The sequence below is a fragment of the Aquarana catesbeiana genome, linkage group LG03 (genome assembly GCF_042186555.1).
Source record: "Aquarana catesbeiana isolate 2022-GZ linkage group LG03, ASM4218655v1, whole genome shotgun sequence".
Classification (NCBI taxonomy): domain Eukaryota; kingdom Metazoa; phylum Chordata; class Amphibia; order Anura; family Ranidae; genus Aquarana; species Aquarana catesbeiana.
Genome location: NC_133326.1, coordinates 126672494 through 126741653, shown reverse-complemented (window position 1 = coordinate 126741653; position 69160 = coordinate 126672494). Strand labels below are relative to the sequence as shown.

At 43.3% G+C, this 69160-nt stretch overlaps 1 long non-coding RNA gene across 1 annotated transcript; it reads right to left on the bottom strand.

The window, feature by feature from the left end:
- Nucleotides 1-20607: 20607 nt before the first annotated feature.
- Nucleotides 20608-41289, bottom strand: LOC141131653 (uncharacterized). Its single transcript, XR_012242799.1, has 3 exons — nt 41037-41289; nt 28659-28791; nt 20608-20697 (listed from the first exon to the last, which is right to left on the bottom strand). It is a non-coding gene; the product is annotated as an uncharacterized lncRNA (long non-coding RNA).
- Between the last annotated feature and the right edge of the window lie 27871 nt (nt 41290-69160).

Genomic DNA, 69160 nt, shown 5'->3' with positions numbered 1-69160 from the left:
TCGATTTTGGAACCCCCTGGACGCCCCATAATATCGGGATGTTCATGTCTTACCGTAAATGCAAGCAGTTTAGTGGATAGCTACTTACATCCCCATGTCATTTCCCTTTTTTCCTATATCAAGGATACCATTGACTTATTAAGAACCATTGAGGGTATCTCACTTCCCCCAGGCACATGGCTTGTAGCACTTGACATTGAAAGTCTGTATAATACTATCCCTCATAATAAGGGCATTGAAGTAGTAAAAAATCATTTAAGTGAAAGAGGCCCCTCCTCCAGTAAATATAATGAATTCGTTTTGGAACTCCTTGATTACATCCTAAGACACAATGTTTTTCTGTTTAACTCTTCCCACTACCTCCAGGTGCAGGGGGTTGCGATGGGGACCAGGTGTGCCCCATCGTATGCCAACCTGTACCTGGGGGGGTGGGAAAAGGATGTTTTCTCCAGAGATGACCTTGCCCATCTTATGGAGAAGGTCATCTCATGGCATCGTTATATAGATGATGTTTTAATCTTCTGGTCCGGCTCTGAACTAAAATTGAATGACTTTTTGAGATTGATTTCCATCAACAATTTCAATCTCAGATTCACCATGGAATATAGTGAAACCAGAATCAATTTTCTTGATCTAACGATCTCTATTCATGTCAATGGTAAATTAGACTCTTCCCTTTACAGAAAACCCTCTGCGGGCAATACAATTCTCCATGCGAATAGCTCACACCCAGATTCATTATTAAGGAGTATCCCCTATAGTCAATATTTGCGACTCAAACGCAATTGTAGCAAGGATTCAGATTTTCAAGTAGCTGCCAAGGATCTATATAAAAGATTGCTCGCTCGGGGGTACAGTCATTCTTGCCTCAAGAGAGCATACAATCATGTCAACGTCCAAAATAGAGATTCTCTAATTTTTTCTAAAAAACCTCCAAAAAAAGTAGACACAATAAGATTAATTACCCGTTATTCCAATCAACATAATGAAATTAGAAGAATCCTGAATAGATTCTGGCCCCTCTTATCAGCTGACCCAATAGCCAGGAAATATATAAAACAATTTAATTTAGATTTAACTTTTAGACGGGTTCCTTCCTTAAAGGACCGTCTTGTCCACAGTCACTTCAGTGAGGTTTCTGTTGGCAACAATTCCACCAATACAGGCATTTCCCCATGTGGAAACTGTGACATCTGCAATTTTGTGGATAACAAGTCTCGTTTTTTGCTTCCCAATGGAAAGTGGCATTCGATTAAATTTAAAGTGACCTGTCAAACTCCCGGTGTGATTTATCTAGCTCAATGTGTCTGCGGTGGCTTCTATGTCGGCAAAACAAATCGACAATTCTTCAAACGTATAAGGGACCATATAAAACCCATTCTTAAAAAGAAAATGAACACCGCTATAGGTAGACATGTTGGTACATATCATGATTTCAACCCATATACCATCAAATTTCTGGCTTTAGAGCATATCCTGTTGGACGAATGAGGTGGCAGCGTAGATCGTACGCTGCTTCAGCTTAAAGCCCGCTGGATATATGACCTTAGAGCAACCATCTTTCCAGGTTTCAATGAGAGCTTGAGCTACAAGCCTTTTCTGTGAATCTGCACATTGACTCCTTTATTTTCCCTGTCTTTTGTCTTTTTATCCTTTTCCCGCCCCTCCTTCCCGTCTGTCTCCCTTCCTCTGCTTTCCCTCATTGCCCTATTACCTTTCTCTGAGCTCTATTGATTGTTTTTCTCTTTTAGGCTCAATATGTTTAGATGTTTATAACCTACTGTTTCCTTATAATGTTTTTTCATAATAAATGTCACATTTGGATTTTTGTAATTTGTCTGTAATTTTGAGTTTCCAATTTTATTCAAGCGCATTGTTCCTTTGTTATACTGATTGGATCGGTTCGTAAGTGGTCCTCTCCTCCCCAATCAGTTGCCCCTCTGGTTTCCCTCCACCCCGTTTTGTTCTCAGCTCCTCCCCCTCATTGGCATTGACCAGGCCCATCGCAGTCACACGGACGCCCGGGGCACATCCTAGTGATGTGCCCTATCTGCGCCGCGCTACCAGGAAGGCCGGGATACTAATGGGTTACGCCTGCGTCCCATTTCCATCCTCTGCAGCCCGGGTATCACGGCGGACTGTGTGGGATCCCCATGCAGCCTTAGTGCGCATGTCGGCCGCCTATGCAGCCGCAGTGCACCCTGGGTTCTGTAGTATGAATGGATTCCCGGCTCCCTGGGCATGCGCACTGGCGCTCTCACGTCCACATCGTGCTGGTGACGTCACACGCCAGCACGATGGGGGACAGCTTATCTGACAGTGTTTGCTACCAGAGCCGGAGGGTGGAACTCGTCCCTAGCAGTGTCAGTGACTGGTAAGTGATACCACACACTGCTCTATTTCAACTCTCCTATCCCTACTCTTAGTTTATCCACCTTTTATATAGTATTAGACTGTTTCCATGACCCAGAGAAAAGAGAAAAAATAACTTTTAACTTGTTGATTTGTTTCTCATATGAACCCATTGAGACTAAGTTCCTATTACCATCCAGTTATCTCCATTGGATAATCTATACCTTGATCCCAATTATTTTACCTCTCTCAGGTTACATCTTACCATGCCCTTTATTTCCTTAAATTCTGTCACTTTTAATACAGTTTTAATTTCCTGTTCAACCAGTCTAATATTTTCATCCCCACACACACATATATATAAATTTTGTTTTATCCATTAGCATTTTGAACAATCCCCTGCAACCACCATCAGCAGGTGTGTTGAAGACTGCCACCCTTCCACAGGCTTTGTCTAAATAATATAGAGTAAGTACTCAATAGTCTTTTTTGAGCCAGTTATCTGCCTGTTGCTTGTCTCCATAATCAATTATTTTACTTTGTTTATACAAAGCCAGATATATATTTACCCTACATATTATTAAATAGCCTGTTTTGATATATTGTATTTTTTGCCCTATCCATAGTTTTACCTTTCTGTCCCCTGTGATTGCACGATATGGCCAAGTCAGATTTCCAGTGTTAGTGGATGGTCCATGCGGGGACTGACCGAGCCGGGGGTCACACAGGGGTAAGCACTTTATCTGTGCTATTTCAAAGAGGACACTGCGCTTGTGCTTGTTGAAAACTATATTTTTTCATTTTCTTGATTATAATGTATGTTATTTATTTTGTGATTTTCTATCTTTTTAGAAATTATAAGAGTGTTGGATGATATTATCTTTCAGCTTGCATATCCCTTGAAAAATCGACACAGCGAAACATGTCGGTCTAGTATGCAACCATATCATCTCTCAAAACAAATATACACTCGTGTCTTGTCTGACCACTGTAATTGTATAGATATCACAATATCTGTGAACTATGTACAAACTACATGATTTTAACTCTGATTGTTAAATTAAAGATTAGTTTTTTATAATTTTTTCTTTGTCTAGTCTGTCTGCACCGTTAAAATCCCTTCTTTTCTTTTTCTTTGCCATATTAATATTAGAGCAGGCCAGCTGTATGGTGTTTATAGCTGTAAGCTGTGCAGTTGGAGCAGAATTCGAACATTTGAAAAGTAATCCTGAGCATACAATAAAAATGTAGAAGTTACAGTAACTGCCTGTCAAGATGATTGGCAAATTTAGAGATAAGGGATAACAAATATACACTTGTGTCTTGTCTGACCACTGTAATTGTATAGATATCGCAATATCTGTGAACTATGTACAAACTACATGATTTTAACTCTGATTGTTAAATTAAAAATTATTTACAACTATTCTCAGGGATGTGCTGCCTATCCAATTGGGTGTTTCACCATTAATCGGAACCAAAACTTCTCTGTACGTCTAATATTAATAGCCACTCATCTTCCCACAGACATTAAAGCGGAATTTACATAGATAAAAACATAGAAAAATGACTGCAAAAAAAAGACAGAGTAGTCCATCGAGTTTGCCCTTTTTTTTTTTCTTTAACTCTGTTGTCTGACTATAGAGCTTTGTTTATACCGAGCATGTTTTAAAGCCATTTACTGTTGACTGTCTCACTACCTCTGTTGGAAGTTTATTCCACTGTTCCTAATTACCCCACCCCTCTGGCACTAATTCAAAAACATTTTTTTTTTGGGGGGGGGGTATCTAGTTTTGATAGCCTAGGTGATCCCAGGGGGAGGTTGAACCCCCCCCCAACACCTCCTGGAACCAGGAGCGGCCCCTGTATTGTGGGCGCACGGGCGCCGCCCACCCGTCCGTGTGCCCGGCTCCTTTCAGGATGCATAGATTCCTATGGAGGGGGCAGGAGGGGGTGGTACTTCTTCAAGCACCTGATTAGAGCCAGAGGCTCTAATAGGCTTCAAAATAGGGTGGGCTTGGGGCACAGAGAGTGCACCCTTATCCCACCCAATTGTGTGACGATAGCGAATTAATTTTCGCTATTTTCACACTAAAGCTCCTCCCCGCCAATCAGGGAGGCAGGTTGTCAGACCTGTTTCCCGATTGGCCAAAGCGCCAGGGCATCCTATTGGATGCCTGGTGCTTAGGAAGAGGTGGCACAGAGGAGACACGAGGACGGACATATCCGGACACGAGGACGGCTTCTTTAGTTGGATTCAGGACTGGCGGCAAGTGCCGGACCACCCTTAGGGAGGGTGCCGTCAGAGAGCTGCGAGCAGGGGGGGCCGTCAGAGCCACGAGGGGGGTCGGTGGGCACAGTGGCTGCATATGATGGGCACAAGTGGCTGCCTTTGATGGGCACAAGTGGCTGCATATACTGGGCACAAGTGGCTGTGTATACTGGGCACAAGTGGCTGCATATACTGGGCACAAGTGGCTGCATATGATGGGCATAAGTGGCTGCATTTGACAGGCACAAGTGGCCGCGCTTGACGTGCACAAGTGGCTGCGTTTGATGGGCACAATGGCTGCGTTTGGATGGGCACAAGTGGCTGTATATGATGGGCACAGTAGCTGCATCTGATGGGCACAAGTGGCTGCATATGATGGGCACACATGGCTGCATATGATGGGCACAGTGGCTGCATATGATGGGCACAGTGGCTGCGTTTGATGGGCACAGTGGCTTCTTTTGATGGGCACAAGTGGCTGCATATACTGGGCATAGTGGCTGCATATGATGGGCACAGTGGCTGCGTTTGATGGGCACAGTGGCTTCTTTTGATGGGCACAAGTGGCTGCATATACTGGGCACAAGTGGCTGTGTATACTGGGCAAAAGTGGCTGCATATACTGGGCACAAGTGGCTACATATGATGGGCACAAGTGGCTGCATTTGACGGGCACAAGTGGCTGCGCTTGACGGGCACAAGTGGCTGCATTTGATGGGCACAATGGCTGCGTTTGATATGCACAAGTGGCTGCATATGATGGGCACAGTGGCTGCATATGATGGGCACAGTAGCTGCATCTGATGGGCACAAGTGGCTGCATATGATGGGCACACGTGGCTGCATATGATGGGCACACATGGCTGCATATGATGGGCACAGTGGCTGCATATGATGGGCACAGTGGCTGCGTTTGATGGGCACAGTGAGGCTGCAATTGATGGGGGGGTCAGTATTTTTCGGTCTGCTTGCGCCCCCCCCCCCCCCAAAAAAAAAAAATTGAGCACCAGCCGCCACTGCCTGGAACATGTCAAATATATCAGTATGCTTAGTATGCTGCAGGACAGGATTATTTATAGGGAGCAACATTGTGGGGAGGCAGCTGTGGAGCCTTAACAAGTCACAGCTGGCTTCCACAAAGTCAACATGGCAGCGCCAGGGACCCGAAGACCGGAGAAGAACCCAGCAGTGTGAGAACAGCGCTGGATCCCCAGACTGGTAAGTGTCCGTTTAATAAAAGTTAGCAGCTAAAGTATTTCTAGCTGCTGACTTTTATTTATCTGTTTTTTTAATGACAGAAGATTCTCTTTAAGCACAGCAAATACAACTCTCCCTTGACATTGCATTTACTCGTAGTTTGGAGAAGTTTCCATTCTAAATGTAAATTTGATTCTGTCCCATTGCGTCTAAAAGATATGTTCTCAAATCCCATGTTTAAGCCTGGAATAAATAGACATTTTTTTTCTGTTGGGTAATGAATAAACAATGGGTGTCCCAATAATTACACCAATGACTCTGATTTCAATCATCTCTTGCAATTATCTGGCTGTTTCTGAAATGCAAGAGGGCAAATTTGTAAAGTCTTACTGTGAGCAGGTGCCAATCCTTCACTCTTCTATAGAAATTGTGCAGAATCCAGAGTCCAGCAATATCATGCAAGGATTGTAGCAGGTCCTGGCACTCATGGCAAAACAGGTAAATATCTCTGTGCCAATCTGTATTATCCAATCATTGTGCAATTCAAACAAAACAATCAAATCAGCAAACCATCTAATAGGCATAACTTCTTTCTGACTGATTTAGATCCGATTTGATCAAACTAAGTTGATTAACCACAGTGGAAAATTACGGATTGTGTGGCATTTATCGACAGCACTAAGATGCTTTGTTCATGAATTTAATTGTATTTCGATCAATTGTATTTTGAGATTGCATGGTGAAAACAGAGATGTGATGGATAACCTATATTCGTATCTTTGAGTTATCGATTGAAATGAATTTCCCTGTGTGTGTCATATCAATCCAATGGTTTGTTGACTATAGATCGATTATTCCTATTCGGAGATATCAATCATTTGTAGAAGCATGTATGGCCACTATTAGAGTCTTACCTGCTATGGATTCATACAGCCAGCTAATAACCTAGCCATAATCTTCAAAAACATGTCTTTTTTTTAAAGTCTCACAATAGGTCAAAATTCAGTTCACCTTTTTCAAGTTGGTAAAAAATAGGTAGAAAACTTAAACTGCATACAGAAAACCTGACAAATGTATTTCTTTATCTGATTCTTAATGAATAAGTACATAAAGAGAGTTAGAATACATTCATTACCTTCACTATATAAGATGTGCTGTGTTTTTTAAATACTCTGGGAGTTTTCCAGCATGCTGCTAGCCAGCACACTAGTGGGAACAAGCCTTGTTATAGTGGTTGTAAACCTCTGACATGAAATATATACAAAGCATATACTTTTATAGTGTGTACTTGTCCCAATCCAGAGTATTAAGCATCATTTCTGTCTGCTGCCTCGTTACTCTGCTATCTGCATGAGTCACTTCTGACAAGTTTTCCTGTCACCAAGAGGTTAAAAGGAACAGGGGATGGAGCTCCAGCACACAGCCTGTGATTGACAGCTACAGTTCTGTTCCTGTGTGTTGTGTAAAGGGGGGGGGGGTCTCTGCCCTCCAATAAGCTCTTCAGAGTATAACTTCAGCTCCCATTCCCTGCTTTCTAAAAACTCAGAAAAGCTGTATAAATTTTGGACTTTAAACGTCTGTACAGAAGAAATGGCTGCAGATAAACAGGTACAACTTATGTAGGAGGATTTGTTTAATCTCTGTTTATCACCTGAGGCTGGTCACTTCACTGGGTATATGTGAGGGTTTACAACCACTTTAAAACAATTGATTCTTCTTGTGTCTGTGCATTTAGCCTATGCTGGAGGCATTCCTGTGTATATAATCCCACCAAAGGGTTTCATTGTGATGTCACTGTGAACTGCATCAGCAGACAAAGTGGCAGTGACATGGCCACTATGTATATCTCCCTTGGGTCCTATTACAATAGCAAAAAAATCATATATATATATATATATATATATATATATATACATACAGCTGTGCTCATAAGTTTACATACCTTGGCAGAATTGATGATTTCTTGGCCATTTTTCAGAGAATATGAATGATAACACAAAAACATTTCTTTCAATAATGGTTAGTGTTTGGCTGAAGCCATTTATTATCAATCAACTGTGTTTACTCTTTTTAAATCATAATGGCAACAGAAACTACCAAAAATTACCCTGATCAAAAGTTTACATACCCCAGTTCTTAATACCGTGTATTGCCCCCTTTAACATCAATGACAGCTTGAAGTCTTTTGTGGTATTTACAGAAAAAAGAGGAGATGACGCAAGAACCAACCAAGCAATGTCTCTGATAGTGTTAAAAAGTCCAATAGATTAAAAAAAACAATATATCTCGGGAAGGGTGAAGTGGAATATAGTCAATATAGGTGTATAGTATAGTCAATATAGGTGTACACTGGTGGCAGCAACCTTGAGTGTAGAAGCACCACTTCTTTTTTGTGGTATTTGTGGATGAGGCTGTTTATCTTCTCAGATGGTAAAGTTGCCCATTCCTCTTGGCAAAAAGCCTCCTGTTCCTGAAAATTCTTGGGCTGTCTTGCATGAACTGCACGTTTCAGATCTCCCCAGAGTGGTTCAATGATATTGAGGTCAGGAGACTGAGATGGCCACTCCAGAACCTTCACTTTATTCTGCTGTAGCCAATGACAGGTCGACTTGGCCTTGCGTTTTGGATCATTGTCATGTTGGAATGTCCAAGTATGTCCCATGCGCAGCTTCCCGGCTGATGAATGCAAATGTGCCTTCAGTATTTTTTGATAACATACTGCATTCATCTTGCCATCAATTTTGACCAAATTTCCTGTGCCTTTGTAGTTCACACACGCCCAAAACATCAGCGATCCACCTCCGTGTTTCACAGTAGGAATGGTGTACCTTTCATCATAGGCCTTGTTGACTCCTCTCCATATGTAGAGTTTATGATTGTGGCAAAAAAGCTCAATTTTGGTCTCATCACTCTAAATGACTTTGTGCCATCAGGTTTGAGGCTTGTCTCTGTGCTGTTTGGTGCATTGTAAGCGGGATACTTTGTGGCATTTGAGTAGTAATGGCTTTCTTCCTGCGACTTGACCATGAAGCCCATCTTTCTTCAAGTGCCTCCTTATTGTGCATCTTGAAACAGCCACACCACATGTTTTCAGAGAGTCCTGTATTTCACCTGAAGTTATTTGTGGGTTTTTCTTTGCATCCCGAACAATTTTCCTGGCAGTTGTGGCTGAAATTTTAGTTGTATATATAACATAGATTGATGCGCTCTGATACAAAGTTCAATCAATGTGAGAAAATAATTTTTTGTGCTAAAAAAACCAATGTGAAAAAAATTGCTACCAAATCGCTAAAAAATCGCATATATATAAAATCGCAAATATATGAAAAAATCGCAAATATTTAAAAACTGTGTTCCTCCAGGTATACAAATCCACTGGAAGTGGTGCGATATCTCCAAAGTAAACTAAGCAACAATTGTGTATAGATATACTAAAAATGCGTTTGCAAATAGTAATCAATCCAAATTAGTGCCAATAAATAAATAAAGTTCAATCAATGTGAGAAAAGAATTTTTGTGCTAAAAAAAAATGTGAAAAAAATTACTACCAAATCGCTAAAAAATCGCATATATATATAAAATCGCAAATATATGAAAAAATCACAAATATTTAAAAACTGTGTTCCTCCAGGTATAACTGGAGGTAGCGATTTGGTAGCAATTGTTTTTTTAGCACAAAAAATTATTTTCTCACATTGATTGAACTTTGTATCAGAGCGCATCAATCTATGTTATATGTTTTAATTTTTAGGGGATTCTGACCACTATATAATTGATAGCAGCTTGATATCATTGTCAATCTAACAATTTTTATTTATTTTTTATTTAATTAATTGCACGTGCATTCACATACATTTGATTTACACTTATTTGATTGTATATGTCACGCTAGAACATTATTGCGCTTGGTGTTTTTGTTTATTTACTGAAATTTTAGTTGGTCTACCTGACCGTGGTTTGGTTTCAACAGAACCCCTCATTTTCCCTTCTTGATTAGAGTTTAAACACTGCTGATTGGCATTCTGAATTCCTTGGATATCTTTTTATATCTCTTTCCTGTTTTATACAGTTTAACTACCTTTTCCCTGCAGATCTTTTGACAATTCTTTTGCTTTCCCCATGACTCAGAATCCAGAAACGTCAGTGCAGCACTGGATGAAAGATGCAAGGGTCTGTCAGGAGTCCAGAAATTCATTGACCTTTTATGCACACACACTAATTACAAGCAAATAGATCACAGGTGAGGATGGTTACATTTAATAGCCATTCAAACCCCTTTGTGTCAACTTGTGTGCATGTTATCAGGCCAAAATTACCAGGGTATGTAAACTTTTGATCAGGGTAATTTGGGTAGTTTCTGCTGCCATTATGATTTAAAAAGAGTAAACACAGTTCATTGATATTAAATGGCTTCAGCCAAACACACACCATGAGTGAAAGAAAAGTGTTTGTGTTATCATTCATATTCTCTGAAAAATGGCCAAGAAATAATAAATTCTGCCATGGTATGTAAACTTATGAGCACAATTGTAAATACTGTATGTGCAAAGGATCTAACAATTAGTTAATTTCTAGAAGGGAAATGTTATGATACTCTACTAAGACCATTTTATTTGTGCTAAATTGCATAAATCACCCTGCCTGATATGGTTTGATATAACAGATTTAAAGAAGAAGATCCCACATCCCAGCCTCCAAGGACAATTTGCATCCTTTTATTATTGTTTTTATATTTCTTTGTAATATGGGAATGATGTGAAATGCAATGAACGGTCGCCCTTTAAGACCAACTGTAATACAGAACAGTGTATAATCTGGATGCTGAATGATAGTTATTTAAGATTTTTTCTCTGATTAGGCTGAATTTGAAACAGTTGAAAAAACTAGAGGTTTTTAACCGTGATAGTGTATCCACATTTGGGATGGTATCAGGGGCGGATCCAGGGGGGGGGGGGGCAACAGGGCAATTGCCCCCCCCCCCTGAAATAATTGCACACTCTGAAAGTTATTGTATCCTGGCTGCCGCTCCGCTGCCGGCCCGAGTCTCTCTCTCACATGTGCCGATCAGCGGCGCCGAGAGAGAGACTCGCGTGTGGTACGGGCGGCGGCGGTCACTGTCTGACACTGAAGGAAGGAGGTGGGTGGAGCCTCTTCCCTGCACTCGTTGCTAGACGCCAGGCGGCCCTGGCGTTAGCAACGAGTGACGTCAGTCACACTGCAGTGTGTGAGTGAGTCACGGCGTCACGTCGGAGGTCGGACTCGAGTCTCTCAGAGCCGACCTACCCGGTCCCGACATGACGCCGGTGACAGTGTGACACAGCCTGGAGCGGCGCCTCCTTACAATAATACAGCAGACAGCAGTAACTTACTAACTAACAAGTATGAGTGCACTGCACAGCACAGCACACGTCCATGTATATGTGGGTTGACATGTGCAGGGGGGATTCTATATTAATGGGGATTCTGCACTGAGGGGGGATTCTATATTAATGGGGGTTCTGCACTGAGGGGGGATTCTATATTAATGGGGGCTCTGCACTGAGGGGGATTCTATACCAATGGAGGTCTCTGTACTGAGGGGGATTCTATACCAATGGGGGGCTCTGCACTGAGGGGGGATTCTATATTAATGGGGGCTCTGTACTGAGGGGGATTCTATACCAATGGGGGCTCTGCACTGAGGGGGATTCTATACCAATGGGGGGGCTCTGCACTGAGGGGGATTCTATACCAATGGGGGGCTCTGCACTGAGGGGGGATTCTATACTAATGGGGGGCTCTGCACTGAGGGGGGATTCTATATTAATGGGGGGCTCTGCACTGAGGGGGATTCTATATAAATGGGGGGCTCTGCACTGAGGGGGGATTCTATATTAATGGGGGCTCTGCACTGAGGGGGGATTCTATACTAATGGGGGGCTCTGCACTGAGGGGGGATTCTATATTAATGGGGGGCTCCTCACTGAGGGGGGATTCTATATTAATGGGGGTTCTGCACTGAGGGGGGATTCTATATTAATGGGGGTTCTGCACTGAGGGGGGGTTCTATACTAATGGGGGCTCTGCACTGAGGGGGGATTCTATACGAATGGGGGCTCTGCACTGAGGGGGGATTCTATACTAATGGGGGCTCTGCACTGAGGGGGGATTCTATACTAATGGGGGCTCTGCACTGAGGGGGGATTCTATACTAATGGGGATTACAACATCTCTCTGCTGCCTGTCTCTGGGACACAAGAGACCACCTTAGCAGGTGGCAAGTGACAATCTTCATCTGGTGACAGGCGACGTGGCAAGAGACAATCCGCAACATGTGGCAGGCGACGTGGCAAGTGACAATCTGCATCTGGTGACAGGTGACGTGGCAAGTGACACACTCGGGGCTTCCACTGATTCTGCATTATGGTGAGTTAAACTATTTAATTTTTTACAACAATGTAATAATAGTAATAATGCGCTTCAATCATCCTGACACCATAACAACCATGGTGCTGTGATGATTGAAGCGCCAAACCAGCCTTTTCCCCGATAGATGTACCCCAAAAAAATATATTTTCTGGCAGTGCCCCTCCCGAGACTAGACTCTGGATCCGCCCCTGGATGGTATACTTATTTTGAGTGGCTTGGAGGGTGTGTGAACTCAAACATTTACACTAAAAATGTACATCTTTCTGTACTGTCCTTTCCTGTGTGTGCTCAAGTTAGACTATAGTAGCTGTACCAATGTGCAACACCTCATTCTACCATAGTCATTGTAGTGGAACTGTGATGTTCAACCACTTGGTGAAGTGCGCATACGTTCATAGGAAGTTTTCAAAAACAAAATCCACAAAGATGTGCACAGAACAGGGAGAGAACATGTAATCAAAATAAAATCTTATAGGTTGAAGGTTTGAACTTAGGTCCTACACATAACTGGTGTCTTGTTTGAAGTAGATTTTTCTATATGACTGACACTTTGAATTTAAGCCAATCGTATTGTTCATTAAGGAAATAAGTCATTTTGTGCCTACTCATAATTGTTAATTTTGGTTTATATTATAGCCTCATCCAAAGATACTGTTCTTATGGTTGCAATTTTGAAAGTCAGTCCTGCAAGATGAAGTGTTGGAAGTATGCATATGTCTGTTTTGTCATATCTGACTCTTATGCCGCGTACACATGACCAGTTTTTCCATCAGAATAAACTCTGACGGTTTTTATGACGGAGTTTCGCTGATCGTTTAGAACGTGGTGACGTACAACACGTACGATGGGACTAGAAAAAGGAAGTTAAATAGCCAGTAGCCAATAGCTGCCCTTGCGTCATTTTTGGTCCGTCGGAATAGCATACAGACTAACTGTTTTCCCGATAGAAATTGATTCCGTCGGAAAGATTTAAAACATGTTATATTTCTAGGTCTGTCAGAATTTTCTAAAGAAAAAGTCAGATGAAGCCCACATACTATCGGAATATCCAATGAAATTATTCCGTCTGACCTTTTCTGCCGGAAAGTCTGGTCGTGTGTACGCGGCATTAGTGATCCTGTTGGACAACCCTTTGGGCACTATGTTCGTTACATTTGATAGCTTTTTCATAAAATTTTCTTGGTAAACTATTATGAGATAGGTTCCTATGTTTTTCCTCAATCTCCCCGATTACTTGGGTTGGGACTGGCATGTAGAGTGTTGTGATGCGTATGCATGGGCAATTTGTATGCACATATTGGGGCCAATGTAGACAGGAGCTGGTTAGCCTACTAGAATGGCCTTGCAGTGTGGGAAGAAATCAGAGCTGAAAAGGTTTACTTTAAATTTAGAATAGTGTAGAGTTCAGGTAGTAGATGGGTAAAATAACTGTAACAGTGCTTCATTTATTAATAAAGAAAGCTGAATTTCTTTAGGCCAGGCCATTAGTAAACATGGATTTACCTCAGCAGACATCTATAATGGGTTATATGGGCACTGCTGTTAACAATGTTGGATTGAAGGTCTGAATGACACATGCCTTGACATAAACCATAAGCATGTTGGAGGAGGAGACAAACGCTCTTGACAACAGCCACCATCTATAAAGAATTTGCCACTGAACTGTCTGTGCAAAAAAGCCAAAATTCCATCAGCCATGTTGGTCAAATACCTGCACATCTATGTAGTAGTCCTAAGGATAAAAAAAAAGTCTTTGTATGAGTGTTATGCTATGTACACATGATCGGACATTCCGACAACTAAACCGTGGATTTTTTTCCGACGGATGTTGGCTCAAACTTGTCTTGCATACACACGGTCACACAAATGTTGGAAATTCCGATCGGCAAGAACGCGCTGACGTACAACACGTACGACAGCACTAGAAAAAGGAAGTTTAATACCAAGTGCCCCACCCTTTGGGCTCCTTCTCCTAATCTCGTGTTAGTAGAAGTTTGGTAAGAGACGATTCGCGCTTTTTAGCCTCGTGCTTTTCAGTTTGTGACGCTGCGTCAGCGCGGATTGTGTGTCGCCCTGAGTGTGGGAAGCAGCACAGGTGACCGGCGAGCGGGGCTCTGCACGGCTCCTGTGGGTTCAGAAGAGGCGGGAGTAATAGCGAATAAAGAAACCTTTCTATTTTAAATGGTGCATCCATTCTATTGTGGGTTGGTGTCCCAAATACGTACTAGTCTGACTATCTTCAACACGGTAGCAACGTCACGGTTGTGCCATTTATCCCAAGGATCCTGGTTCATTGACCCTGTGACCCGGAGGATCATACTTTTCAAGCTTTCTCAGATCCTCTGTAGTGGGGGATCATGAGTCTCTGGTAAGCGGCCATTGTTTACCTGTGGTGGTGGATTGAGCACTATTGTCTACATACAGAAATCACACGATTTTTTGGACTTTTTTATTTATCACATTGGTGATTCAGTCACTATGTTTATGAACTTATGCTTAATTTATTTTTTACTTTATTGTATGTATTAATTACCGTATTTAATGTAATGTCACTTTGCGATTTATTTTTTGTTTTCACTTTGCCTATTTGTATGACATATAGGGACCTATTGTTGATTGGTGATCACTCATCAGGATATCATTCCTTTCAGCACGATTCAAATTTTTCCCATTTATTATTCACTGTGTTTGTGTTGCATAGAGGAATTGCAGCTTTCCAGTTCACACATTATTTTTGTTTTTTGTTGGCTTCACCAGAGCGCAGTTTCTTCCCTTCTTTTTTCTTATTCATGTAGTGCAAGGGCCTGCCTGAATGCTTTCAAATGGTACTGTTTAAAGTTTTGTTCTCCTATTATCTTGATAGGTAATTGCAAAATGTAAAAATGTGCTTCAATTCGTACAGTGTACAGTGTGTATTCTCATTTCAATAAATGTTATACTTATGTTTGCCAAGAATGTTCGTGTCTAATTTGCTTGCAATATTTATGTGCAAAAGTACAATTTTTTTATGCTTGTTTGACTCCACAGTTTCCTTCAAACCCACAGGAATGGCAGACTGTGGCATCCCAGTTTGCTCAGCAGTGGGACTTTCCAAACTGCGGAGGGGCAATCGATGGGAAACACGTCCACATCGTCCCACCCCCCAACTCGGGGTCATACTAGTATAATTATAAGGGGTTTAATAGTATTGTGTTGTTGGCGGTGGTGTCGGCGACATACAAGTTTTTGTATGTGGACATGGGGAAGAATGGCTGGATGTCGGATGGTGGCGTCATCGCCCAGACAGAGTTCTACAGACGGTACCAGAATGGTGGCTTGGTCTTTCCACCTGCGAAAGACAACGTGGATGGTCTTCCGTTTGTGTTCGTCGCTGATGAAGCGTTTGGGCTAGGTGACCATCTCATGAGGACATTTCTGATGAGGACCCTCACCCCGGAACAGAGGGTTTTTAACTACCAGCTGGCCAGAGCCAGAAGAGTGGTGGAGAATGCTTTTGGAATAATGGCCAGCCGGTTCTGTCTATTTCTGACACCAATCCACATGGCAGAATATAAACTGAACCATATTGTGTTTGCCTGTTGCATTCTACACAATTATCTCTGAAAAAAGCTACAAACTATGTGGCCTCAGTTGGGGCTGAGGCCGGATTACCAAATAGTAATTTGACGGCACTTGAAGCTGGCCGTCCTGGCTTGCCCCCCCAAAGCACCCGCGAAGTGAGACAAAATTATCTTGAGTACTTTGCGGGTAGTGGGGCCATTAATCTGCCATTGAATGTGTGAAACATTTTTTTGTGTTTTAGATTCTGCCTAAAACATCAATGATGTTCTTCATTTTTTGTTGAACATCATTGATGTTTTCCTTTACCTTCTCTAAATCCCGATTGCACACCATGATCTCCCCAATGAGAATGTGTGCGCTTGCACTGGTGAAATGAGTTTCTTCTTCCACAACATCCACATCACCTAAAAAAAAAAAAAAACACACCATGTATTATAAATATGCAGGCATGCATCTGTTACCTGAAGCTGTGGTCTCAGACACTCACCTGTTGTGGTCACCATTTCGCCCAATTCATGTACCTCGGAATCCACATCCTCAGGTTGTGGTGTGGGGATTTCCCCTTCTTTAGGAGGTGTGGTGTTCTTGGTGTCCTCAGATGTCCCGAGTCTTTTCTCCCCTATGTGAATATAAAAAAAAGGTATACTTAGCACACAGATATTTGAGGCAAGAAATAGGAATATGAAACATTGCTTGGAAGTGTCGTACAATTGTCTGTTTTGGTAGAGTTCCAAGCTGAAGACGTGATTTTTTACCTTTCGTAAAGCTGGAATACTTATCTTTTTTGGTAAAGTTTCACACATGAAGACACCCCTAGTATCCACTGGAGCACCTGTGTGGGACACCCTAAAAAGGGTGTTCTGGTGTCCCACAATAGTGCTCCTGCATCCAGATGTGTAAACAGTTGCTGAGTTTCCTCTCTTTACACTGAATCAAGTTTGCATTTCATTCTAGTTACAAACCCATCTAGACAACAATGTAATAAACTTCTTTTAATACAAATAGGCCTGAACAAATGTAGTTAACCTGCATCTGTCAAAAACATTGTATTAGTGGGTGAACGAACGATGTTTACTACGAACGATTACTGTGCCCACGAACCTGAAACTTGCCATTTTAAATACCATTTTAAACTGTACAACAGTAAAGAAAAGCACATGGAGCAACATGCAAGTAATAATAAAATAGGATCACACGACAAAATACTTACTTTTTTGCAGCACTCTCTTGATCCTTCTGTATTGATCCTGCTCCCTCAATTTGAGGTCTGACCGCGTTTCCTCAATTGCTCCTTGGATTGTCGTTCCCCAAAATTCTTCTGCAGACTTTTCACAACTTTAGTCATGATTTTGGCCTTTCTCACATTTGAGTTGCTCTACGGTCATAGTCGGCCCTCTTCAAGATCTCCACCATCTCAACAAAGGCCATATTTGAGGCCTTAAATCTCCTCCTAAAACGGGACGGCAAAGAGAAGGGGCGGGGAATATACTAGAAAGAAGGTCAGGGGCGGAGTTTCATGCATGCGCAGTGTATATAAAGCATAACACGCGTGCATCGTACGTACGATCTGTGAGCGGAGGACGGAGTAGCGTAAGCGCCGATCGTGCAAACGAAAGTACCATTTTTACTTGGGGCATCAGTGGCCTATACTGCTTATAGATTGAGGCCTACTTTGGGACAAGATCAGGAGAGTTTAGCCTTACATTAGGGTTTGTCTTGTGTTGTGTCTTGCAGAGAATGTGGATAAATGCAATGATCATGACTTCCTCCCCAACTTCATTGATAAGTACAGGGAGCTGCCCTGTCTGTGGCAAGTGAAACTTCCATTTTATAATAACAATCTAAAGAGGAGAGCAGCGCTGGATCAACTGTTGGAATTGGTGAAGCCAGTGATTCCCACAGCAGATATCACCTATTTGAAGTGCAAAATTGGTGGCCTGAGGAGCACATATAATAGGGAGCACAAGAAGGTCCAGGATTCCATGAGATCAGGAGCAGCAGCAGATGACGTTTATGTCCCCAAGCTCTGGTACTACAACAGACTGCGTTTTTTGTCAGACCAGACTCAAATCAGGCAATCACTCTCAACCCTTCCTTCCACTCTTCCTTCCACCTCAGCTGATGCTTCCAAAGTTCAACCTGGGCCTTCCACCCAGGAAGATGTGGAGGAGCTCAGCTTGAGCCAGTTATAGCATTGTTCAACATATTTCTTGACCAAAAATGAATGATGTTAACTAGATGTTATTATTGAGCACTAATTTCAGATTTAACAAAGTGGTTTACATATCAAAGGACAGTAGTAGCCAAAAAGTTTGGGACAAGATTGAAAAATGCTGGGCACAGAAGGATAGTTTTTCTATTTGTTATCATTCAATTTGCAATAGTCATGAGCTCTAAATTGTGTGTGATTGATGACCAAAAAAAACTAAAACTATGTCCCATTTTCATACACAGGAAAGTCTCAGCCAGGAGGAGGCCATGGAAAGTCTCAGCCAGGAGGTGGCGGGGGAAAGTGGCAGCCAGGAGGTGGCCAGGGAAAGTGGCAGCCAGGAGGTGGCCATGCCCAGTAGCCTGACCGAATCCCAGTTTCCTCCCCTCCACCTTCTAAAAAAAAGGCCCAGGAGGGGGAAGAACGTGGAGGAGTCGGCGCTTGGTTTGATTCGGCAGGCAAATGCGGTCCTCACAAACACCCCTAATGTCCAGGAGGCCTTTGCGTGTATGACAACCAGTAAGATGCAGGAAATGGAGGTGGGCCAACACCTCATCAGTGAGGAGCTCATATTTCAGATCCTAAATAAGGGGGTGAGGGGCGAACTCACCAAGAAAAGTCACGTATGTGAGTTGGACCATACTCCTTCTCCACCCCCTGCCACAACTCCAACACCACAGCCACAGCCTGGAAGGAAGCGTGCAAGGAAGTCTTGAGAGTGATGGCCTGGGTTTGGTCTGGTCTGGCAAAAGACGCGGGCTGTGGTAAGACCACAGCCTGGGGACATATATGTCATCTGCTACTGCTCCCGATCTCTGGACCGGATTGTGCTCCCTATTGAATGGACTCCTCAGGTTACCAATTTGGCCTGTCAAATAATGATATCTGTCCTGGGGTACAAAGGCTTCGACAGTTTATCCAGCGTTGCCTTCCTCTTAATTTTGTTATGACCCCTAATAAATGTATTTATTTATTTTTTTACAAATCCTTGGCTATGTGTTTTACTTCAAAAGGGACAGTTTGTTTGTGAGTAGGCAGGTACATTTCAAAAATACAATGTCAAATTAACAAGGGACACCAACACCAACCAACCTCTTTGAGGTTCAAAAATACAAGATAATAATGGTGTTGTGGTAACCTGACACACAAAACGACTAAAAAAATCAATAGATCTTGATAAAAAAAAAAAAGTATCTCACTCTAAAAAAAAATTAAAAACATTATTCTGGAGATCTGGTGAAAAAAAATAAAGATTATTCAGGAGATCACGAGAAATAATAAAGAAATCAGTTTGTCAGAACTGTGTGTGAATATCAGCAGCAAAACAACTTCATTATTCTAGCATTATAAAGAAGAAGAGAATGCGCTGCATTGAAATATTTCACAATTTGCAGCGTGACGAATGTGCTATCTCCATTATGAACGCTAGTTTTACCAGACCGAGCGCTTCCGTCTTGTACTTGATTCAGAGCATGCGTGGAAATTTGTGCCTCGGACTTATGTACACACGCTCGAAATTTCCGACACCAGAGTTTTTTGTTGGAAAATTTGAGAACCTGCTCTCAAACAGTTGTTGTCGTAAATTACATCAGCAAATGTCCGATGGAGCATACACACGGTCGGAATTTCCGACAACACGCTCACATTGAACATTTGCCGTCGGAAAAATCCAATCATGTGTACGGCCCATTACAGTGTTCCAATTTCAGTGCTCCAGGTGCCATCTGATCACCAGATGTCTAAGACTCTGCTGTCCATAACCAGAAATGTAGGACTTTGATAAGCTTCTGTGGTTCTAAACTCTTGAAAAGGAAAGTTTGGTGTTCATATCTTGTTATTCCAACATTATTTTTTATTGTTGAATTTTGGATTTTTGTTATATTTTTCAGCCCTAACATAGCCAAATGAGATTTTTCTGTACAGGTAAATCAGACAGGGAAAGAAGGTAGATAGACCTTCAGATAGATAAAACAACTGTCCCCCTCTATTTCCCATCTGAGATAATTTAACTAAAGTTAGAAGGATAGAAAATCTTTTTATACATACAATTACATATGGCCCCAAAAATACCTAAGGGGTGGGATACTGTATATGGGAGATGGAAAATGAGTGTTCTATTGTATCCTATTGTTTTCTAACTACAGTAAAGGTTTTCCTCCACTGTTGAGATTTTAACTTTATGTACAGTTGGAGGCATTACTTTATCACACTTGTGAGCCAGGGAGAGGAGTAATGGATACATTTTCTTCCCTTATTATGGCTCTCTAATACATAAGAATGCATCCCAAGCCTGGGTACCTTATAGATGATGGCGAACCTTGGCACCCCAGCTGTTTTGGAACTACCCATGATGCTCAACTATACTGCAGACTGCATGAGCATAAACAAACGGATGGGGACTCCTTGGCAAAAGGCATTTATAGGGAAGTTTCTTGTTACATTTTTCTAATATTATTACATTTGTTATCTCTGTTTGTCATTACTTAATTTTTTATTTTACATTCATGTGTTTGTGGTTTTTATTTTTATCTTACATACACATCTCAAAATTAAACATAAAAAACCGAAACTATCACATAACCCTGATAAAACATCTCAGACACAAATATATATATATATATTTATTTTAGAAGCACAGGAAAATAAATATCTTCTTTACTTCCGGGACATGTTAAAATACTTCTCCGAAAAGTGTCCGCTGGAAAATAAGAGTTCAGTGATCATTATAATGATATAAACAAGTTATTTGCATATGGTGAAAATATCATTTGAATATAGCCTCTTTTTATTAATCAAAAACTGAAGTGATCCATCTCTTTTTCTGAGAGATGTTTTATTGAGATTGACACTTTACAAACTGGACTGCTGTGTCACATACTGTATTCCACAGTGTCTGCCCTTTAAATCACAGAGATGTTGAGAGGAGGTGTTTCAGGAGGTGGAGTCAGAACAAGAATCACAGCTTGCAGACAGCAAGGTATCATTGGATAAGTAGTCTTTAGAAATTGAAAGTAGAGGAGAAGCTGCAAAGTATGCAAGGCATCCTGGAAATTGTGGACCAGCTTACAGGCAGAACTCACAACATGAAAGGAAATGTTTCAAGTAAGCCTATATTGGATTGTAAATATAAAGTAACTATTGTTTGTATTGGTATTAAAATGTTGATGTTATAAAAAGAAAGCATATACTATGACCATAGAACTGCTTTAAAGTGATATTAAAGTCTTGTTTTTTTTTTTTTTGTTTAAAAAAACAAACAGCTTATACTTACCTGCTCTGTACAGTGGTTTTGCACAGAGCAGCGCAAATCCTTCTCTTCTTGGGTACCTCGCCAGAGCTCCTGACCTCTCCCTCCTGCTGACTGCCCCCACAGCAAGCAGCTTGTTATGGGGACACCTGAGCTGAGCTGCTGCTCTATGTGTTCATTCATACACAGAGCCATGGCTCGGCCCGCCCCCTCTCTCTCCTCATTTGCCCGCTAACTTTGATTAACAGTAGCAAGAGCCAATGAGGAAAGAGAGTCCCAGACAACCAGGGCTCTCGTGCAACATCGCAGGATCAAGATGGGGCTCAGGTAAGTATTAGAGGGGCTGAGGGGGGCTGCTGCACACAGAAGGTTTTTTTATCTTAATGCATAGAATGCATTAAGATAAAAAAACTTCTGCCTTTAAAACCACTTTAAGGTTTAGGCACCTTTTAGCAACAGAAAATAGAAATGTTTGTTTTTAAAACAATTCCTACTGTATGTCTGTCAAGTCCAGGGTGCAAGGCCGGATTGTTGAGAGGGCGCCCCTTGTGGCTAAGTACAATGTACCCCTGGGAGTGAAACAGGGAGTATGGTGCCCAAAGGAGCATGGATTGCCAAGTACTGCTACTGGGTATCTGGTTAGCAGAGGGCAGCTGGTGTGCGCTGGATAAGCTGTTTGGGCAACAGTGCAAGGAGAGATCCCAGGTTATGGAGCAGTAGAGCAAATCAGGAACAGAGTCGGTAGCAATTTCTGCCTGTTAAAAACAACAACGTCCTGGCTACTCGGGGACTACTAGTCAGACCTAAAGACTTCTCTGTGGCCGCGCTCTGGTGGTCGTCCTACTTTGGGGCCTTTGTGTGGGCTGTTTTGAGCCCGAATGCAGTCCATACTCTTTTTGGTGGACAAAAGAAGTTTATTGGACCTTTTAAGAAGATATCATTTACTGCACATACTCATACACTCTTTTATACAGTTCAATACTGAATACATTCATTTTCTTTCCTAAAAAACGTCTCTGAAGAAGGGACATCGTCCTGAAACATGTTAGGCTTATGGAGGAACTTGTATTCACCTTTGAATGTGTCAAGATTATTTATTATTATTATTATTATTATTATTATTATTCAGGATTTATATAGCGCCAACAGTTTACGCAGCGCTTTACAATATAAAAGGGAGACAATACAGTTATAATAAAATACAATACAATAGGATTAAGAGGGCCCTGCTCAGAAGAGCTTACAATCTAATAGGGTGGGACAGGTGGTACAAAAGGTTGTAACTGTGGGGAATGAGCTGGTGGAAGTGGTAGGAGATTAGTTGGAGACGTGATAGGCTTTCCTGAAGAGATGAGTTTTCAGGGATTCCCTGAAGGTAGCAAGAGTTGGGGATAGCCGGATAGATGGAGGTAGCGAGTTCTAGAGGATGGGAGAGGCTCTGGAGAAATCCTGGAGACGAGCATGGGAGGAGGAGATGAGAGAGCTTGAAAGCAGGAGGTCTTGAGAAGAGCGGAGAGGTCGATTTGGGTGATATTTGGAGACAAGATTAGTGATGTAGCTTGAGGCAGAGTTGTGAATGGCTTTGTATGTTGTGGTTAGAATTTTGAATTTAATTCGCTGGGTGATTGGGAGCCAGTGTAGGGATTGAAGTAGAGGGTTGGCAAACACTGAGCGGTTGGTAAGGTGGATAAGTCTGGCAGCAGCATTCATGATAGACTGAAGAGGGGATAGCCTATGGAGCGGTAGGCCAATGAGTAGGGAGTTGCAATAGTCAAGGCGAGAGATAACGAGGGAGTGAATGAGGAGTTTGGTGGTTTCATTTGTTAAAAAAGGGCGAATTTTAGAGATGTTACGGAGGTGAATTCTACAAACTTTTGACAGCGATTGGATTTGAGGCTGAAATGACAAGTCAGAGTCTAGGACTACACCTAGTACCCTGGCGTGAGGGGAGGGACTGATGGTTGCATTGTTGATTTTGCTGGAAAAGTCATGGAGGGGGGCACGGGCGGGGGGGAATATTAATAGCTCAGTTTTAGAGAGATTTAGTTTAAGGAAGTGGTGTGACATCCATGCTGATATGTCAGTTAGTAAGTTAGTAATGCGAGAGGAGACTGAAGGAGTGAGGTGAGGAGTAGACAGATAGATTTGGGTGTCATCAGTGTATAAGTGGTATTGGAAGCCGTGGGCAGTTATTAAGTGACCAAGGGAGGAGGTGTAGATAGAGAAGAGAAGGGGTCCAAGAACCAAGCCTTGGGGGACCCCCACAGAAAGGGGCAATGGAGAGGAGGAGACAGAGTTGTAGGTGACACTGAAGGAGCGCTGTGATAAATAGCCAGAGAACCAGGATAGAGCAGAATCTCATAGGCCAAGGGAATGTAGTTTATTGAGAAGGAGCGGGTGGTCAACAGTATCAAAGGCCGCAGAGAGGTCAAGTAGTAGGAGTATGGAGTACTGGCTGTTGGTTTTAGCAGTTAGTAAATCGTTAGTGAGTTTTAGTAAGGTAGTTTCCGTGGAGTGCTGCGAGCGAAAGCCAGACTGTAAGGGGTCAAGAAGGTTATTTTCATTGAGGTAGGAGCTAAGACGGTTGTAGACTAAGCATTCTAGAAGTTTAGAGGTGAATGGGAGTAATGAGATGGGTCTTAAGTTGTTCAGGTCGGTAGGGTCCAGTGAGGGCTTTTTAAGAATGGGAGTGATCTGCGCACGTTTTAGAGGGGAGGGGAAAATGCCACTAGAAAGGGAGAGATTGAAGATGTGGGTGAGGGAGCATAGGATAGAAGAAGAGGGTGACCGTAGTAGTTTTGAGGGAACAGGATCCAAGGGACAATTGGTTAGGTGGGCATCCGAGAAAATTTTTGTAACCTCTTCCGTAGTAGCCAATTCAAAAGAGGAGAGTGTTGAATGTGCTGCTGGGCAAGGTATGATGGATGGGGAAGACGTACGCACAGTGGAGATGTCCTCACGAATTGCATCGATCTTGTCTTTGAAGTAATTGGCAATCTCTTGGGCAGTGAGTGAGTTAGTGGGTAGAGGGGGTGGTGGACGAAGCAGAGAGTTAAAGGTTGAGAAGAGCCGACGGGGACTGGATGACAAGGAATTAATAAGAGAGACAAAGTAGGCTTGTTTGGCAGCATGGAGGCATGAATTGTATTTTAGAAGGGCAGATTTATATAGGGTGAAGTCTTGCAGGCATTTGGATTTACGCCACAGTCGTTCAAGAGCACGGCAATGTCTCTTGAGATTTCTAGTGTTGTCAGTTTGCCAGGGTTGTAACGGTCGGGGCCTAATTCTGCGTGTGGTTAGAGGAGCAAGTGCATCTAGTGATGATGAGAGTGAACTGTTGTAGACAGAAGTGGCCAGGTCAGGACAGGACAGGGGAGAGATCATGTCATATAGGTGGTCAGTAGCAGAATAGAGAAGAGAAGGGTTAAAGTGGCGAAGGTTTCTACAAGTAATTGTTTGCTGCTTGGAGGGATGGGTGGTTGGAGGCAAGGATACAGTGAAAGTAATGAGGTTGTGATCAGATAGAGGAAAGGGGGTGTTGGTGAGGTTGCCAGGGTTGCAGAGATGGGAGAATACAAGGTCAAGGGTATTACCATTGGAGTGAGTGGAAGTATGTGTCCATTGGGTTAGGTCAAAAGATGAGGTTAAGTTGAGAAGTTTAGCTGTAGTTGGGCTGTTAACATTGACAGGAATGTTAAAGTCACCAAGAATAATGGTGGGTATTTCAGAGGAGAGAAAGTAGGGTAGCCAGGCAGCAAAGTCATCAATAAAGCGCGATACCGGTCCTGGAGGCCTATAAATTGCTGCAATCCTCAGAGAAATGGGAGAAAACAGACGAATACAGTGCATCTCGAAAGAAGAGAGGGATAGAGAGGGAGGGACAGGAAGGACTTGGAAGGTGCTTTGTGGGGACAGAAGGAAGCCAACTCCACCTCCTTTCTGTCTGTTGGGTCTGGGGGAGTGAGTCCAATAGAGACCACCATGGGAGAGGGCAGCAGGAGAAGCTGAGTCAAAATTTTGCAGCCAGGTTTCTGTTATGGCGAGTATGTTTAAGCCATGAGAGATGAAGAGGTCATGTACAGATGTTAGCTTGTTACAGATGGAGCGGGCGTTCCAAAGGGCACATGAGATTGGTGGGGTGCTTTGAGGATGCAGGGGTGATAGAAATTAAACTGAGTGGATTGCGGTGGTTGCCAGAGGGGGAGGGGTATTGGATATGTGGCTTGCATTTGGAAAATGGCGGACCAGGATTAGGAGAAATGTCACCTGAGACTAGGAGAAGGAGGAGGGTGAGGAAGGCAAGGTGGGAGTGGGATGTGCATGAGCGCACGTGTCTAGTGGCCCTGGTGTTTATGTCAGCATGTGGGTGCAGCAACTGCAGGAGATGATGGGTGCCATAGTAGGGAGAGGGTAGGAGTGAGGGTGAAATGTGCATGCTGCAGGGAAGAGAGGAGGGGTAGAGTAAAGATAATTTGAGGATAGAAGACACCAATGTGAGAAGGAAGAGAATAAGGAGCATGTTAGTGGATAGAGAGTGGGAAACTAACCTAATATAAAATAAATTTCAAAGGTGGTTTGCTTGTCGTCTTGCAGAGTGGAGCAGAGTTCCTGTTGTTCATGCAGCTTTAGTTATCCTGCTTTCGTTAAACTGCGTTGGTGAAACTGCGCATCACTCGTGACAGAGCCACTCAAGGGGTCAAGAGAATCTTATGTGTAAATTGTTTATTTTCGCACAAATGTCCTGTATAGATTACTATTTTTATCTATGCAATTTTAAGCATTTTTTCAAATAAATAATATGTTTTTATAAGAAAAATTCTTCGTTTTCAAAGTTCGCCTTCAAAACTCCCTTTGTACCGGGGGTACTAGTTTCCCTTTTTTTTAGGGTCCTTTTTCACAGAGTCAGTAGCCAGGCCAGGGGTCATACACAGCAGAATCAGTCCGAGATGAGGTACAGCAGGATAAACCAGGAACGGAGTCGGTAGCCAGGCCAGGGGTCAAACACCGTGCGGTCAGAAAAGGTACAGGTGCAGAGACTGGAGAATAGTCAAGTCCAAGCCGGGGGTCGATGCAGGCAGAGAGCAGGAGAGGTCAAGCAAGCCGGGTAGTAAACAGGAATCAGATGCACATAGTAGGTACAGGAGACACAGGAAGCTAACAATAATCCAGCAGCCTGCATGCATCTGTAGCAGGTTTAAATAGGCCAGAGGGCAACAACAATTGTCATGGTGCGCGCGCTTCTGCGCGCACCCGCTGTTACGCACCTGCATGCACCTGTCGCCGCGCACCTGTGTGCGCGCATGCGCATGGGGCTTCGCCTGGCGCAACCATGACGGGTACTGGCAGGATTGCCAGTCCTACGGCCATTTCCCTGACAATGTCTCTGTGAAAAACCTAGATTCTAGTGTGTGTATCCACATTATTGACGATTCCCCTGAATTTTGTCCCTCCTGTTAGCTCACCTAATCTCCCTTACCCATTATTTGTATTCAGCCCCCCTGAGTCAATACTTTGTAGAACCACCTTTCGCTGAAATTACAGCTGTAGGTTTTTTTGGGGATGTCTCTACCAGCTTTGCACATCTAGAGAGTGACATTTGTGCCCATTCTTCTTTGCAAAATAGCTTAAGTTCTGTCAGATTGGATGGAGAGCATCTGTGAACAGCAATTTTCAAGTCTTGCCACCAATTCTCATGTGGATCTAGGTCTGGACATTGACTGGGCCATTCTAACACATGAATATGCTTTGATCTAAACCATTCCATTGGTAGCTCTGGCTGTATGTTTAGGGTCATTGTCGTGCTGGATGGTGAACCTCTGCCCCAGTCTCAAGTCTTTTGCAGACTCTAACAGGTTTTCTTCTAAGATTGCCCTGTATTTGGCTCCATCCATCTTCCCATCAACTCTGACCAGCTTCCCTGTCCCTTTTGAAAAAAAGCATCCCCATAACATGATGCTGCCACCACCATGTTTCACGGTGGGGATGGTGTGTTCAGGGTGATGTGCAGTGTTAGTTTTCTACCACACAAAGCATATTGCTTTTAGGACAAAAAGTTAAATTTGGTCTCCTCTGACCAAAGCACCTTCTTCCACATGTTCGCTGTGTCCCCCACACGGCTTCTTGCAAACTGCAAACGGGAATTCTTATGGCTTTCTTTAATCAATGGCTTTCTTCTTGCCATTCTTCCATAAAGGCCAGATTTGTGGAGTACATGACTAATAGTTGTCCTGTGGACAGATTCTTCCACCTGAGCTGTGGATCTCTGCAGCTCCTCCACAGTTACCATGGGCCTCTTGGCTGCTTCTCTGATTAATGCTCTCCTTGCCTGGCCTATCAGTTTTGGTTGACGGCCATGTCTTGGTAGGTTTGCAGTTGTGCCATATGCTTTCTATTTTTGAATCATGGATTGAACAGTGCTCTGTGAGATGTTAAAAGATTGGGTATATTTTTATGACCTAACCCTGCTTTAAACTTCTCCACAACTGTATCTCTGACCTGTCTGGTGTGTTCCTTGGCCTTCATGATGCTATTTGTTCACTAAGGTACTCTAACAAACCATTGAGGGCTTCACAGAACAGCTATATTTATACTGAGATTAAATTACACACAGGTGGACTCTATATACGAATTAGGTGTCTTCTGAAGGCAATCGGTTCCACTAGATTTTAGTTAAGAGTATCAGATTAAAGGGGGCTGAATACAAATGCACGCCACACTTTTCACATATTTATGAAAAGTTTCCAGTTTGCTGACACCTCACTCCAATTAGCTCTTGGAGATCTCATTAGTCTAGGGGTTCACATACTTTTTCCACCTGCACTGTGAATGTTTACATGGTGTGTTCAATAAAAACATAGTAACATTTAATTCTTTGTGTGTTATTAGTTTAAGCAGACTGTGATTGTCTATTGTTGTGACTTAGATGAAGACCAGATCACATTTTATGACCAATTTGTGCAGAAATCCATATCATTCCAAAAGGGTTCACATACTTTTTATTGCAACTGTGTATATATATATATATATATATATATATATATATATATATATATACACAGTGGGGACAGAAAGTATTCAGACCCCCTTAAATTTTTCACTCTGTTATATTGCAGCCATTTGCTAAAATCATTAAAGTTCATTTTTTTCCTCATTAATGTACACACAGCACCCCATATTGACAGAAAAACACAGAATTGTTGACATTTTATATAATTGTTGACAATATATATATATATATATATATATATATATATATATATATATATATATATATATATATATATATATATATATATATATGTGTATGTGTGTGTGTGTGTGTGTGTATATATTTTTTTTTTTTCTTCTTGCTTTTATTGCTGACATTTTTCTAGGTGTTTGTTGTTTGTATAAGCACATATTCCTGTAGTCACCTGTGCTTCTTGCATCTGGGTGGGTGAAAGTGCACACTCTACTCTTATAGTAGAGTGCTCTCCACGGAGCGTGATGGATACATGGCTGTCTCTTCCATATCATTCTGCAGGCTTTTCTTACCCATAAAGTGTCCTGACAAAAATAAGATATAAGACGATCAGTGAACATGTGTAAGGGCATCTTGCCTGTAGAAAGGACTGTTTGGTACACCTTAAAAAAGACTGTAAACTTCTATTTTGGCAAAGATTATTCAATCTATTGGAGGGGCCTTTATTTTGAAAAAACAGCCGATCAGCATCCAATCAGCCAATGGCTGCCAGCACTGACCGGTGTGTTCTGGGGGATGGGGGTTCATAGTCCCCCTGTCAGAACACAATAGCTCAGCAGAGAGATCGCTGTACTAATTTTGCATAGTTAGTACAGCATGCTCCTCCCGAGCACCTCAGTTTTTTTCATTTAGCCCACTGGGTTAAATGAAAAAGAACAAAGTGTGTACCAGGCTTTAGACTGTCAGCAGACTCTAGAACAGCATACATCCTGTAACAAATGCATTTTCAGATTCTTAGATGTGACATTAGCTTTATTGAACTGGATTGTTATGCTTTTAGAAAACCAGAACACTGGTAAATGGGTTTCAGCATGGAAATGGTTAGCATGTCTCTCTTAGAATTGCCTGACCATACCAGCTTCATGTTTGGTCAGACAATACAACTAGCCAAGTGCTAAGGCCCCTTTCACACTGGGGCGGGGGCGGCGTTGGTGGTAAAGCGCTGCTATTGTTAGTGGCGCTTTACCGTAGGGTAAAACCACCCCGCTAGCGGCCGAGAAAGGGTTAAAAACCACCGCAAAGCGCCTCTGCAGAGGCGCTTTGCCGGCGGTATAGCCGCGCTGTCCCATTGATTTCAATGGGTAGGGGCGGGGAAGGAGCGGTGAACACACCGCTCCTTCCCCGCTCCAAAGATGCTGCTGGCAGGACTTTTTTTCCCGTCCTGCCAGCACACTGCTCCAGTGTGAAAGCCCTGGGGGCTTTCACACTGGATACAAAGCAGCGGCACTTTCGGGTCGATTTGCAGGTGCTATTATTAGCGCAATAGCGCCTGCAAACCGCCCCAGTGTGAAAGGGCCCTAAACGAAATATAAGTGAAATCTTGCATAAACATAAAGGGGAGGTGGTCCAGAGTACACAAAGTAGAAAATTCACAAGGTAGAGACATTCATTGTTAGAATTTACATACACTTTAAATCCAACTTCTTCTGTGGTGCCACCTGTAGGTAAAGCCTGGTATGGTTGCTCAGCTACTAAACCTGTAGTAACCTATACTGAGAGGCCATTGCTGATCTCCTTACGAAAATGTTGGTGGCCTTACCATCTTGAAAGACACATGCAGCAAATGCACTTAGGACTTCTGATCTACATACTAGTTCTGGATCAGTGCGTAGAAGATATTTGGCTATTAGATCACCATGTCCAGATAGTAGTTATTTACATCCATTAAAGAATGGAAACAATGGCAGAAAAACAGTTAAAGTGGAGTTCCACCCACTTTTACAACTCTTCAGCATCCCTCACTAAACTGTGCACTGTAAACGAATTGAATATTTTTTAATTTTTTTTTCAGCACTTACTGTATATCTGCTGTATTCATTTTTCACTTCCTCCTCCCTGGCCGCGGCCCATCGCATCATTGCCTGTTTGAAATGCCTTCTGGGAAGGGGCGGTAACTTCCTCTGACACTGCCGTTGCTATGGAAAGCTGACCTGAAAACTATTACACTGCTTGTGCTGCACTGAGCATGTGCAAGATCTGCAAGGATGATATCCAAGAAGAAATACAGTCTGGCTTCAGATGCCCACACTTAAGATGGCCATGGCCTGCTGTAAGTTTATAAAATAACAAACTACTGCTATAAACTAACAAAACAGACCTTAGTTTACAGACTAACTTTACTAGAATACATTAAGCTTGTGTATTATAGGGGTATTTTTATTTAAAAAGTATAATTTTGGCCGGAACACCACTTTAAGATAGAACCAGGGCCGGACTGGTCTACCAGGATAGCAGGAAATTTCCCGGTAGGCAGCCTGCCCTGGGGCTGCTTTGAGCTGTGGCTGCAACAGCCCAGCCCAAGTGTTGCCAACCGCCCGTTAATTTACAAGCAGCCCGTAAATTTTGCCTATTTTAGGGCTGCCCGTAAATGCACATTATGGGCAGCAACACCCGTAAAAAATATGGCTGCGAGCCATCATATCAACTGAGCATGCGCCGTTCCAAAGCTAGCCAGGCTTGGGAAAGCCCGTACACGCTTGGCCACTTTCGAGCAGGCGGGCGCATGTGCAGTGACGTAATGGCGCCAGGCCGCGCCATTTTTTAATGTAAGGCACTCGTCTCGGCCGGGAAAGACCGGACCCCTCCGCGGCCTCTGACCACCTCCTGTTACTCTCCTGTACTATGGCTGCACAGCCTATGGCCACCTCCTATTTATGTGTACAGATGTGATACCACATTGTTACATGTGTTAGGTTTCGGTAAAAAAAATGGAGTTATGAATAATACATCTTTAATATGCATTACTTACTATCCTTGTTAAACAAAGATAAAGTAAATATTTATCTACAAGTATGCAACTAATTCAGGTTGCATACTTGAGAGCCTTAAAGGACTTTATGTAAAATAGCATTGATCTTTAACAGATTATTGTAAGTTTGTACCAAGAAACTAATAAAAAAAAGGTTATAGTCTGTACTGGGAGGGCACAGGAAGAAACATTAGCACACTGAAAAGGACACAGATTTTTTTTAAAAAGCTATGTAACTTGTTCTTGACAAGTGTCATTTTTATGTATGGATGTATGCAAATGTGGGTCTCCACTGGGTAATGTAAGTCTCATAGAGGTTACTGGTCACATGGGCATGCTTTTCTTTTTCTCCTGTAAATCATTGACATCATTGGTGCTTTTTAGTGAATGCCATATACTCCTCATTCTAATAAATAAAAGCAGCTTTTCAGCTTGCTGTGAGCATTCTAATGATATGGAAAAAATTGCAAGAAAAATGTTAAAGGTCTTATTTTAACCGGTTCAATACAGGTCATTTTCACCCCCTTCCTTCCCAGACCAATTTTTAGTTTTCAGCACTGTCGCACTTTGAAGGAAAATTGCGCGGTCGTGCGCAGTGTACCAAAACAAAATTGACGTCCTTTTTTTCCCCCAAATAGAGCTTTCTTTTGGTGGTATTTGATCACCTCTGCGGTTATTATTTTTTGCGCTATAAACAAAAGAAGAGCGACAATTTTGAAAAAAACACAATATTTTTTACTTTTTGCTATAATAAATATCCCAATTTTTAAAAAAAAAATTTTTTTCCTCAGTTTCGGCCGATACGTATTCTTCTACATATTTTTGGTAAAAAAAATCGCAATAAGCGTATATTGATTGGTTTGCGCAAAAGTTATAGCGTCTACAAAATACGGGATAGATTTATGGCATTTTTAACAAAAAATTATTTATTTATTTTTTTACTAGTAATAGCGGCGATCGCGATTTTTTTTCGTGACTGCGACATTATGGCAGACACATCGGACACTTTTGACACATTTTTGGGACCATTCACATTTATACAGCGATCAATGCTATAAAATTGCATTGATTACTGTATAAATGTGACAGGCAGGGAAGGGGTTAACCACTAGGGGGAGACGAGGGGTTAAATGTTTCCTAGGGGAGTGATTATAACTGTAGGGGGAGGGGACGCACAAGGGGAGGGGACCGATCAGTGTTCCTCTGTACTGGGAACACAGATCGGTCTCCTCTCAACTGACAGGACGTGGATCTGTATGTTTACACACACAGATCCACGGTCCGGCCCGGTTAACGGGCAATCGCGGGTGCCGGGCGGGCATCGCGGCCGCCGGGCACACGCACTGGGTCCTAAGCAACGCGGCGGGCGTGCGCGCCCCCTAGACGGCCGGGAAGCCCAGGCCGTCATATGACGTCCACCCAGGATGGGAGATCCCATCTGTGGACGTCATTTTACTACGGCCAGGTCTTGAGGTGGTTAATATTGACATGAATATGTCAAGGTCTAGTGATTGCTGTCCTTTTATCAGCAGTAAATCTTGCTCTTCAGAAATTGTTAACCACTTGCCGACCGCCGCCACAACAGCTAGCTGCCATAACCCCGGTATCCCTGTTTTCGGCCAGCGGTCGGCTACAAGATAAAATTCGCCGGATTCGCCGGATTCGCCGCGAGATTACTTTTATTGGTGTTAGGATAGAGCCCCCCATCCCACCGCGATCCGGTGCCCTACGCCACTTACCGGAGCCGTCGGTAGCGGTGGAGGCGATCGCGTCCTCTCACTTGCTGTGCATGGAGACGAGTGAGGAGAAGATGGCCCCCACCCGTCTCCATGACACTGCAGGGCGGAAGCAACGTCCTAACGTTACTTCCGCCAATACCTCTTAAAGCCACATTTTTTCAATGTCATTTTTTCAAATGACATTTTTTTTTTTTTTATTGCATTTAAAGTGGAGTTCCACCCAAAAAAAAAAAAAAACTACATTAAAAATCCTAAAAAAAAATACAAAAAAACATTTGGATATTTTTTTTTTTTTTACTTACCTCTACATGCCTGTTGCTAGGGGGTCCCTCGTAGTCTGCCTCTTCCAGTGCCTGGGCTGGTGACATCACTTCCCCCTCGGCACAAGAAGGGCTCAGCTCTGCTCCCTCCCTCCTGTCAATCATCTGGGACCCATTACAGGTCCCAGGTGACTGAGCTGCCAATCACGGAGCGCGGCGCCACTCGCGCATGTGCAGTGGGTGCCAGGCTGTGCGCCCACAGTTGCAATGCCGGCGCCGCTGAACGGAGGGGGAGACGAGCGGGGCTTCGATCCCCCGCATCGCTGGACCCAGGGACAGGTAAGTGTCCAATTAAAAGTCAGCAGCTGCAGTATTTGTAGCTGCTGACTTTTAATTTTTTTTTTTTTTTTTGACTGGACCTCCTCTAAGTCCAAATATGAGATCTGAGGACTTTTTGACCCCAGATCTCATATTTAAGAGGACCTGTCATGCTTTTTTCTATTACAAGGAATGTTTACATTCCTTGTAATAGGAATAAAAGTGACCCAAATATTAAAAAAAAAAAAAAAAAAAAACAGTGTAAAAATAAATAAAAACTTGCGCGCAGAAGCGAACACATACGTGAGTAGCGCCCGCATATGAAAACGGTGGTCAAACCACACATGTGAGGTATCGCCGCGATCGTTAGAGCAACAGCAATAATTCTAGCCCTAGACCTCCTCTGTAATGCAAAACATGCAACCTGTAGAATTTTTTAAACGTCGCCTATGGAGATTTTTGAGGGTAAACGTTTGACGCCATTCCACGAGCGGGCGCAATTTTGAAGCGTGACATGTTGGGTATCAATTTACTTGGTGTAACATTATCTTTCACAATATAAAAAAAATTGGGCTAACTTTACTGTTGTCTTATTTTTTTTATTTAAAAAAGTGCTGCGCAAATACGGTGTGAAAAAAAGTATCGCAATGACCACCATTTTATTCTCTAGGGTGTTAGAAAAAAAACAATATATAAAGTTTGGGGGTTCTAAGTAATTTTCTAGCAAAAAAAAATGTTTTAATCATGTAAACACCTAAATTCCAAAACGAGGCTGGTCTTTAAGTGGTTAAACTAGTTAGACCTTCTTAGGGTAATATTATCTTAAGGGGTTCATAGAGAATGAAGATTTATGCAGGTATTATACAACCAACCAAAATGTCATGTAAGCATACCTTCCTATGGAGGTATAAGTAAACATATACATCTATAACCAGAATATCTTTTGCAGGATATCTGGCACACTGTGTCTGTGCTTACAGAAGTACAAATCGTCGCCTGTGTGCTGTACTTGATTTACTAAAGCAAAGTGTACCTAGAAGAACTGACACTGTTTTGAAGGCGAAGAATGGTCACACCACCTGTGCTCAATTTTCTACTTACATGCTTTTCTAGTGCACTGCATGCCTTGTTAGGTTACAATGGTGGGGTATTACTTCGTGTAAATGGGTGTTGGGTCTGGTCTGTGTATAAATGACATAGTCAGCCACAATTCCTGGATCAACTTTGGGATTTATCCTTCTGAATATTGTTCTGGATATTGTTGTAGGACTTTCAGTTCCATAGGACTACAAAGTCTCCTACAGCGTCTACTAGTAAGTAGTAGTAAATACATGGCATAACAGGAATACAATCTATGATGCATTTTGCATTGCTCGCAGTACTTTATCAAAGAATATGTATTTTGATAAAGTGATGGGGGCATTGTGAAATGTGTCAGATTTGCATTCATGTGACAGTCATTTGCCATGCACAATGTCCAGTATTGCAAATCCACAGTATTTAAAGCCCCAGTGCAGCCAAACATTTTTTCTCTAGATTTGGGGTGTAAAAAAAGACTTAGCACTTTTGTAAGGTTTTTATTGTTGTCTATTACCCTACAGGGAAAATTTCCACTAACCTCTTAAAGAGTCTATGTAACACCATAAAAAGAAATGATGGGAATTTGGGTCTCTGGGATATGAAGACACAAAAATAAAACCTTAAATAGGTTCCAAACTTTCCCCAGTCCACGGAAAAGTGTTGTTATTACCGTTTGATTCCCATTGGAGAGATTTCCCCATCATTCCCCAGCGTAACGCTCGCCATACACATTACAATCTGAATGTACAACCTTTAGATAATCTCCCTTCAGATTTTTTCAAACTATGTAATATTAACACCTTCCATCAACTCCTCTACTTAACCCTGCCAATCAATCAGACACAGTCAGTCAGAAACTGAGAGTGTGCAAAATCTAATGCGGTTCTGCACAGAAACCAGCTTCTAGATTTTATTGTCAAAGGTTAACCACTTGTCGACCAGCCGTCGCAGTTGTACTGCGGCAGAATGGCACGGCTGGGCGAAGCGACGTTAAGTAACATCGCTTCGCCCTGTGGCTGCTCGCCCACCGGAGTCGATGCGAGTACTCGGCGGTCACGATCACCACCGGACACCCACGATTGCTTCTGACACACGGAGAACCGGGATCTGTGTGTGTGTAAACACGCAGTTTCCGGTTCTCTGAGGGGAGAAGAGACAGATCATCTGTTCATACAGAGTATGAACAGCGATCTGTCATCTCCCCTGCACAGTCACCTCCCCCCTTCAGTTAGAACACACACTAGGGAACACAATTAACCCCTTGATCGTCCCCTACCTTGATCGCCCCTAGTGTTAACCCCTTCCCTGCCAGTGACATTTTTACAGTAACCAATGCATTTTTATAGCACCGATTGCTGTATAAATGCCAATGGTCCCAAAAATGTGTGAAGATTGTCTGATGTGTCCGCCATAATGTCGCAGTCCCGATAACAATCGCAGATTGCCACCATTACTAGTAAAAAAAAAAAATTAATAATAAAAATGCCATAAAGCTATCCCCAATTTTGTAGACACTATAACTTTTGCGCAAACCAATCAAAAAAGCTTATTGCGTTTTTTTGAGTTTTTTTTACCAAAAATATGTAGAAGAATACATATCGGCCTAAACTTATATATTTTTGGGGGATATTTATTATAGCAAAAAATAAAAAATATTGGGTTTTTTTCAAAATTGTCGCTCTTTTTTTGTTTATAGCGCAAAAAATAAAAAACTGAGAGGTGATCAAATACCACCAAAAGAAAGCTCTATTTGTGGGAAAAAAAGGACGTCAATTTTTTTTGGTTGCATCATTGCACGACCGCACAATTGTCAGTTAAAGTGACGCAGTACTGAATCGCAAAAAGTGCTCTGGTCAGCAAGGGGATAAAATCTTCCGAGGCTGAAGCGGTTAAAGGATAAGTTCACTTTTGGGAACATGTTACATGTTCCACTCGATTTTAGGGTTGAACATGTAACATATTCCCAGTGCTGCAGCCGCTGCCCGGGTAATAGCTGTCAGTTTTTGAAAGCAGCACTGCCGTGCGGGGTTCCTCCCACACGGCTGCATCATTCATATACAGAGCGTTGTGTGTATGAATTAACTAAAAGTCCCGACAGCCTTGTAGTTCTCAATGAACTAACAAGGCGCTGTGGTAGTTCATTGAGTCCATGGCATCGGCGATCTCCTGATCGCTGGTGCAATTCTTAACAGGCTCCTAATACAAAAAATAATAAATGCACATTTTTTTATCTGCAAAAAGATGTGCATTTCTTATTTTTTGTACGAAGGTGAACATATCCCTTAATTTAACAAGCTGAATTTAGAAGCTGATTGGCTACCATGCACAGCTGCACCAGGTTCTGAGTACTACAGTTTTAGTAAATCTCCCCCCACTGACACTACAACGTTTTCAGTAGATCCAAAGTAGATTACATCAGATTATAATGTGTGTGATAAGATTAAACCCAAACATGGCAGAGGTTCTTACAATCCCCCACACTATCCTAAACGTACAAAAAAGTTTTGTCTGTTATTGATGGATGTTGAATACAGTATTTGATTTCCCAACTGTATATTATAGAACCAGGGCATTTTCCCAGCGGGAATGTGGGGGGGAGCGCAGTTCCGGCACATCCAGCACTGAATGTATGTACTGGCAAAGGATGATGGGGTGTGCAGGAGGATCTATTGATGCTGGCTACTGGGGGATCTATTGTTGCTGGGATCTATTGTTGCAGGTTGGGATCTATTGTAGCTCTGGGGGATGTATTGTTTCAGGGGGATCTATTGTTGCTAGTGGGTGGTCTATAGCAGTGCAGTATCCATTTGCTTAACCTGGTGTCAGTGGTGCTGACGTTGTTCTCAAAGTCAAGGTTGAAGGACAGAGAACTTAATCTACCAAGCAGCTCCTGTGGGGGTAGCGCTACACACTATTGGAATATGAATGTTTTTCTTGGTTTTGTATAGGTTTCCTTTTCCTGTCACATATCAAAGATGTACTGGTATGTTAATGGGCATCTGGCACAAGTGGCCCTTATCCAAATTTCCTACTCTCTCATGGCCAGCTCAAGTCCCTTATGAGGAAGATGGAGGGCATTTTTGCAAAGTTAGATTAATAGCCATGTTCAATTACTTAAAGTGTTACTAAACCCACAACAGTACATTCAGTCTGTATATGCAGTAAAGCATGCTTGTTATACTCACTGTGGAACCTAAGGGATCAATCCTTTGCATTGTGTATAAAGGCTATTTTTCCCCCTTAATGACCAAGCCATTTTTTGCGATGCGGCACTGCGTCGCTTTAACTGACAATTGTGCGGACGTGTGACGCTGTACCCAAACAAAAACGTCCTTTTTTTTTTCCCCACAAATAGAGCTTTCTTTTGGTGGTGTTTGATCACCTCAGCGGTTTTTATTTTTTGCACCATAAACAAAAAAAGAGCAACAACTTTGAAAAAAAAACCAATATTTTTTATTTTTGCTATAATAAATAACCAAATAACCCCAAAAAATGTAAAAAAATAAATTTCTTCATCAGTTTAGGCTGATATAAATTCTTCTACATATTTTTGGTGAGAAAAATCGCAATAAGCGTATATTGATTGGTTTGCGCAAAAGTTATTCCGTCTACAATATAGGGGATAGATTTATGCCATTTTTATTATTTTTTTTTTTTTTTTACTAGTATTGGTGGTGATCTGTGATTTTTAGCAGGACTACAACATTATGGCGGACAGATCGGACACTTTTGACACTTTTTTGGGACCATTGACATTTATACAGCAATCGGTGCTATAAATAGCTACTGATTCCTGTATAAATGTCACTGGCAGGGAAGGGGTTAACACTAGGGGGCGATCAAGGGGATAAATGTGTTCCCTCGTGTGTGTTTCTAATTGTGGGGGGATGGGACTGACTGGAGGAGGAGACATATCGCTGTTCCTAATTACTAGGAACAGCAGATCTGTCTCTCCTCCCCTGTCAGAACGGGAATTTGTGTGTTTACTTACACAAATCCCTGTTCTGGCCATGCGCATTGGGTCTCCCCGCCGTGCAGTTGGCGCGCATGCCTGCTATCGCCCTTAAAGGTGATTTTGGGAACGTGCCGACCTGCCGCCGTATAATGACAGTGGCTGGTCTGCAAGTGGTTAAAGCAATAAACTAGTCACTGGAGAAAGCTATGAAACTAAGAAAGGACAGCCAAGAAATAAACATGTTTAGTCACTGGTCATGGAACACTGGGAAAGGTTGCACATTTACAGATGACAAGAGCACAGTTGAAAGTATATTTCCAGTTTTGTTGTTAATTAACTTAGATTTATTAGATTTACAGGCTCCTAATAAAAAAATAATAAATGCACATTTTTTTACCTGCAAAAAGTGCATTTATTTAATTATTTTTAAAGGTGAACTTATGCTTTAAAGTGGTTTTAAAGGATATTTTGTTTTAATAAAATTTTTAAAAAATGGTTTACTTACCTGCTCTATAAAATGGTATTGCACAGAGCGCCCCCGAACGTCCTCTTCTGGGGTCCCCCACCAGCGCTCTCAGCTGCTCCTTTTTTGTGTTTGCCCCCCATAGCAAGCCGCTATGGGGACACCTGTGGGCTCGCTCCTGAGATGGGCTGTGTACATCAATAGACACACAGCATGGCTCAGTCCTTACCCGTTCCCTCCTCACAGGATTTGATTGACAACAGCAGGAGCCAATGGCTCCCGCTGCTGCCTCTGTCTGTGTCCTGTGAGGAGAGGAACACAGACCAGCGCAACTGCAGATGGGTAGAGCGCTGGAATAAATTAGGACTCGGGTAAGAATTTAGGGAGGTGAGGGAGCAATACAACTACTGGGGCATTTTTTTACCTTGATTACCCATCCTGACACAACCCCCCCCTCCTAGCACAAATCCCCCCAGCTAGCTACCAACTCCCCTTCCTACATCTCCTCTCTTTGCCCTTGCTGCAGCAAAATTACACAAAGCCCTGTACAGTCTGACAATTAAAAGGTTACTGTGTTAAGTCTTGTGTACAGAGAGGAGGGAGAACACATCCCTTTTCTCCTCCGGGCTCCCTCCTCCTCTTTGCTGTTATCTGTACTTCTGTTGGCAAAAGTGAAACCTTTGAGGCTGCCCAACCTGTCCTTAGCAACCAATGACGTCATCGGTTGGTAGGATGCGGGTGGGCGGCTTAGACACCTTTAACTTTGCCGGCAAAAGTACAGATAACAGCATAGAGGAGGAGGGAGCCCAGAGGAGAAATGGGATGTGCTCTCCCTCCTCTCTGTATATGAGCAGGACCGGCGGCTGCGATGGATGCATTTTATATACAACTATCAGATCAAAATGAGGGACAAATGAGGAGGAATGAGGGACAGAGGGACATTGCTCCAAATCAGGGACAGTCCCTTGAAATCAGGGACAGTTGGGAGCTATGGTGTCACTGGTCCCCAAAAAGTGTCACTTAGGGTCAGCTTTGTCCGCTGCAATGCAGCAGAATACATATTGGCCTAAATTGATGAAGAAATTCGTTTTTTTTACATTTTTTTTTTGGATATGTACTATAGTAGAAAGTAAAAAATATTGTTTTTTTTTTTCAAAATTGTCGGTCTTCTTTTGTTTATAGCGCAAAAAATAAAAACCGCAGAGGTGATCAAATACCACCAAAAGAAAGCTCTATTTGTGAGGAAAAAAAAAGACATCAATTTTGTTTGGGTACAACGGCGCATGACCGCGCAATTGTCTGTTAAAGCGACGCAGTGCCGTTTCGCAAAAAATGGCCTGGTCATTGAGCAGCCAAATCTTCCGGGGCTGAAGTGGTTAAAAATGCACAGGTGTATAGGAAAATTTTAATATGCATGACAGAGCTGGGATGTCATGAAAACTGAGCCTAGTTTAGAGAGATGCAGTTTATTGTAGCGTCGCACTACTGCGCAATTGTTAAAGCGACACAGTGCCGTAGCTCAAAAAATGGCCTGGTCAGGAAGTGGGTAAAACCTTCCAAGGCTGAAGTGGTTAATGGATTGAACCATCTATGGCCAGCCTATGGGTCCATGCACACTGGATTAGAAAATGCTTCTTTTACAGGAGTTTTGTGTTTTGCTTGTAGAAGCAAGCCAATGTTATCATATGTGTCTATGCACATATGACGTTTAGAGGCATATTTTAAACCCAGTGTTTAGAGGCAGGAAAAAAAAACCCTTCTGGTTTGAGTTTTCTGGCAGAACAAAAACACTAAACACACCTAATGCACCTAAAACAAGAATTTTTTTCGGCCAAGGGAACTGGTGTTTTTCTTAAACCCAGTGTGCATAGCGTCTAAGCTGTCTCTACTTTGCCACCATTTTCCATGTCTAACAATTACCACGATAACAGCTTGCAGGTCAATAGGTCTATTATATCTATTATATATTATAACGATTCCACTCACCAACTGCCCACTGAGGTGTTTGTCTCCGAAACACATCGATTTTGTCTAGTTTGCCATGACCTTTCGAGAACTCCACCCAAACAGAGTGGGAGTTGAAGGAGAAGAGCAGGAGGTTAGCCAGGAAGGCAATGGGCAGGATTCTGATGGCAAGAACTGCAGTCATGTCTGTGCTGTGTTCTCTGTAGAGATGTGATAGTCTGAGGGATGCCTCTGTTGATCTCTCCTCTCTGCCCTCAGTCACTTTATATAGTAGGTGCTCAGGGGAGAGAAGAGGGGAGGGGGGGCAGCATCCTTGTGATGACTTATACACATGTTTGCTTACTCTGCAGGGCTTAACCCTACATCATCCACAGTGATTGTGGTTAACCGCTTGCTGACCAGCCACCGCAGTTTCACTGCAGGAGAATGGCACGGCTGGGCGAAACAACGTTACCTTACGTCGCTTCGCTGTTTGGCCACTAGGGGCGCGCACCCAATGTGATGACCGCCGGGCACCCGCGATCGCTCGTGACAGAGCGAGAACCGGGATCTGTGTGTGTGTAAACACACAGATCCCGGTTCTTTCAGGGGAGTAGAGACAGATCTTGTGTTCATACTAAGTATGAACACCGATCTCTCTCTCTCCTCCTAGACAGTCCCATCCCCCCTACAGTTAGAACGCAGTGAGGGAACACAGTTAACTCCTTGATCACCCCCTAGTGTTAACCTCTTCCCTGCCAGTGACATTTATACAGTAATCAGTGCATTTTTATAGCACTGATCGCTGTATAATTGTCAGTGGTCCCAAAAATATGTCAAAAGTGTCCGATATGTCTGCCGCAATATCGCAGTCCCGATAAAAATCACAGATCGTGGCCATTACTAGTAAAAAAAAAAAAAATAATAATAATAATGCCATAAATCTATGCCCTATTTTGTAGACACTATAACTTTTGCGCAAACCAATCAATATACGCTTATTGCGATTTTTTTTTTCCAAAAATATGTATGAGAATACATATCAGCCTTAACTGAGGAAAAAGTTAGTTTTTTTGATAAAAAATGTGGGATATTTATTATAGCAAAAAGTAAAAGATATTGTGGGGGTTTTTTTCAAAAATTGTTGCTATTTTTTTGTTTATAGCGCAAAGAATAAAAACCGCAGAGTTGATCAAATACCACCAAAAGAAAACTCTATTTGTGGGAAAAAAAGGACGTCAATTTTGTTTGGGTACAGCGTGGCACGACCGCGCAATTGTCAGTTAAAGCGGCGCAGTGCCATATCGCAAAAAATGGCCTGGTCATTGAGCAGCCAAATCTTCCAGGGTGGATAAAAATGCACAGATGTATGGGGAAAATTTTAATATGCATGACAGAGCTGGGATGTCATGAAAACTGAGCCTTATATAGAGAGATACAGCTTATTGTAAAAATAAGTCTGTTCCCATTGGGGATCATGTTTTTGAATCTACTAGTACATACTATTCGTTGGGTATTAAAATGCCCATCTTGTTATTGTACACTAAAAAAAAAAATGTGAAGTTTAGCATTTCTATATATATATATATCACTATTGATAAAAACTTGAAAATGTTGTATCTGAACATTTGTAACCTCTGATTTGAAAAATATTCAAATATGAAAAAATAAATAAAAGACATTTACTTGCTTATTGTGTCCCATATTTGTGCAACAGGCAACATTATGATGAGGTCAAGAGTCAGCTGAATCATATATATATATATATATATATAATTTTTATTTGATGAGAGGGAGTGGTGGTGAAAATGAAAAAAGTTTGTAAAATGAGACTCCTACATATGTAATGCATTTCTAGGTGCACATAAGTACCTGGTTAGATTAATCCATTGAGAATTGGTACACACATAGGGCTCAATCTATGAAAGGGCTGCGCTCGCTACACTTATGCTTAAAAAGTGGCAAAGCCACTAGCCTTATGTTCTGATAAAGTAAACATACAAAATATGTGATTTAGAGGCAGCCCTAAAGCCTAGTACATACGGACCGAATGACGTCCGGCGTCAGCCGGTTCAATAAAAACCGGCCGACATTCGACCCATGTGTATGGCAGCCAGTCCGACCCTCTGTTGAAGGTTTACGACAGAAAAAAGTCTGCCCACCGGCTCCCAGTCAGCACTCTCAGCCAATGGCTAAAAACGCTGACCGGAGGGTTCTAGCAGGGGGGGCCATCCTCTGTCAGAACACAATAGCTCAGCAGGGGAGATCGCTGTACTAACATTGAATTGTTTGTACAATAGCTCTGATCTGAGCTGTCAGTTTTTTTTTTGTGGTGTGTACTAGGCTTAAAAGAGAAGTATGTTTTTTTTTTTTTAGCTGGATGCACCATTGGTCCGGTGCTGCATCTGTCCCCCGCCAGCTCTAAGACTGAGAACCGCCAATTGCTTGGTTCTTAGAGCTCCCTGAGCAGAGAGTTGGTGACTTTCAGTCACTGGCTGTCTGCTCTGCCCCCCCCCCCCCATACCCACTGGAGCACTGGGCTGTGGAGGGGGTGGGAGTGGCCAGCTAAGGCTCTCAGTGACTTGCTGAGTCAGGCTGACTCTGGTGCAGAAAAGGATTTAATCTTACCGATTTAAAGTGAAACTATAGTGAAAAACGAAATAAAATATGAGCAGTCAGACTCTTTATTGCAGAAGGGACATAGCATGTCTTTTCTGCAATTAAAGTGATTGTAGAGGGTATTTTTTTTTTTTTTTTAATAAACATGTTATACTTACCTGCTCTGTGCAGTGGTTTTGTACAGAGCAGCTCTGATCTTCATCCCCTAGGGTTCCCCACCAGCGTTCTCGTCTCCTCCTCGGTGTGTCACCATAGGATGCCATTTCCTACTGTGGCATCCATCCAGAGCCCCACTGCCTGTGTCCATAGACACAGCATGGCTCGGCCCCACCTCCCGCTCTCTTGTTACAGAATTTAATTGATAGTAGTTGGAGCCAATGGCTGCCACTATTATCAATCTGCTCTGTGAGGAGGAAGAGAGTAGCTGCTCTCAGGCACAGCATTGGATTGAGACTGTCAGTTACTGGCTCTCTGCTCTGCCCCTTCAGTACTCACTAGAGGGCTGGGTGGATCCTGACATTAAAGTCAGGATCTCTCCAGAGTCGGAACTGGCTGAGTGACGTCAGCCGACAGCGGACTAGCCCGCTGTTGGCGGAAAATGGGTCACAGGAGTGCAGAACTAAATGCACTCCTATGACCTACAGAAGTAGGGCCAAAAGTGCTTTGGCCCTACTCATCCTTTAATGAGAGAATGCATTAGGACAGTGGTCTCCAAACTGTGGCCCTTTGCTTGCCTTTATGCAGCCCTTGGGGCACTATTCCTCTTATTGATTCCTCACATTATTTCCTCCTACTGACCCCAATGATGAAGCACCATTCCTTCCACTGACACCAACAGTGGGCATAATTTCTCTCATTGATGACAGTGGCGTCCTATTTCTTCCACTGGCACCAATGGTGAACCATACTTCTTTCCACTGATATAAATGTTGGAACACTATTCCTGCCACTGACAACAATGATGGGGCACTATCCCTTCCACTGACACCAATAATGGAACACTATTCCTTCCACTGACACCAAAGATGGGGCACTATATCTGCCACTGATACCAATGATGGGACACTATTCCTTCCACTAACACCAATGATGGGACACTATTCCTTCCACTGATACCAACAATGGGATACTATTTCTTCCACTGATACCAAAGATGGGGCACTATTTCTCCTCCTATTGATCACAGACACAATGTAATTTTTTTACTCCCACTGACCACCAAGCCCGAGGCACTTCTACTTTATACTCACACTGGCCCTCCTAAAGTCTGAAGGACAGTAAACTATCCCTTTGTTTTAAAAAGTTTGGAAACCCCTACATTAGGGTATAAAAACCTTTTACCTTTAGAACCACTTTACCTACTTGCCTGCCTAGTGGCAATTTTTAAAACAAACCTACCCTCCTGTTTGCAATTTTCTTTAGAATATACAGTGAGCTGGACTGGAATATATGAACTCCTGTGCACATGCATGGGAGTTACATCATTCGAGCCCAACCAATCAGGTTGGCTATAGGACCCAAACCCAAAAGAAGACCAGGCAAGGATGTCAGCACCACAGAGGAAAGGTGAGTATAGTTCTGTTTTAAAAGAAGAGTATTGCCAAAGTTTTTTTGGCCATACTTCGATTATGGGTTACAGGAATGCACTTACTTTTGCTCTCCTGTGACCCAGAGTCAGTTTATAGCGGGCTATTGCCCACTATAAGCTGATGACACATTGCCACTCCAGGCTCTAGAAGGATCTTGACCATATAACCCAGCTCTCGCGCGGCTAAGAACTAAAGCCAGCTGTGTCCCCCCTTTCCTGCTCTCTGCTCTGAGCAGACTGAAAACTGAGCAATCAGCTGTCCTGTGATCATTAAGTTCTTGTTCTTAGAGCCGATGTGGGACAGCTTACTCCCCCAACTTATTATTATTATTATTATTATTATTATTATTATTATTATTATACGAGATTTATATAGTGCCAACAGTTTATGCAGCGCTTTACAATGTATAAGGGGGACAACACAATTACAGTACAGTTCAATACAAAAGGAGGGCCCTGCTCGTAGAGCTTACATTCTAAAGGGAGGGGGTGGTGGTACAAAAGGTAATAGCTGTAAAGAATGATTTGATGGGGGTGGCTCAGGGACAGTTAGGTGGGTGTGGGATAGGCTTCCCTGAATAAATGAGTTTTCTTATGCTTCAGCATAGAGGCAAGTATGAAGTATGAAGGTTTGTTTTTTATTTACCCCAAAGTCTCCTTTAATTTACACAAAAGACGAATGCGGCTAAAACATAAGTAATTTAAGATACATAGTTACATAGTTGCATAGTAGGTGAGGTTGATAAAAGACATAAGTCCATCAAGTCCAATGAATGATGAGCTGCACCAATTGGAAATATGAGAGTGGCATCAGGGCAGAGGAATCCCCACCTGCTGTCACAAGTCAGGGGGTACTGGAACATGTTACATAGTTACATAGTAGGTGAGGTTGAAAAAAGACACAAGTCCATCAAGTCCAACCTATGTGTGATTATGTGTCAGTATTAGGCCCCTTTCACACGTTTCTACGGAGCCCGCCTCGGTCCGCCGGCTCAGCGGGAGATCTGTCCGTTGATCTCCGCTGAGCCGGCGGATGACAGGTCCCTCTCTGCTCACTGAGCGGGGAGGGGCTTGTCAGGCGCCGCTGCCGCCTATGGAGGGATCGGACGAAAACGGACAGCGTGTCCGTTTTCGTCAGATCTCACCCGATCCGATCCGCCAGCGACGGATCTGGACGTAGAGCCATACGTCTGCTTTTAGCGGATCGGACGGGGTCGGATGTCAGCGGACATGTCTCCGCTGACATCCGACGCTCCATAGGCTAACATGGAGCGCCCGTTCAGGTCCGCCGTCAAAACTGACAGGCGGACCTGAACGGTCCGATCGTGTGAAAGGGGCCTTACATTGTATATCCCTGTATGTTGCGGTCATTCAGGTGATTATCTAATAGTTTCTTGAAGCTATCGATGCTCCCCACTGAGACCACTGCCTGTGGAAGGGAATTCCACATCCTTGCCGCTCTTACAGTAAAGAACCCTCTACGTAGTTTAAGGTTAAACCTCTTTTCTTCTAATTTTAATGAGTGGCCACGAGTCTTGTTAAACTCTCTTCTGCAAAAAAGTTTTATTTCTATTGTGGGGTCACCAGTACGGTATTTGTATATTGAAATCATATCCCCTCTCAAGCGTCTCTTCTCCAGAGAGAATAAGTTCAGTGCTCACAACCTTTCCTCATAACTAAGATCCTCCAGACCCTTTATTAGCTTTGTTGCCCTTCTTTGTACCCGCTCCATTTCCAGTACATCCTTCCTGAGGACTGGTGCCCAGAACTGGACAGCATACTCTAGGTGCGGACGGACCAGAGTCTTGTAGAGTGGGAAAAATATCGTTTTATCTCTGGAGTTGATCCCCTTTTTAATGCATGCCAATATTCTGTTTGCTTTGTTAGCAGCAGCTTGGCATTGCATGCCATTGCTGAGCCTATCATCTACTAGGACCCCCAGGTCCTTTTCCATCCTAGATTCCCCCAGAGGTTCTCCCCCCCGTGTATAGATTGCATTCATATTTTTGCCACTCAAATGCATTATTTTACATTTTTCTACATTGAGCCTCATTTGCCATGTAGTTGCCCACCCCATTAATTTGTTCAGATCTTTTTGCAAGGTTTCCACATCCTGCGGAGAAGTTATTGCCCTGGTTAGCTTAGTATCGTCTGCAAATACAGAGATTGAACTGTTTATCCCATCCTCCAGGTCATTTATGAACAAATTAAATAGGATTGGTCCCAGCACAGAACCCTGGGGAACCCCACTACCCACCCCTGACCATTCTGAGTACTCCCCATTTGTCACCACCCTCTGAACTCGCCCTTGTAGCCAGTTTTCAATCCATGTACTCACCCTATGGTCCATGCCAACGGACCTTATTTTGTACAGTAAACGTTTATGGGGAACTGTGTCAAATGCTTTTGCAAAATCCAGATACACCACGTCTACGGGCTGTCCTTTATCTAGATGGCAACTCACCTCCTCATAGAAGGTTAGTAGATTGGTTTGGCAAGAATGATTCTTCATGAATCCATGCTGATTACTGCTAATGATACCGTTCTCATTACTAAAATCTTGTATATAGTCCCTTATCATCCCCTCCAAGAGTTTACATAATATTGATGTTAGGCTAACTGATCTGTAATTCCCAGGGATGTATTTTGGGCCCTTTTTAAATATTGGTGCTACATTGGTCTTTCTCCAATCAGCTGGTACCATTCCAGTCAGTAGACTGTAAAAATTAGGAACAACGGTCTGGCAATCACTTGACTGAGTTCCCTAAGTACCCTCGGATGCAAGCCATCTGGTCCCGGTGATTTATTAATGTTAAGTTTCTCAAGTCTAATTTTAATTCTGTCCTCTGTTAACCATGGAGGTGCTTCCTGTGTTGTGTCATGAGGATAAATACTGCAGTTTTGATTACTGAAGCCCCCCGATTCACTTGTGAAGACTGAGGAGAAGAATAAATTCAATACCTTCGCCATCTCCCCATCCTTTGTAACCAGATGTCCTTCCTCATTCTTTATGGGGCCAATATGGTCTGTCCTCCCTTTTTTACTGTTTACATACTTAAAGAATTTATTGGTATTTTTTTTGCTCTCCTCCACTATGTGTCTTTCATGTTCTATCTTAGCCGTCCTAATTGCACCCTTACATTTCTTGTTGCATTCTTTATAAAGTCTGAATGCTGATGATGATCCCTCAACCTTGTATTTTTTGAAGGCCTTCTCCTTTGCTTTTATATGCATTTTTATATTGGAGTTAAGCCATCCAGGATACAATATTAAAGGAGATGAAAATAAAAGTCATCTAGTTTTAAAGGTTAAATTACTTTAACCACTTCACCCCCGGAAGAATTTACCTCCTTCCTGACCAGAGCACTTTTTGCGATTCGGCACTGTGTTGCTTTAACTGACAATAGCGCGGTCGTGCGACATTGTACCCAAACAAAATTGACGTAATTTTTTTACCAAAAATAGAGCTTTCTTTTGGTGGTATTTGATCGCCTCTGTGTTTTTTGCGCTATAAACAAAAAAAGAGCAACAATTTTGAAAAAAAAAAACGCATTATTTTTTACTTTTTGCTATAATAAATATCCCCCAAAAATATTATAAAAAAAACAATTTTTTTCCTCAGTTTAGGCTGATATGTATTCTTCTACGTATTTTTGGTAAAAAAACAAATCTCAATAAGCGTATATTGATTGGTTTGCGCAAAAGTTATAGCGTCTACAAAATAGGGGATAGATTTATAGCATTTTTATTTATTTTTTTTTTTTACTAGTAATGGCGGCGATCTGCAATTTTTATCATGACTGCGACATTATGGCAGACACATCGGACAATTCTGACACATTTTTGGAACCATTGGCATTAATACAGCGATCAGTGCGATTAATTATGCATTGATTACTGTAAAAATGTCACTGGCAGTGAAGGGGTTAACACTAGGGAGCGGTGAAGGGGTTAAATGTGTTCCCTGGGAGGTGATTCTAACTGAAGGGGGAGGGACTAACTACAGGAAGTAACAGATCGTGGTTCCTAGCTAATAAGAACACACGATCTGTCACTCCTGTCAGAACAGAATAGGGAAGTGTGTGTTTACACACACTCGTCCCTGATCTGTGTCTCCTGGTCACGATCGCTGGAACGCCTCTGGCGGGGCACGCACGCCTGCTATCCGGACCCCGCGAGACCACGTACAGTAACGCTGTTTCGCGAAGGGGAGCCAACCTGCCACAGTAAAACAGCGGTGGCTGGTCTGGAAGCGGTTAAAAAGAACCAGCTTGTCTTATTTGAACATTTGAATATTTAGAATTTATTATAATTTGCAGACTTACTCATTAGGGATTTTTACTTGGAGGAAAAGGTATATAGACAAGAAGGGTGGGACTTTGAATGAAGCACCGGGCATACTTAGATGAATAAGAAGGAATTTTATTGAGGAGCTGGATTAAAATACATAATTCTGGTAACAATGGTACAAAATAACATAAATATACTGATTGAACCATTTAATATAGTCCATGTAAACATATATTGTGATGACAATGGTATATACTGGACAACATATTAAAAATGATAGTAATCTCTCATAGTAAGACACATTAAATTCCTTAATTCCTCACAAAACAAAAGGGTATATACAGTAATTCATATAGTAATGCTTGCGGGACCTATGGTCTCACTGAACCTGAGGGGGTAAAATACATAATAACTTGGAGGGTCTTGGTAGAATTGATAAGGACACGGCAATCGGTAGCTCTATGCGTTTCATATATATCACAATATATGTTTACATGGACTATATTAAATGGTTCAATCAGTATATTTATGTTATTTTGTACCATTGTTACCAGAATTATGTATTTTAATCCAGCTCCTCAATAAAATTCCTTCTTTTTCATCTAAGTATTCATTTGCTGCCCGGTGCTTCATTCAAAGTCCCACTCTTCTTGTCTATATACCTTTTCCTCCTAATGCATATGGGATGGATATGCATGATCTTACCAGATCATGATATCATTCAAAGTCCCTATTGATGGAAACACATGACCCTATCATGTCATGGATTCCTGAAAGTCCCTATTCCCCCCCAATTTTCCTCACTTTAGGGATTTTTATTTGCAGTTGTAATTACCTTAAAGTAGTTGCAAAGGCAAAAGATTTTTTTATCTTAATGCATTCTATGCATTAAGATAAAAAACCTTCTGTGTGTAGCAGCCTCCCCTGCACCCCCTAATTACTTACCTGAGCCCCTTCTCTCTCCAGCGATGTCCATGAGTCCCTTGGCCATCCGGGACACTCCTGATTGGCTGAGACACAGCAGCAGCGCCATTGGCTCCCGCGGCTGTCAGTCAGCTAATCAGGGGAATAAGGCGCGGGGCCAGCTCGGGGCTTCATGTCTGAATGTATGCATGGAGCTCTGACTTGGCTCGGGTGCCCCCATAGCAAGCTGCTGGCTGAGGGGGCACTCGATAGGAGGGAGGAGCCAGGAGCAGCGAATAGAGACCCAAGAAGAGGAGGATCTGGGATGCTCTGTGCAAAATGAACTGCACAGAGGAGGTAAGTATAGCTTACTATATATTGTTATTTATTTTTTATTTTTTTAAACAAGACTTTACAATCACTTTATCCACTTAGGGACTGGAAGGATTTGTCCCCTTAATGACCAGGATTTTTTTTGCGATACGGCACTGTGTTGCTTTAACTGACAACTTCCACGGTCATGCGACGCTGTACCCAATCAAAATTTTTTCCCACAATTAGAGATTTCTTTTGGTGGTATTTGATCACCTCTGCCATTTTTATTTTTTGCACTATAAACAAAAAAGAGTGACAGTTTTGAAAAAAAAACATTTTTTACTTTTTGCTATAATAAATATCCAAAAAACACACAAAAAAAACCAAACATATTTTTTCATCAGTTTAGGCCAATATGTATTCTACAAATTTTGGTAAAAAAAAAATCGCAAAAAGTGTAAATTGATTGGTTTGCGCAAAAGTTATAGCGTCTAAAAAATAGGGGATATATTTATGGCATTTTTATATAATTTTTTTTTTTTTTTACTAGTAATGATGGTGATCAGCGATTTTTAGCGGGACTGCAACATTGCGGCAGACAGATCGGACACTCTTGACACTTTTTTGGGACCAGTGACATTTATACAGCGATCAGACCTAGAAACAGCCACTGATTACTGTATAAATGTCGCTGGCAGGGAATGGGTTAACACTAGGGGGCGATCAAGGAGTTAAATGTGTTCTCTGGGAGGTGTTTCTAACTGTGGACTGACAGGGAATAGAGAGATCGCTGTACCTGATCACTAGGAACAACAGATCTCTCTCTACTTCCCTGACAGAACGGGGATCTGTCTGTTTACATTGACAGATTCCCCGTTCTGTCTCTCTCAGGAGCGATCGTGCGTCGCCGGCGGATATTGCGGCCACCAGCCACGTGGATCAGCTCCTATGGCACGTGCCCCCTATAACCCTTAAAGCGGCCGCAATGCAGCTACGGCAATTTGCGCAGGGGAGCCAACCTGCTGCCATATAACGATGGCAGCTGGTCGGCAAGTAGTTAAAGCAGAGGTCCGCCGAAAATTTTTTTTTTAAAAGTCAGCAGCTACAAATACTGCAGCTGCTGACTTTTAAAATATGGACACTTACCTGTCCAGGGCGACCGCGATTTCGGCACCCGAAGCTGATCTTTTGCTCGGCTCTCGGGTGCTGCCACCGCTATCTTTGGTAAGGGAATCAGGAAGTGAAGCCACAAGGTTTCACGTCCCACTTCCCTACTGCGCAAGCGCGAGTCGCATTGCGCAATCTGGATGGTCCCTACTGTCTCTGAGACCCATGTGTTTCCCAGCAGATAGTGGGGGGGGGGGGAGGCATAGACTCCCGCGGGAGTCTATGCCCAGAAGTGGGTGCAAATACCTGCTCTTAGAGTTAAGGAGAAATTCTTTGCTCTTTGAGTTTTCAGAAGGATTTACAGAAGAAATGGCTGCGGATAAACAGCTACAACTTTTGTAGGAGGATCTGTTTAATCTCTGTGTCTCACCCAGGGCTTTTTTTTTCAGGTGGAACTTGGTGGAACTCACTTCCACCACCTCTGGCGTGACCTTTGGGGGGGGGGGGGGGCTGCTCACCACAATCACTTGTAAACACAGAAGTCCGGTTTGTGTGTTTACATGTGACAGCTCTGCACTCTGTGTGTAACCCCCCTGAACTCTGCACTCTGTATGTAATGCAGTCCTGATATTTAATGCCCCTTTAAGACCCTCCTACTGTTTGTGAAATTTGACTGACCACACCCACTATTTGACGTGATTTGGAAGGTGTGTGTGGGGGGAGGGGTTTTGGTGGGTCGTGGTTGAGTTCCAGCACCTATTGTTTGAGAAAAAAAGCTCTGGTCTCACCTAATGCTAGTCACTTCATTGGGTACATATGAGGGTTTGCAATCACTTTCATTTTGTCTGTCTGAACTCTTCATCTTGAGAGTCAAGGGTCACAAGCCACCTAAAGTCAAGGAATTCTTGTCTTGCCAGCTGCCTAACCTCACATGTTGTCTCTCGGCTTCTGAGAATGCATACAAGTGTCAAAAAGCAAAATACCAGGGAATAATAGAAGCAGTTACATGGTTCTATTGTTTACCACTTGTATACACACTTCAGAGCTGGGTGACAGTGCGTTAGGTCAGGCAATTTACAAAGCAACAACTTCCAAATTTTAGGTTACCCTTAGTCCTGATTTTGATTCTGAAGAGTCAGATTGAGATAATTTAGGTTAAGCTAAATAAAGGATAAAATAACTCTTTTGCCACTTATCTAAATCCAAGAACAAAAATGTAATATTTTACAATGTATTACTCCTTGGATGTTGTGGATGGATTTGTTTTCTTTTTCTTTTTGAATTTGTTTATTTTGATCTTTTGATCCCACCAGTAACCTACTTCCTCTCTTAGGCTCGGTTCACACATGGGCGGCACGACTTGCAGGTCGCCTCAGCGAGGCGACCTGCAAACGACTGCCGGGGCGACTTGCGAGACGACTTCTGCATAGAAGTCTATGCAAGTCGCCCCAAGTCGCCCCCAAAGTAATACAGGAACCTTTTTCTAAGTCGGAGCGACTTGCGTCGCTCCGATTAGAACGGTTCCATAGCACAGAACGGGAGGCGACTTGTCAGGCGACTAGGTCGCCTGACAAGTCGCCCCAGTGTGAACCGAGGCTTAGGGTGACAATACTCACTCACTGTACTGTATCTATGCTTCAGCAGCATTGTAACCCTCTTCTTCTCTTATTAAGGGTGAACAATGCAAGGCAGACATGTTCTCTTGAATATGTTATTATTATTATAAAACAGGATTTATTGAGTGCCAACAGGTTGCGTGGTTCTTTACAATATAAAGGAGGACAGTACAGTTCAATACAGTTCAATACAGAAGGATTAGGAGAGCCCTGTTCGTGGAGCTTACAATCTAAAATGAAATCATAACTGCATTGACTTACCTTCCCTTTGCTCAACCATCACAATGTTTGCCCTGGAGAAACACTGTGATATACCTGGTACTCTGAGTATGGGGGAGCATGTCACCTTATTACCTCCCCCCCCCCCCCCCCCCCCCCGTGACAGTACTGGTTCTTGGCTATTTGCTGTTTAGGCATTCAGCACAGTCACATGGAGCAGGGAGAGAATACTCAGCTAACAGCTTACAGGCTTCTTATCCTTGCTCCCACAGATGAGCAGAGTTTAGAAATATAAAATAGAACTTCTTCTATGACAAATAGAGTTCAGTGTTAAATACAGATCTGACTTTTATTCAGTTCAGGAAAGGGATAAAGCTCTGGATGTGTTTGAAAAACTAGTTGAGGACTTGATAACATTGGCTAATAAAAATAAGTCTGTCCGTGAAAGGTAGCATCTTAAGGATTTGAAAGGAGGACAGAGATGTTACTATAAAAATGGCCGATGGTAGTATTAAAACTGATTATTACAAAGAAGCTCACAGACGACTATCAGATACAAATACAGTATCTCACAAAAGTGACTACACCCCTGACATTTTTGTAAATATTTTATTGCATCTTTTCATGTGACAACACTGAAGAAATGACACTTTGCTACAATGTAAAGTAGTGAGTGTACAGCTTGTATAACAATGTAAATTTGCAGTCCCCTCAAAATAACTCAACAAACAGACATTAATGTCTAAACCGCTGGCAACAGAAGTGAGTACAATCCTAAGTCAAAATGTCCAAATTGGACCCAATTAGCCATTTTCCCTCCCCGGTGTCATGTGACTCGTTAGTGTTACAAGGTCTCTGGTGTGAATGGGGAGCAGGTGTGTTAAATATTTTATCGCTTTTATGCCCCGTACACACGGTCGGATTTTCCGATGGAAAATGTCCGATCGGAGCGTGTTGTCGGAAATTCCTACCGTGTGTGGGCTCCATCGGACATTTTCCATTGGATTTTCCGACACACAAAGTTTGAGAGCAGGCTATAAAATTTTCCGACAACAAAATCCGATCGTGTCAATTCCGACCGTGTGTGGCCAGTTCCGACGCACACGATGCCACGCATGCTCAGAAGAAATTCCGAGATGGAACAGCTCGGTCTGGTAAAATTAGCGTTCGCAATGGATACAGCACTTTCGTCACGGTGCAATGTTAAAAATTGTTTAATACAGCGCACTCTCTTCTTCTTTATAATGTGAGAAGAATGAAGTAGTTTTGCTGCTCATATTCACACAGACTTCTCACAAACTTCTTTCTTTATTATTTATTGTGATTCCCTCAATATATTTAGATTTGTCACATCTACCCAAATTTGTTTTGGGTTGTTTTTAAATTTTTTTTGTTTTCTTCCAGGCTGGTTTTGTATTTTTTGAGGGGCTTGTTTTTTTTTCAAGGCTGTGTTTTTATTGTTGTTTTTGTTGTGTTTTACTCTATAATATTTTTGTGTGTGTTTTGTGTGTCAAGTTACCACAACACCATTGATATCTTGTATTATTTAATCTGTAGGAGATTGTTTGGTGTTGTTGTCTCTTGTTAATTTCACATTGTATTTTTGAAATGTACCTGCCTCCTCACAAACAAACTGTCCTTTTGGAATGAAAACACACATAGGCGAGTATAATTGAACAAAAAATTCCTTTATTAAGGGCTCACAACCAAACAAAGAGGGAGGCAAAACAGCAGAAATGGGTGAAGCCTTGGACCCCCAGGGCACACATCAACTATTTTCAAGCAAAATTGGTGGCCTGAGGAGTCCATATCTAAGGGAATGCAGTCTGGTCCAGAAGTCCCAGAGATCCGGAAAGCAGAAGATGACATCTGTGTCCCCAGGCTGTGGTCATACAAGAGACTGCATCTTTTGTCAGACCAGACTGAACCCAGGGTCATCACTCTCTGGTCTTCCTTCCACGCTTCCTTCCACGCTGTGGCTCTGGTGGTGGAGTTGTGGCAGCAGGAGGAGGAGGAAGAGCCAACTCACTCAGGTGGGTATTGGGTGTTAGTTCACCACTCACCCCCTTACTTAGGACTTTATATAGCAGGTCCTCACATAGCTTGCGTTGACCCTCCTGCATTGTGGCAGCCATGCAGGCAAAGGCCTGTTCAGGAGTGGGTAAGGCTCTGAGGGACGCAAAAGCCTCCTAAATGAGCCTGAGCGCAGAATCCTGCATGTGAGTCGCCTTCCTCGCTCTTTTGTATGGAAGGCGGAGGGGAGGAACCTGCGATTCGGTCAGGCTGCGACTTGTCCCAGGCTTCTCCTGGCTGACACTTAGCCCCGCCTCCTCCTGGCTGCCACTAACCCCTGCCTCCTCCTGGCTGCCACATTCCACAGCCTCCTCCTGGCTGAGGTCTTCCTGTGTATAAAAAAGGGACATAGTTTTAGTTTTTTATTCATCAATCACACACAATTGTCACCTCATGACTGTTGCAAATTGAATGTTAACAAATATAACAGACTATCATTCTGAGCCCAGCATTTTTCATTCTTGTCCCAATTTTTGGTGCCCACTACTGTCTATTGATATGTAAAACACTTTATTAAATCAGCAATTAGTGATCAATAATAACATCTATTAAACATTATTTATTTATTGACCAGAAATCTGTAGAAGAATGCTATACCTGGCTCCATCTGGGCTCCTCCACTTCTTCCTGACTGGAAGTCCCAGGTTGGACATCGGAAGCCTCAGCTGGGGTGGAAGGAAGAGTGGAAGGAAGAGTGGAAGGAAGGGTTGAGAGGGATTCCTTGACTTCAGTCTGGTCTGACAGAAATCGCAGTCTCTCATAGTACCACAGCCTGGGGACATAAACGTCATCTGCTGCAGCTCCAGACCTCTGGGAATCCGTGACCTTCTTGCGCTCCCTAAGATAAGTGCTCCTCAGGCCACCAATTTTGGTTTTTAAATAGGGGATGGTTGCCGTGGGGACCACCGGCGTCACCAACTCCAGCAGTTTCTCCAGCACTGCCTGCCTCTTTTGTTTATTATTATAATGAGGATGTCTCACCTGCCACAGACAGGGCAGCTCCCTGTACTTGTCTTTTAACAGGGGGAGGAAATTGTGGTCGTTAAAGCCATCCATTTTCTCTACAAGACACAACACAAGACAAACCCTAATGTCAGGCAAAACTCTCCTAATCTTGTTACAATATAGGCCTCAATTTAGAAGCAGTATAGGCCCAAGTTTAGATCTTACCTTCGTTATCACGATCGGCTCCTCCGATACTCCTTCCTCCACTCACAGATCGTACATACTACGCACGCGTGTTACGCTTTATACACACTGCGCATGCGTGTAACTCTGCCCGCCCCTGACGTTCTTTCTAGTCCATTCCCCGACCTTTTTCGTTTGGCGCAGTGGGGGAAGAGCACATGGCGGAGACACAGCAGGTGCGTGCTAATTACAGCAACGAGGAGGAGGGGGAGGAAAGCCCGGAGCCGGAAACGTCTGGATCCAGAAGGAGAAGATTTAAGGCCTCAAATATGTCCTTTGGGGAGATGTTGGAGATGGTCGACATCCTGAAGAAGGCCGACTATGACGGGAAGTATGGACCTTACCCCAACCCCAATGTCAGAAAGGCCAAGATCATGGCGAAAGTGGTCAAAAGTCTGCACTTGAATTTTGGGGTACGACGATCGAAAGATCAGCTCAGGAAGCGGTGGTCGGACCTCAAATTAAGAGAGCATGAGCATTACCGAAATATCCGGAGAGTGCTGCAAAAAAGTAAGTAGTTGTGCTGTGTTCCTATTCTTTTTGTGTTTATTACGTTCGTGCTGCTCCATGTGCGTTTAGGAATTGTTGTACAGTTTAAAATGGCAACTTTCATGTTCATTGGCACATTATTCGTTCGTATCAAACATTTTTCTTTCGGCCTATAAAACACCATTGTTTTGGCCATATGCATTTGCCCACATTTTTGAGGGCCTACTTGTATGAAAATAATTTGGTTGTGTAGATGGGTTTGTTACTAGAGTGAAATGCAAACTAGATTCTGTGTAAGGAGAGGACACTGAGCAGCTGTTTTCACATCTGGACGCTGGAGCACTAGTGTGGGACACAAGAACACCCTTTTTATTAGGGGGCCCACACAGGTGCTCCAGTGTATACTATAGGGGTGTCTCCATCTTTGAAGCTTGTACAAGACAGGTAAAGTATTGAAGCTTGACAAAGGACACTCAAAATTCTACATCTTGGAACTCTGCCAAAACAGACATTTGTACCCCACTTCCAAGCAATAGTTCTGCCATCAAATATCTGTGTGCTAAGTATACAATTTTTTTTTACATAGGGGAGAAAAGACTCGGAGGACACCCCTCATCGGAGGAGACCACAGACCCCCCACCTCTGGAAGAAGGGGAAATACCCCAAACACAAGAAGAGCAGGAGAAGGAAGAAGACGTGGTGGAAATTGTCACCACAACAGGTGAGTGTCTGCGACCACAGGCTCAGGTAAGAGATGGATGCCGGCATATTTATAATACCTGTTTTTTTTTTGGTTTCTCTCTTTTTAGGTGATCGTGATGTTGTGGATCCTGATCCTTTCACCTCAGAAAGTGCACAGATCCTGATTGGGGAGATCATGGGGTGTAATGTTGCATTGGAAAACATCACAAAAAACATCAATGAAGTTATTAAAAAAAATAAGAACATAATTGATGTCTTGGGGAGAGTTTAAAACCCCTCCAAAGCCCTTTCTTTTATGGTGTGCTACAATTTTAAAATTTTTTGTCGAATTGTAGAAAAGCCAAATTTTGAAGATGCACACAGTGTGTCAACATGTGCTATCTGCCATCACGGGAGATCAATGGACGTGTTTTGGGGGTGCAACCCCTTCCTCAATAATAAAGTAGCTGAGAGGAAGGGGTTGCTCCCCCAAAACACGTCCCTTGATCCCCCATGATGGCAGGTCGCACATGTTGACATTCGTAAATTGGTGTGCATCTTCAAAATTTGGCTTTTCCGGGGGTGACTTCACCCCATCTGAACGCTATATCAAACACAGTTCCTAAATACTCATGTCTGAAATTGCCTTCAAGTTCTACCAAATGTGAACTTTGTAAGTTCTAGATTTGTGTCTTTCTTGTTGTTTTGAAACATGCCTGTTTTATCTTAAATGGACATTTCTATTTTTTACAATGCCACCCCAAAAATTGTTATACAACAAACATGTTGATTTGTTTTAAAAACCTTGTCAAAATGCACATGTGATTGTGCAGGTATTAAAAACATTGTTAATCAAGAATGTGTGGATTATTGTCTCAACGCTACAACACTTTTGTGGTGCTCTAATTGCTGCTTTCTGTGACAATGGGGGTTATTTCCTAAGGGCAAATCCACTTTGCACTACAAGTGCAGTTTCAACTGCACTTGTAGTGCAAAGTGTCTTTGCCTTTAGTAAATAACACCCAACAGTGCTTTGTAAGGTTACACAATCACGCCATTTTCAGGACTCACCACATTTCTGTCAGGGTCAGCAAAAACAAACACAAGCAGTAAATGTCACCAAAGATTTGCTTAATTTTTTTTTTTATTTGATCAAGGTTTCACAAATTGTCTGGCATATTGATGGCCCCCCTACCCACAAAGAACTCAAGGTATCTTAGCCGGACATCACGGGCACTCAGGGAGGGCAAGCCAGGACGGCCACTTTCAAGCGCTGTCAGGGTTGTTTCATTTATAATTCCAGCCTCAGGCCCAACTGAGCCAGCATAGTTGGCAGAATGTTGCCGTAAAAAGTTATGTAGAACACAGCACGCCAGGATTATATGATTCAGTTTATACTCCGCCATATGTATGGGTGTAAGAAATAGGCGGAACTGGCTGGCCATGATTCCAAATGTGTTCTCCACCACTCTTCTGGCTCTGGCCAGCCAGTAATTAAAAACCCTCTGGTCCAGGGTGAGGGTCCTCATCGGGAATGGCCGCATAAGGTGGTCCCCCAGCGCAAAGGCTTCATCCGCAATGAAGATGAATGGGAGTCCTTCCACAGGTGGCAAGTCCAAGCTGCCATTCTGGAGACGCCTGTAAAACTCCGTCTGGGCGATGACTCCACCATCGGACATCCAGCCATTGTTCCCCACGTCCACATACAGGAACTCGTAATTAGCTGACACCACCGCCAACATCACAATACTAATGATAAAATCCAGCATGCATGAGGACAAAGGGGACATTCACAGCATATTCCAATCATGGTAATTAGGGAATGAGGAAAGAAATACAATATATTAGCAAACATTAAATACAATAATAAAATGTGATGTTAAAGGATAAAAATTCTTACCTTCATATACTCCTTCTGCAGGACCTGGATGATGGCAGAACAGGTCTCTGGGATAATGATCCCCAGAGCCTGGGGGGAGATGCCTGTAGAGAACTTTAAGTCCTGCAGGCTTCTCCCTGTCGCCAAGTACTGCAGGGTGGCGACGAGCCTCTGCTCCGGAGTGATGGCTTGCCTCATGCAGGTATACTGCCTGCTGATATAGGGGGTCAGCAAAGCCAACAAACGGTGAAATACGGGGTCCGTCATCCGGAGAAAGTTCCTGAAATCATCAGGATTATTCTCACGGATCTCATGGAGCAAAGGCATATGACAGGACTGGTCACGCTGAAGCAACCAATTCTTGGTCCATGAACTCCTCCCCACCCTGTTCATGGACTGGACTTGTGTCAAGGTCAGGACCCCAACACCAAGCCCCCGCACAGCACGAACTCTACGAGGAGTACGTATACGCAACATGGCTAGAAAACGGTCGGCTGCTCAGAACGAAGTAACAGAACGCACTGAAGAACAGCAAGGCCTGTGAAGAGCGACCTGAAAAACAGCAACGAACGAACAAGAACACAATGACTAATCAAAGTCACGCGTAGCTTGCTTGCACGCACTAAAGAGCAGATACAAACCCACAAGCACAAACTGAACAGCCGAAAACGATCTGAAAGCCACGAGTCTGAAAAAGCGCGAATCGTCTCTCACCAAACTTTTACTAACACAAGATTACCAAAAGGAGCCCAAAGGGTGCCGCGCTTGGTTCTGAACTGGCCTTTTCTAGTCTCGTCGTACGTGGTTGACGTCACCGCGTTCTTGGCGATCGGAAATTCCGACAACTTTGTGCGACTGTGTGTACGCAAAACAAGTTTGAGCCAACATCCGTCGCAAAAAATCCTAGGATTTTGTTGTCAGAATGTCCGACCGTGTGTACGGGGCATTACTGTCTCATACTGGTCACTGGAAGTTCAACATGGCACCTCATGGCAAAGAACTCTCTGAGGATCTGAAAAAAAAAATACATTCTACATAAAGATGGCCTAGGCTATAAGAAGATTGCCAAGACCCTGAAACCGAGCTGCAGCACGGTGGCCAAGACCATACAGCGGTTTAACAGGACAGGTTCCACTCAGAACAGGCCTCGCCATGGTCGACCAAAGAAGTTGAGTGCACATGCTCAGCGTCATATCCAGAGGCTAGTAAATAAATAAATGTAGCGCTTAATTTTATAAATTTTTTATTTTTTATTTTATAAAATTATAAATGTAAAGTGCAAATCTCTAAAATAAATAGATCTTACATATAAATGAATAGTCCATAAAATGAAAAAATGAAGAAATAAAACATGAAAAACTCTTCTTGTGATCAGTGTATCCACACAATTCCACCACAGTGATTGTTCGTCCTCAAAAGGAGTGCACACCACCACCAGTAAAAATGCGCGCTCACCTCCCAGATGAGTCAAAACTCATATGCAGATCTCCCCAAAAGCTCTTTGCTCTCATTCCTCCTTCCAATCAATGGTGGGTAATCCAGATGGCTCTTTACTTAATGGTAACTCAGCTCATTAATATCCAAAGAAGCGGATCATCTCCCAGCTTGGCTCAAGATTCCATGAGTTCAGGACATGTAAATAATAAGTACAGAGACCATAGTGTTCTCCGTATACAAATTTATTCAAAGCCCCCAAACAGACAAGTTGCACTTACAAGATAAAAACTTTTAAAATCACATAAAAATCTCCAGAGTAGCACCACCGTGTCCACATACACAGTGCCTGGCTGGACGTGACTATCAGCTCCTCCCTTCTAGACGCGTATCGGCCAATCACAGGCCTTCCTCAGTAGATGCATCTATGTATGTGGACATGGTGGTGCTACTCTGAAGGTTTTTATGTGATTTTAAAAGTTTTTATCTTGTAAGTGCAACTTGTCTGTTTGGGGGCTTTGAATAAATTTGTATACGGAGAACATTATGGTCTCTATACTTATTATTTACATGTCCTGAACTCATGGAATCTTGAACCAAGCTGGGAGATGATCCGCTTCTTTGGATATTAATGAGCTGAGTTACCATTCACCTAAGGAAAAAAGTGTCAAGAAAAAAAAAAACAGTACACAGGTTTTAAAAGTAATTTATTAGGCAGCTCCGGGGGTCTTCCGACTCCGGGGGTCTTCTTCCGACTTCGGGGATCTTCTGCCGACTTCGGGGGTCTCCTCTCTCCGGGGGGCATGGTCATGTCGTCCTATGACCACGCCCCCTTATGACCTCACAGTCCCAGCATGCCCCAGGACTGATGTAATAGGGGGGTGGGGTCACCGCCTATATAATTCATAGCAGAGCACACAGACAGCATTACAGCCGGAGAGAGCGTCGTGTCAACATCTCGGGAAGAGAAGAGGGAAGAAGACGATCCTCTGCTAGCAAAAGAGCGGCAAAAGAGCAGAAGATAGCGGAGGAGCCCGGCAGAAGGAAGAAGGCACCGGAGAAGAACCAGAGAGCACGGAGACGACACCGGAGAGAGGGAGAAGAGGCCTGAGAGACCCCCGAAGTCGGAAGAAGACCCCCAGAGTCGGAAGACCCCCCGAGCTGCCTAATAAATTACTTTTAAAACCTGTGTACTGTTTTTTTTCTTGACACTTTTTTCCTTAGGTGAATGGGTAGGGGTACGATGTACCCCATACTCATTCACATAGGGTGGGGGGCCGGGATCTGGGGGCCCCCTTATTAAAGGGGGCTCCCGGAATTCGGATAAGCCCCTTGCCTGCAGACCCCGACAACCAACGGCCAGGGTTGTTGGGAAGAGGCCCTTGTCCTCATCAACATGGGGACAAGGTGCTTTGGGGTGGGGGGGCCACAGGGCACCCCTTCCCCCAAAGCACCCACCCCCCATGTTGAGGGCATGCGGCCTGGTACGGCTAAGGAGGGGGATGCTTGCTCGTCTCCACCCCCTTTCCTGACCGGCCGGGCTGTGTGCTCAGATAAGGGTCTGGTATGGATCTTGGGGGGACCCCCACGCCGGTTTTTCGGCGTACGGGGTTCCCCTTAAAATCCATACCAGATCTAAGGGCCTGGTATGCCCCTGGAGGGGAAGCCATGCCGTTTTTTTATTTAAAATTTGGAGTTCCCCCTCAAGATTCATACCAAACACAGTGCCTGGCATTGGCGGGGATCCAAATCGGATCCTCACATCAGTGTGAACCCGGCTCGCAAGGTGTCAATCTCGCCAATAAAAGTGGCAAGATTGACACAATATCAGACAACAATACAGAAGTTGACCAATGGGTGGTGGTAAAGAGCTGAAAATCCATGTGATTTGGTGAAAGTTGTCTGGAAAAGTCCTGTCATCTGTATGCAAGACAAACTTCTGGCCAACGCCCTTTGTACAAAAATCCAAGGGAAAGTTTGTACAAAGTCCTATCGTGTGTATGGGGCTTTAGAGTGATGTACATGTACATATATATCGTCATGGAGGAGTGGAAGAGGACTCTATTGGCAACCTGTGAAGCTCTGGTGAACTCCATGCCCAAGAGGGTTAAGGCAGTGCTGGAAAATAATGGTGGCCATGCAAAATATTGACACTTTGGGCCCAATTTGGACATTTTCACTTGGGGGGTGTACTTTTGTTGCCAGCGGTTTAGACATTAATAGCTGTGTGTTCAGTTCTTTTGAGGGGACAGCAAATTTACACTGTTATACAAGCTGGACACTCACTAATTTACATTGTAGCAAAGTGTAATTTCTTCTGTGTTGTCTCATGAAAATATATAATAAAATATTAACAAAAATGTGAGGGGTGTACTCATTTTTGTGAGATACTGTATGTCCTTTCCTATTTTTCTTCTCTTTCTTTTTACTGTCTGTTTTGTTTTGCCTTTGGGCAGATTCTTGCCAAAGTGAAATACCGGTAATGGTTACTTAAGTATAGTTGTTTTTGTTGAACAGGTGATAAGATATATTTTTCCTGACACAGCATGACAGCATATACGTACGGGTAGGCTCCGGCCCCTGCCCTATTCTAGGACCGGTTACAAGTAAGTCTCCTCCCTGCAGGCCACATTCTTTTTTTTTCCTCACTGCTACATCTGGTTATGCTACTGCTGAAAGCAGGATTTTTTCTTTTCCCTCACCTTGCTGGATTCATCTGGCCAAGCCGCCCAGGTTCAAGCCTCTCCTGTGACAAAGCTTCCCGCTGTACGGCAGACATGAACGCCTATATGGGGGAGACCTCCCCCCTCAGGATCCAGGATAAGGGGGGCGATGGTATCTGGTCTCTAGAGATTGCTTCTTTATCATGACTCAATGGATGGACACTCATTGGACTTCCAGTTGGACCATGAAGCATGCAGGTGGTAAGGCACCACACCCCCTTACATCAGATGTCCCCAGTGGTGCCCTCCTTACATCAGGTGTCCCCAGCGGTGCCCCCCTTACATCAGATGTCCCCAGCGGAGCCCCCCCTTACATCAGGTTTCCCCAGCGGAGTCCCCCTTACATCAGATGTCCTCAGCGGAGCCCCCCTTTACATCAGGTTTCCCCAGCAGAGCCCCCCTTACATCAGGTTTCCCCAGCGGAGCCCCTCCTTACATCAGGTTTCCCCAGCGGAGCCCCCCTTACATCAGGTTTCCCCAGTGGAGCCCCCTTACATCAGGTTTCCCCAGTGGAGCCCCCTTACATCAGGTTTCCCCAGTGGAGCCCCCCTTACATCAGGTTTCCCCAACAGAGCCCCCCCTTACATCAGGTTTCCCCAGTGGAGCCCCTCCTTACATCAAATGTCCCCAGCGGTGCCCCCCCTTACATCAGGTTTCCCCAGCGGAGCCCCCCTTACATCAGGTTTCCCCAGCAGAGCCCCCCTTACATCAGATGTCCCCAGCGGAGCCCCCCTTACATCAGGTTTCCCCAGCGGAGCCCCCCCTTACATCAGGTGTCACCAGCGGTTCCCCCCCCTTACATCAGGTTTCCCCAGCGGAGCCCCCCTTACATCAGGTTTCCCCAGCGGTGCCCCCCTTAATCAGGTTTCCCCAGCGAAGCCCCCCTTTCATCAGGTTTCCCCAGCGGAGCCCCCCTTACATCAGGTTTCCTAGTCTCTGCCGGCCACGTGGGGGGTGGAACGGGGCGGGGGGTGATCGGCGACACAGGAGCTCCGTCTAGCCGCCCAGCCATATTCCTGGTCTTCTAAAAAATGGCGGCCGGCGGAGACAATGTGTCCACTGGCCGCGGACCTCTAGCGGCGGCAGTGGAAAATCGTGGAAAAACCGAATTTCTCGGGACATTTCCCGGGAAGCAATAAATTCGGGAAAATAGTGTAAATCCCGGAAATGTCCCGGAAAATTCCGGACAGTTGGTAAGTATGGTAGTATGTACATAAGTCATACAACTCAGAAACCAGGATGAGAGTGGGGGAATTCTAAGATCGACGAAGGACTGCTTTATCATATGATATTGTATCATGACTTCCCTGGAAGACAACAATTAGTTCTCCATCTTGTTTCTGAAAGATTCTCATAATATTCTGCTGTAAACATAAGATTCCAAGGGGGATTTCATAGTAGAAGGGAATTTTACACCCCTGCCATAACAGCTTTAGGCAGGACGCTGTTTTTTTTTGTTTTTTTTTATAAATTCTTTTTATTTATTTCAGAAAAAGAAAAGTTACAAAACAGAGCCTCTGGGCATTCCCCGCCTCAAGGTGCATAAAAACATTAGGCAAGGCATATCGTACCTTAACTACTGGCCTAAACTAGTTAAATAAGTTAACAACAACAAAACAACCCTATAGCTTGCTGCTAAAAAATAACAAGATAAGTGTAATGTTTAGCAGTTTACATAGAAATGTGATATACGACAGGTATCACCCAAGAAAGGGTCTATAACAAGTGGGGGGGGGGGCAACCAGAGGAACCATCATCTCAAAATCAGACCAATAGTATATCAAATCAGACCGATAGTCCTACAGGGTCTTCTTGTTCTACAGTTGTTGCTTCAGACTCTAGCCATATGTTCCAGACCTTTTGAAACTTTAGGGGACATCCTCTACTAGAGTATGTTTCTTTATATAAGGGTACTACAAGGTTGACTAATGATTTCCATGCATTTAGGGTAAGAGCGGACGTGGGAGCTCTCCACTTGAGTATGATGAGTTTCCTGGCATAGAAGAGAAGCAATCCTAGTAGTGTATGAACTGCCCTCGAAGGGGCAAGAGCATCCACCAAGCCAAACAGGCAAATCTCTATCTTGTGGGGTATAGGAATTGTGGTCAGTTCCGTGAAGAAGGTTGTAAATAATGACCAGTAATGCTGTACATCGGGGCATGACCAGATCATGTGTAAGAAACCCGCAGAGTCAGCTCGACAGCGCCAACACTGCGACATGCAGTCCGGGTATATTTTGTGAAGCCTGTATGGAGTGTAATAAAACTTGTGTAATATTTTAAACTGGATCAACCGTTCTCTAGAAAAGACCAGGTGTCCAAAGGGGGAGTCCCAGATATCTTCCCAGCCCTCCCCATACAACTCCGGCAGCTCCAATATCCAGAAGTCACGCAGTCTCTCCAAACCGTGTTGTACGGTAGGCTGCAGAGCCTTGTAAAGTGTGGATAAAGGTTTAATTAATGTCTCTTGACTTAGAAGCAACTCCATGTTTGACTGGTAAAGGGTCAGAGGAGAGCCCCCGAACTGTGCCCTGTGGGCGTGGCAGAGCTGCAGGAACCGGAAGAAGTACACATTGGGTAAGTCGAATCTAGCTTTAAGTTGGTCAAATGTCAGCAGTGCACCATTCTCACAAATATGATGTAAATATCGAATACCTTGTGACGCCCATAGTACCGGGATGGAAAAGAATTCAGGTAAAAAGGGATTAATCCATAGCGGGGTATTTGGGGACCGCACCTGGGAATCGGCCACCCGAGGGCCGGCCGCCCCAGACCATGCTCTAAGCACCGTTTTCATTGAGATAGAGGATGTGGAGCCCTAGTACCCCGAAATAAAATATTCCACAGTGCTTCAAATGACCCCACAATGGCAGCCTCCAAGGCAACTGCTGCATTGGTGGCATCCGAGATGAGCCAGTTGTGAGCATGGGTAAGCATCGCCACAATAAAATAAAGGAGGAAATCAGGGCAAGCCAGGCCCCCCTGGGTCCAGGGTCTTTGGAAAATGGACAATCGGAAAAGAGGGGGGCCGGAGCCCCACAAAAAACTGGATATGTGAGAATTTAGCCGCTTAAAAAGTGCCTTGGGTATCCACATTGGAGAATGGCGCACTACATATATAAGAGGGGGTAGTAATTTCATTTTGATTAAATTGATCCTTCCAATCAATGTGAGGGGGTGGTTAGCCCACACTTTCAACCTATTCTGGAAACTTTGTAGGATAGGGAGAAGGTTAAGCTTGCAGAAGTCCTGTACTCTGGGGGAAATACGGATGCCAAGATATTTTTTACTCTCAGCCCATTGAAGTGGAAGTGACGGATCCGCTAGCTGTGTAGCACCCGCATCCACTGGCATGATCTGGGACTTGTCCCAGTTAACTCTAATGCCCCGTACACACGGTCGGACATTGATCGGACATTCCGACAACAAAATCCTAGGATTTTTTCCGACGGATGTTGGCTCAAACTTGTTTTGCGTACACACGGTTGCACAAAGTTGTCGGAATTTCCGATCGCCAACAACGCGGTGACGTCAAGCACGTATGACGAGACTAGAAAAGGCCAGTTCAGAACCAGGCTCCTTTTGCTAATCTCGTGTTAGTAAAAGTTTGGTGAGAGACGATTCGCGTTTTTTCAGACTCGTGGCTTTCAGATCGTTTTCTGCGGTTCAGTTTGTGCTTGTGGGTTTGTATCTGCTCTTCAGTGTGTGCAAGCAAGTTCCGCGTGACTTTAATTAGTCATTGTGTTCTTGTTCGTTCGTTACTGTTTTTCAGGTCGCTCTTCACAGGCCTTGCTGTTCTTCAGTGCGTTCTGTTACTTCGTTCTGAGCAGCCGACCGTTTTCTAGCCATGTTTCGTATACGTACTCCTCGTAGAGTTCGTGCTGTGCGGGGGCTTGGTGTTGGGGTCCTGACCTTGACACAAGTCCAGTCCATGAACAGGGTGGGGAGGAGTTCATGGACCAAGAATTGGTTGCTTCAGCGTGACCAGTTCTCTCATATGCCTTTGCTCCGTTAGATCAGTGAGAATAATCCTGATGATTTCAGGAACTTTCTCCGGATGATGGACCCCGTGTTTCACCGTTTGTTGGCTTCGCTGACCCCCTATATCAGCAGGCAGGATACCTGCATGAGGCAAGCCATCACTCCGGAGCAGAGGCTGGTCGCTACCCTGCGGTACTTGGCGACAGGGAGAAGCCTGCAGGACCTCAAGTTCTCGACTGGCATCTCCCCCCAGGCTCTGGGGATCATTATCCCAGAGACCTGTTGCCAATCATCCAGAAGGAGTATATGAAGGTAAGATTTTTATCCTTTTATATCACATTTTATTGTATTTAATGTTTGCTAATATATTGTATTTCTTTCCACATTCCCTAATTACCATGATTGGAATATGCTGTGAATGTCCCCTTTGTTTTCATGCATGCTGGATTTTTAGGTAATTTGTTTTTTTGTCCTTCATACATATTTGCCTTCACTTACCTCCCCAGCATGGTCTCTCCTGGCCCTATATTCACCTCATGTAGTCACTTAAAGCGGAATTCCACCCAAATTTTGAACAATATCTGTATGTATTCTCTTCCTTGCCTAGATGCTGACATGCCGTTTAAAAAAATTTAAATCGCTGTAATTACCTTTTATTTTTCTATTCTTCTTTGCACTTCCTGGTTCTCCTCCCGTGGGAGTAGGCGTGTTTCTAGCCTCTCCCAGACTCCTGGGAGCTAGTCTCAGGCTTCCCAGGATGCCACTGAGCATGTGCGGGAACGAGCGGTGAATGCTGGGAGCACAGCATTCACCACATCCAGGAAATAAATGCTTGTGGGCTTCAAATGCCCACAATGAAGATGGAAACCGCCTGCAGTGAATAATATAAGTTATTCTTTCCGACGAAATCTGACACAGGCGGACATATTACACACAATATGCGAGTATGTAATGCTGAGAAGAAAAGTTTGTGAATTAACTAAAAAAAAAAAAGACGATAGATAGGTGGACCCCCGCTTTAACAATGTATTTTATCAGCTCCATAGTAGTGCTTTACCCCAA